At 45.5% G+C, this 60948-nt stretch overlaps 2 protein-coding genes across 2 annotated transcripts; both read left to right on the top strand.

The window, feature by feature from the left end:
* The first annotated feature begins 1614 nt into the window (after positions 1–1614).
* On the top strand, positions 1615–26718 carry LOC145349675 (secreted phosphoprotein 24-like). The gene is made up of 9 exons (XM_080198202.1): positions 1615–1763; positions 1915–2018; positions 2206–2334; positions 4318–4449; positions 4564–4608; positions 4723–4767; positions 5614–5658; positions 26454–26522; positions 26646–26718. Exons 1-9 carry the CDS (start codon positions 1712–1714, stop codon positions 26676–26678), a joined length of 654 nt encoding a protein of 217 aa, XP_080054328.1. The 5' UTR covers positions 1615–1711; the 3' UTR covers positions 26679–26718.
* On the top strand, positions 22396–25306 carry LOC145349738 (secreted phosphoprotein 24-like). The gene is made up of 7 exons (XM_080198272.1): positions 22396–22479; positions 22633–22736; positions 22924–23052; positions 23916–24047; positions 24162–24206; positions 24321–24365; positions 25178–25306. The coding sequence occupies exons 1-7, from the start codon at positions 22428–22430 to the stop codon at positions 25304–25306; spliced, it is 636 nt and encodes a 211-aa protein (XP_080054398.1). The 5' UTR covers positions 22396–22427.
* Positions 26719–60948: the final 34230 nt, after the last annotated feature.

The raw sequence follows: 60948 nt of genomic DNA, 5'->3' as shown, positions 1-60948 counted from the left end.
AATGCTTTTTAAAAAATAAAATTGTACCCACCTCTACTACCCCTGGCAGCTTGTTTCAGATGCTCGCCACCCTCTGTGTGAAAAAATTGCCCCTGTGGACCCTTTTGTATCTCTCCCCTCTCGTCTTAAATCTATGCCCTCTAGTTTTAGACTTCCTTACCTTTGGGAAAAGATATTGACTGTGTTGCTGATCTGTGCCCCTCATTTATTTATAGACCTCTATAAGATCATTCCTCAGCCTCCTACGCTCCAGAGAAAAAAGTCCCAGTCGATTCAGCCTCTCCTTATAACTCTATCCATCAAGTCCCGGTAGCATCCTAATAAATCTTTTCTGCACTCTTTCTAGTTTAATAATATCCTTTCTATAACAGGGTGACCAGAACTGTACACAGTATTCCAAGTGTGGCCTTACCAATGTCTTGTACAACTTCAACAAGGCATCCAAACTCCTGTATTCAATGTTCTGACCGATGAAACCAAGCATGCAGAAAGCCTTCTTTACCATTCTTTCCACCTGTGACTCCACTATTAGGGAGTAATGAACTTGTACCCCTAGATTTCTTTGCTCTATAACTCTCCTCAATGCCCTACCATTAACTGAGTAAGTCCTGCCCTGGTTCAATCTACCAAAATCCATAACCTCGCATTTACCTAAATTAAACTCCGTCTGCCATTTGTCAGCCCACTGTCGCAATTGATCAAGATTCCATTGCAGTTGGAGATAACTTTCTTCACTGTCCACTATGCCACCAATCTTGGTGTCATCTGCAAACTTACTAAACATGCCTCCTATATTCTCATCCAAATCATTGATACAAATGACAAATAACAGTGCACCCAGCACTGATCCCTGAGGCACACCAGTGGTCACAGGTCTCCAGTTTGAAAAACAACCTTCTACAACCACCCTCTGTCTTCTGTCATCAAGCCAATTTTGCATCCATTTAGCTCACCCTGGTTCCTGTGAGATTTAACCTTACGCAACAACCTACCATGTGGTACCTTGTCAACGGCCTTGCCAAAGTCCATGAAAATAACATCAACTGCACTGCCCCCATCCACCTTTCAGGATTCAGACTGACAGTGTCCATGCCGACATGGAGAGTGGACACTGTGGGATCACAAGTCAGTTAATGGTCATCTTGGAACCAGATCCCCAACAGGGAATGAGTGAGGGAGTGGGATGGGAAGGAAGCAGTGGGAAAACGGATCTGAAAATGACAGAGGAAGATTGATATTCCAAAAATCAAACGCTGTTTTACATTAAACTCATCGTCACAGAAACACCTCAGCGCTTCCAGCAAAGTTTCTGCAGATAATGTTTGATGCAGGAAGTGAGACCAATAATGTCAACATCCCCAAAATGGAATCATTCTGGAATTATTCCCAATGGACTGAGAGAGACTTTGTACAAATCACAGATGGTCATTTCCTCTCCTCTCTCAGTTATTTCATATTCTGAGGAAGAATCTCTGATCTCACCAAATCTAAACAGGGTGATGATTTTGGGAGGAAGTTGTGCCCATTTTGCAGCCACTTGGCAGCAGCTGCCCCTGCCCAGGATCAGCGCACTGAGTCAATAGGAGTCAGTGTTTGAATGTGGTGAAGGTGAGGATATAAAGACTGAACGCTGGAAGGAAAAGGCAGAACGAGAGAGAGAAGCAGCTCCTTTACTCTTCATAAGCAGCCAGCTGATCAGACAAGAGACAGAATGAAATCCTTACTCCTCACCATTGCCGCAGTGCAGATCCTCCAGTGCTCAGGTAGGTACTGGAGAGAGACAGAGAGAGACCTCATAAAGCAACACCTTCTTGTCAATGAGACTCACTGACTGAGATGTCACCACTGTGTTAGAAAGAATTGACTGGAGAATGTGGGAGTGTTTGGTACAACTTTCCTTTTCTGTCTCTACAGGAATCCCCAGCCCTAAGGATGCTCTGAGAGTGTCAGTTGGAAAGCTGAATGAAATCACCACCATCCCCAATCTGTGTGGGATAACGCGGAGAAGAGTGAAGGATGTAAGTGTGTCCAGCTCTCAGTGCGTTTCACTGTCTAAAGTCTACAAGAATATTGCAGGGTGCAGTTAGACACTGATTATTAAACAGGAGCAGAATATTCTATTGCTCTCACACTGATGGGTGAATCAGCCCAGGGTAAGAACACAAGATTCACTCAGACACTAATGATCTGTTTTCCTCTCATTAGATTAATCGCACAGGAAAATTGTCGTACAATGTGGATTTAACATTCTCTGTGAAAGAAACTGTCTGCTCCAAGAATTCCGGACTGGAATTTGATGATCCCAGCTGTCGATTCCGTTCCAAAAAGTCCGCAGTAAGTTCACAGTTAGATTGTCACATCGATTACCTCGTGTGTATGGAGTTATATCAGAGAAACTCAGTGCTGAGCTTGTAGTTATAAAGTTATGAAACAGGGATGATTGTGTAGGAGTGCAGAAGCTTAATACAACGATACAGAGCATTAGTGAAGCCACACCTCGAATACCGTGTGCAGTTTTGCTCACCATACCTAAGGAAGGATGTACTTTCCCTTTAGGATGTGGAATGTCGGATCACAAGACTGAAATGTGAGCAGAGATTGAGTAGATTCATAGAACATAGAACATAGAACACTACAATGCAGTACAGGCCCTTCGGCCCTCGATGTTGCGCCGACCAGTGGAACCAATCTAATGACCCTCTAACCTAAGCTATTCCAATGTTATCCATATGCCTATCCACTGACCATTTGAACGCCCTGAAAGTTGGCAAGTCCACAACTGCTGCAGGCAGGGCGTTCCACAACCTTACTGCCCTCTGAGTAAAGAACCTACCTCTGACATCCGTCCTATAATTACCACCCCTTAATTTAAAGCTATGTCCCCTTGTGTTAGCCATCACCATCCGAGGTAAAAGGCTTTCACTGTCTACCCTATCCAATCCTTTGATCATCTTGTATGCCTCAATCAGATCACCTCGTAACCTTCTTCTCTCCAATGAAAATAACCTCAAGTCCCTCAGCCTTTCCTCATAAGACCTTCCCACCATACCAGGCAACATCCTGGTAAACCTCCTCTGCACCCTTTCCAATGCCTCCACATCTTTCTTATAATGTGGTGACCAGAACTGTACGCAATACTCCAAGTGCGGCCGCACCAGAGTTTTGTACAGTTGTAACATGACCTCACGGCTCTGAAATTCAATTCCTCTACCAATAAAAACTAACACACCATACGCCTTCTTAACAACCTTATCAGCCTGGGTGCCAACTTTCAGGAAGCTATGCACATGTACCCCGAGATTTCTGCTCGTCAACACTACTAAGAGTCCTTCCATTAGCCCTATATTCTGTACTCCTGTTACTCTTTCCAAAGTGAATCACCTCTCACTTTTCTGTATTAAACTCCATTTGCCACCTCTCGGCCCAGCTCTGCAGCTTATCTATGGCCCTCTGCAAACTGTAACATCCATCCTCACTGTCTACAACTCCTCCAACTTTGGTGTCGTCAGCAAATTTACTAATCCATCCTTCTACACCCTCATCCAGGTCATTTATAAACATGACAAACAGCAGTGGCCCCAAAACAGATCCTTGAGGTACACCACTTGTAACTGCACTCCAGATTGAATATTTCCCATCAACCACCACCCTCTGTCTTCTATCAGCTAGCCAATTCCTGATCCAAACTGCTAAATCACCCTCAATCCCATGCATCTGCATTTTCTGCAATAGTCTATCATGGTTCGGTCAATATACCCAGAGAATGAGAGGTGATTGAATTGACACAGATAGAATTCTTAAAGGGGCTTGACAGGGAAATACTGAAAAATCTTTCCCCACTGATAGGATCTGGAACACAAGGTCACAGGGTGGGATTTTCCGGCTGCACTCACCCCAAGGTCGGAAATTCCCACCCCTGATCAACGTACCTTTGCATGGTCTGCCCCCACCCGCTCCGATTCCCGTACTGGGGAGGGACAGGACAATTCCACCCACAGAATAAAGAGTTTGCAGTTGTCCAGATTTGAAAAGAAACTTCTTCACTGAAAGTCTTGTGAATGTTTGGAATTCTTTCCCTCAGAGAGCAGTGGATGATTAGTCATTGAGTCTCTCCAAGACACAGATAGATTTTTGGACACTAAGGGAGTTTCGGGATATGGGATGGGGGGAGAAGGTGAGTTGAGGTTGAAGATCACTCCTGACTGGACTGAATGGTGGAGCAGGAACGAGCGATGGAGTGACCCACGCAGGATCCTGTTTCGCATCTTCCTCTGTAATCATTCAATAATGGAAGAGAATTGTGCTTTATTTTCACAGGAGAAAGGTTGGTGTAAAAGCCGTGTGAAATATTTTGCTGATGAGGTGCTGGATGTTGATGTGGGGTGCCGAGGTTTGGAGACAGTCGACAGCCACAGTGATTCATTCGAGTCGAGAGAAGACAGTATTGAGGTAATGTCACCATTCTACACATCAGGACAATGGCATTTCCAACATTGTGATTATTGAGAAGATTTCTCATTGGCTCAATGTGCTAAATATTGAAATATTAATATTTTAATACAGGTGGAAACCAAATCAAAGGAGACATGGATCGAGGAATCTCCCAATGTGAGTATAAATTGGGAAATCTGTCCGAGTATTTTCCTGTTGATCAGAATTGTTAACAGACACATTATCAACAAAAACCATTCTGACCATTGAAATGTGAATATTTTATTACAGGGAAGAAGCCAATCAGTAGAATCATCGCTGGAGGACTCTCCCAGTGTGAGTACAAATTGGAGTTTTGTGTCAGATGATGATCAAACAACAAGAACCTGTTGAAACTTTGATCTTGTTTCCTCTGACTAGAGTCGGGAATTTGTTGAATTAAATGTCCACCCAGAGACATTGGGAGCAGAGATTCTGATTCTCAGTTGCTGCTGGATTATTCAAGTATAGTTAGCGCATTGTTGGATTGAGGTCATGTGGATGGTTCTTGTTTCCTGAACTTTAGAATATTCTAGAGCCAGAGAGAACCCCCTCCCCTGACAACAAGCATGATAACAGGGGAGATATAAATGTGGACATCCTGAGGGCAACATCTTTCACACTCTCCTCAGTGAATAGATAATAATTTGGTCAGGTTGATTGGCTGTGCCATATTGCCCCTTAGTGTCACTGGATCAATAGTTTATATACATGGGGTTATGGGGATAGGGCCTGCGTGGGGTTGCTATCAGTGCAAGCTTGATGGGCAGAACGGTCTCCTTCTGTACTGTAGGGATTTGATGATGCTATGATTCTTATTGCTGGTTTCTGTAACAAAGTTAACTCAATAAATCCCAATTGAGGGAAAATCTCAGTCTCTGTGAGTTTATCCATCGAGCTCACAGCCCCACTGTCCCAGAGCTGGGTTGATTATAGCTGTGGTGGAGAACAGGAGGTGTTTGCTGAGGGATTCTCCAATCCATCACTCACTCACTCCATCCCAACTCCAAAATGTCCCAAATCAGTAATTCCTTATTTAACATTTAAATTTTTGATTTGGAAGTAGTTTTTTTTCCATATTATTTTCAAGATGTCTTTTTAATTCTCATTTCTGTCCCTATAAATGTGAATATTTTATTACAGGTAAGAAGCCAATCAGTAGAATCATCACTGGAGGACTCTCCCAGTGTGAGTATAATCTGGGATTTTGTGTCAGATGATGATCAAACAACAAGAATCTATTGAAATTTCTCTCCAGCTTCATTGAGTCGGATCCTGCTCGGAGTTTCGATTCAATTTGATGGATGTCTGGAGCCTAGAAATGAAAATAGTTTAAATTCCCTCATTGATGGTGTTTAATAAGCAGCGAAATCTTTGAGTTAAAGATCATTCTAATGCTCAATATTGGTTCTAAACAGATCAATGGAAATCTTTTCACACAGGTACGAAGCAAGTCAGCAGAAAGATGGCACGGTGTGTCTGTAGAGGTGAGTAGAAACGGGGACTTTGTGTGGGGGAATTGTCTCTGGATCAGCAACAATAAAACATTGAGTTCAGATTGAAGTCAGTCCATCTGAAAGTGACCATTCTGCTGATTGTGTTGATTGCAGGAACACAGTGATGATTCAAGCTTCTCACACTGACCCTGAATGAAACGTCTGAAAGAACCAACTTGGTGTCAACACAAGAAGACCTCATTCCCATTGAAGAAGATGTTCTCAATTGTCCTTTACTCGTTTATGTATAAAGGTGGGGGGAGGGTGGGGGTGGGGGTTCTTGACTGTACATTTTGCTGTAAATCTGTGATTCTATGGCTTGTAAATGTTCTGTCCTTTGGTGTGTGTTGTTGTTGTGTTCTGTGGATCATAATAAAAGTGTAAAGAGAATATTTCCTGATGTTTCTCCGGATGTTATTGCTGCTTTCACTGACTGGTTGGGAGTTCAGAACGCTGGGAGCAGCCTGTCACCCACGGGGACCACTTTCCCCAGTCTCCGGGGAGCTGCTCAGGGATTGGGGCTTCACGGCTGAAACTGGTCAAGGGAAGGCGTACGAGGGGGGTTGGAGGAAAACTCCTTTCTTATCTCCCAATCACTCAACTGTCTGCAACTAAAATCAGTGAAAATGAACGCTTGTTCCTCAGGGTGAAACTCGCAGTTTCTAGAATATTACTAGAATAAACTGGAACATTTTCTAGTTTAATTTTCTAGTTTCTAGAATAAACTAGAATATTACTGTAGCTTCTCTTGTGGGAATCATTAAAATCATTGAGTCATAGAGGTTTACAGCATGGAAACAGGCCCTTTGGCCCAACGTGTCCACGCCACCCCTTTTTTTAAACACTAAGTAAGTTCCAGTTGCCCATGTGTGGCCCATGTCCCTTTATACCCTCCTTACCCATGTAACTTTCTAAATGCTTTTTAAAAGACAATATTGTTCCCGCCTCTAGTACTACCTCTGGCAGCTTGTTCCAGACACTCACCACCCTCTGAGGGAAAAAATTGCCCCTCTGGACCCTTGTTTCAGTCTGTATCATTGATCCAGATGTTAAAAAGATTAAAGATTCACCACAAGTAGGCTTATATTTACACTGCAATGAAGTTACTGTAAAAGCCCCCTCGTTGCCACACTCTGGCGCCTGTTCGATTACGAGGAGAATTTAGCATGGTCAATACACCTAACCAGCACATCTTTTGGACTGTGGGAGGAAACTGGATCACCTGGAGGAAACCCACGTTGACATGTGCAGACTCCACACAGACAGTGACCCAAGCCGGGAATCAAACCCGGGTCCCTGGCACTGTGAGGCAGCAGTGCCAACACTGCCACTTGCTGCCCATGTCTTGATGAACTGGAGCTTCTAAAAGGGAAGGATCAAGGAAATAAATCAATTAAAAATGTCTGGAATTGCTTCTCTCCCCTGTGTCTGCTCTGAAACAGACTCCGGAACCTGACAGCAGAACAACGGCTGTTAAAACCCTGAATCTCGCTCCAGTAAAAATAGGCTCTGCATCGCTCCTGATCTAATAACCAGATCAGAGATGTGGCTACAGAGTGCAAAATGTTGGGAACAGAATATTCCAGAGCACTTGGAATTTATAAGACATGAAATTGGAAAAGAGCAGTAGCTTTGACAATAAAAGGTGACATAAAGATAGTAGTTCAGGAGGATCTCAGCTCAGAAGATGAGGAATTTGAATTCAGCGAGGTCAGGGTGTCCAGGGATAATGGGAATGTGACTGAATTAGTAATCCAGAGACTAATGCTTGGGGAATTCAATTAATAATTCTCAGGAGGGGAATTCTTAGGGGAGACAATGGCCCAGTGATGTTATTGCAAGACTATTAATCCAGAAACTCAGCTAATGTTCTGGGGACCTGGGTTCAAATCTCGCCACAGCAGATGTTGGAATTTGAATTCAATAAAAGATATCTGGAATTAAGAATCCACTGATGACTGGGAAACCATTGTCGATTGTCGGAAAAACCCATCTCAGAATTCAGGGAACTAGGCAGTAGATTAAAAAGCAGAATCTCCATGGTTGTAATCTCTGGATTACTCCTGGTGCATGATGACTTGAATAGCAAGTTAGGTGTAAAGATTCACATTCTAATCAGTAATCCGTAAACTGTCTGTGCTTTATATGCTTTGTCTGAGGCCAGAACTCTTCATTCACCTAGTGAAGAGGGAAACCTTGAAAGCTTGTGAGCTTACTATCAAATAAATCAGTTGGACTTAAACCTGGTGTTGTCAGACTTCTTACAGCGTTTACTCCTGGTGCCACATGCTAGCGAGTACAGAAACAGGACAGTAGGGCAGATGAATGCATGGATCATGGGTTGGTGCAGGGGGGAGAGTTTTAGATTCCCGTTCATAGGGACCATTTCTGGAGAAGGTGAGACATGTACAACTGGGGCGATCTGCACCTGAACCACACGGGGGCCAACATCCTGATGGATAGTTTTCCTGGTGCTATTGGGAGGAGTTTAAGCTTGCCTGGCAGGGGGAAAGCACACAGAATATTGGTGAAATAGAGACACATCATGCTACAGTAATGGAAGTAAGTCAGAGAGAGTTCAGCTCTGTTGTGTGACAAGAGAGTAAGACAGGGCTGGGTGGTCTCTATAGCTAGGAGTGTAAAAGGTGAGACTGATGAGTTAGGGTATGGATTGACACATAGAAGTGATTTATTGTTGTTATCATAGGGACATGGCTGAGGGAAGGGCAGGACTGGCAACTCAACATTTTGGGATATAGGATCTTTAGGTGAACAGAGGAGGGTGTAAAACAGGAGGTGATATAGCACCGTTAATTAAGGACTCAATTATTGTCATAAGGAGAGATTATTTTTTGGAAGGGTTTTTAAATGAGGCTTTTTGGGTAGAATTTAGGAATATAAAAGGGGCAACCACATTACTGGGAGTGCATTATAGCCCCCCAGAAAGTCAGCAGGAATAGACGCACAGATATGTAGACAATTCACTGAGGCATGTAAGAATAATAATTGGATAATTATCTAGGGGATTTCAACTTCCCCAGTATAGATTGGGATAATCACAGCGTTCAGAGTTTAGAGAGGGCATGTAATGTATTCAGTGAATATGTTTGTATCAATATGTAGAAAGCCCAACAAGGGATGGAGCAGTGCTGGATCTGGGTCGGGGGAACACAGCTGGACAAGTGTTCAATGTGGCAGTGGGGGAGCATTTTCGTGATAGCGATCACAACAAAGTAAATTTTAAGTTGTTATGGACAAGGATTTGGACTAGGGGAAGGTAAATTTATAAAAGAACATAGAACATAGAACATAGAACATAACAGCGCAGAACAGGCCCTTCGGCCCACGATGTTGCGCCGACCAGTTACAAAACAATGACCCACTAACCTAAACCAATCCCTTCTTGTCCATAAACCTATCCACGGATCTCTTAAACGCCCCCAAACTAGGCGCATTTACAACTGCAGTAGGCAGGGCATTCCAATCCCTCACCACCCTCTGGGTAAAGAACCTACCCCTGACATCTGTCCTATAACTACCACCCCTTAATTTAAAGCCATGCCCCCTCGTGCTAGATTTTTCCATCAGAGGAAAAAGGCTATTACTATCCACCCTATCTAAACCTCTAATCATCTTATATGTTTCAATAAGATCCCCTCTTAGCCGCCTTCTTTCCAGCAAAAACAACCCCAAATCCCTCAGCCTCTCCTCATAGGACCTCCCCTCCATACCAGGCAACATCCTGGTAAACCTCCTCTGCACCCTCTCCAAAGCCTCCACATCCTTCCTGTAATGTGGGGACCAGAACTGCACACAGTACTCCAAGTGCGGCCGCACCAGAGTTGTGTACAGTTGCAACATGACGCTGCGACTCCTAAATTCAATCCCCCTACCAATAAACGCCAAGACACCGTATGCCTTCTTAACAACCTTATCTACTTGACTCCCAACTTTCAGGGATCTACGTACACATACACCTAGATCCCTCTGCTCATCCACACTATTCAAAGTCCTCCCGTTAGCCCTATACTCGACACATCTGTTATTCCTACCAAAGTGAATTACCTCACACTTCTCCGCATTAAACTCCATCCGCCACCTCTCGGCCCAGCTCTGCAACCTGTCTAAGTCTTCCTGCAAACTATGACACCCTTCATCACTATCTACCACACCTCCGACTTTGGTGTCATCAGCAAACTTACTAATCCACCCAACTATACCCTCATCCAGATCATTAATAAAAATTACAAACAGCAGTGGCCCCAAAACAGATCCCTGAGGCACACCACTCGAAACCGAACTCCATGATGAATATTTACCATCAACCACCACCCTCTGTCTCCCATCCGCTAGCCAATTCCTGATCCAATTCCCTAGATCACCCCCAATCCCATACATCTGCATTTTCTGCAGAAGCCTACCATGGTGAACCTTATCAAACGCCTTACTAAAATCCATATATACCACGTCCACTGCCTTACCCCCATCCACCTCTTTGGTCACTTTCTCAAAAAACTCAATAAGGTTAGTAAGGCACGACCTACCCGCCACAAAACCATGCTGACTATCTCCAATCAATTCATTACTCTCCAAATAACTATAAATCCTATCCCGAATAATTTTTTCTAAAACCTTGCCCACAACAGAAGTGAGACTCACCGGTCTATAATTCCCGGGGAAGTCTCTGTTCCCCTTCTTAAACAATGGGACAACATTCGCTAACCTCCAATCTTCCGGTACTATACCAGAGGCCAACGACGACCTGAAGATCAGAGCCAGAGGCTCTGCAATCACTTCTCTTGCCTCCCAGAGAATCCTGGGGTAAATCCCATCCGGACCAGGGGACTTATCTATTTTCAGACCCTCCAGAATATCTAGCAGAAGAAAGAAGGTAGGATCTGTCCAAAGCTGGCTGGGAACAGCCCCTTTTGGAAATGTCTACAGCAGAGCACTGAAGGGCATTTAAAAAGCAGCTGGAGAGAGTACAGGTTCAACATGTTCCCTATGGGGTGAAATGTAGGAGCAATAAGTTCAGGGAACTGTGGGTCTGGGACAATTCAGGACAAGATGTGGAAGAAGAGAAAGGCTTTTAGCAAGTCCAAAGGGAACAATTCAGCTGCAGCCCGAGAGGAATATAGGAGTGCAAGAGGGAACTTAAGAAAGAAATAAGGGCAAAGAGGGAGCTTGGAAAGTACTTGTGAACAAGATTAAGGTGAATCCGTAGATATTCTATCAATACATTAAAGGAAAGAGATTAATCAGGGAAAGAATATTAGAGACGAAGGGGGTAATCTGTGTGCAGGACATTGGAAGGGTGATAAATAGATACTTCTCATTGGTCTTCACTCAGGAAAAGGAGAATGTAGGTACAGAATTCAGGAAAAAGGACTGTGTGGAACTTGAACAATTTGACACAGGAAATGGGGTGGTTTTGGAAGCTTTAACGGGATTGAAGATGGACAAATCCCCAGGTCTGGATGAATTGCATCCCAGGCTGCTGTTGGAGACGGAGCAGGAAATTACGGGGGCTCTGACACATTTCTATTTCCTCACTGGCCATGGGGGACGTGCCAGAGAATTGGAGGATGGCTAATGTGGTTCCACTTTTCAAGGAGGGTGGTAGAAATGAACCAGGGAATTTCAAACAGGCGAGTTTCATGTCAGTGGTTGGGAGACTATTGGAGAAATTTCTGAAGAAGGGAATGAATATCCATTGGAAAGGCATGGGTAAATTAGGAATATTCAGCATGGCTTTGTCAGACGGAGGTCATGCCCAACAAATTGGATCGAATTTTTGAAAATGTGATCAGGTTTGTGGATGAGCGAAGTTGATGTAGTTTATATGGATTCTAGCAAAGCTTTTGACAAGGTCCCACATGGGAGATTGATTCAGGAAGTTAAACCACATGGAATTCAGGGAAACATGGTGAGATGGACCCAAAACTAGCTTAGTAATAGGACACAAAGTGTGGTGGTAGAAGGCTGTTTGAGTGACTGGAGGCCGGTGTCCGGTGGCATATCACAAGATTCCATTCTGAATCCCTTATTGTTTGTTTTACACACAAATACCATCGCTGATAAAGTGGGGGAATGAGAAGCAAGTTTGCAGACGACACCAAAATAGGTAGGGTGGTCAATAGTGAAGAAGGTCATAGGTTACAGGAAGATATAGATGGGTTGGTCAGATGGGCACAGCAGTGGCAGATGGTACTTAACCCAGGTAAGTGTGAAGTGATGCACTTTGGAAGAAGAAGCAAGACGAGGGAGTATTTAATGAATAACAGGGCCCCTGGGAAGCTCAGAGGAACAGAGGAATCCTGGGGTCATTACTCACAGATCCCTGAATTCAGCAGGGTAGGTGAACAGAATAGTCAAGAAGGCATATCCGACACTTGCTTTTATCAGTATAAGAGCAAGGAGGCAATGTTGGAGTTAGACAAAACGTTGGCGAGGCCACAGCTGGAGTAATGCGTGCAGTTCTGGTCACCTCACTATAGGAAGGATGCAATAGCACTAGAGGGAGCAGAGAGGAGATTCACCAGAATGTTCTCTGGGATGGAGTGTTTGAGCTTTAAGGAGAGACTGGATAGGCTTGGATTGTTTTCCCCAGAGCAGAGAAGGCTGAGGGGGACATGATTGAGGTGTATAAGATTATGAGGGATACGGACAGGGTGAGTAGGGGGCAGCTGTTCCCTTTGGTTGAGGGGTCAGTCACAATGGGGCATCAATTTAGGGTGAGGGGCAGGAGATTCCAAGGCTCCAGAGGAATAAGCTGCAGAGATGGAGGCAATTCCTTAGATACTGGAATATTCCCAGCGGATTGTTTGATCACAGATCTCACACTCTCCTCCAATAAGAGAGTGGGAGAGAGGGAACAGTAAGCTTCACTCCATTCTTCAGGAGAATGCTGGAATCCATTATTAAGGGAGTTATAATCAGATACTTAGAAATCATTTTATGATTAGGTAGGGTCAACATTTTTTTTAAAAAAGAAAAGGCGGCATGGACAAGTTGGGCCAAAGGGCCTGATTCCATGCTGTAAACCTCTATGACTCTATGACATGGTTTTAGAAACATAGAAACATAGAAAAACTACAGCATAAACAAGGCCTTCAGCCCACAAGTTGTGCCAAACATGTCCCTACCTACCAGGCTCACCTATAACCCTCCATCTTACTAAGTCCCATGTACTTATCCGAAAGTCTCTTAAAAGACCCTATCGAATCCGCCTCCACCACCACCGCCGGCAGCCGATTCCACACACCCACCACCCTCTGAGTGAAAAACTTACCCCTGACATCTCCTCTGTACCTACTCCCCAGCACCCTAAGCCTGTGTCCTCTTATGGCAGCTATTTCAGCCCTGGGAAAAAGCCTCTGAGAATCCACTCGATCAATACCTGTCATCATCTTACACACCTCTTATCAGGTCACCCCTCATCCTTCATCTCTCCAAGGAGAAAAGACCAAGCTCTCTCAACCTAACCTCATAAGGCATGCTCCCCAATCCAGGCAACATCCTTGTAAATCTTCTCTGCTCCCTCTCTATGGTTTCCACATCCTTTCTGTAATGAGGCGACCAGAACTGAGCACAGTACTCCAAGTGGGGTCTGACCAGGGTCTTATACAGCTGCAGCATTATCTCCCCACTCCTAAACTCAATTCCTCGATTGATGAAGGCCAGTACACCATACACCTTCTTAACCACAGCCTCTACTTCTATGTTCTATGTTCTACTTGCGAAGCTGCTTTGAGCGTCCTATGAACCTGGACCCCTAGATCCTTCTGATCTTCCACACTGCCAAGAGCCTTACCCTTAATATTATAATCTGTCATCCTATTTGAATTGCCAAAATGAATCACCACACACTTATCTGGGTTGAACTCCATCTGCCACTTCTCCACCCAGTCTTGCATCCTATCAATGTTGCAACTTCCGACATACCTCCACACTATCCAGAACACCTCCAACCTTTGTGTCATCAGCAAACTTACCAATCCATCCCTCCACTTCCTCATCCAGGTCATTTATAAAAATCACAAAGAGTAAGGGTCCAGAACAGATCCCTGGGGCACTCCACTGGTGACCGACCTCCATGCAGAAAAAGACCCATCTACAGCCTTCTGTGGGGAAGCCAGTTCTGGATCTACAAGGCAGTGTCCCCGTGGATCTCATGCCCCTGCACTTTCTTAAGAAAGGGAAATCTTGTTTGGCAAATCTATTTGAGTTTTCTGAAGATATAAATTGCAGGGAAGATAAAGGGGAAGCTGTAGATGTAGGGGATTTGAATTTTGAATAGGTATTGATAAGGTTGAAGGTTACTACACAAGATTTGGTTGGGATTTTCAATTTGCAAATTGGGGTTCCTGCCATTCCACTCCTGTATAACATCCAGAGTGAGGGCAAAGATCAAAAGCAAAGAACAGCACTGCACAGGAACAGGCCCTTTGGCCCTCCAAGCCTGTGCCTTCCTAAACTTACAAACTCCACACTCTTCCATTCCCATCCTATTCATGTACTCATCTAGTTGCCCCTTAAATGCCACTATCGTACCTGCTCCTGTCACCTCCCCGTGCAACGCGTTCCAGACATTCACCACCCTCTGTGTAAAAATCCCAAAGCCAGCACATTATTTTCCCACAATGCATTTGGATAGGTACTGAAATCGGCAGCCTGGTGGCCATTTTGGACAATTGACCCAAATTTTACACTGCCCACTATAGGGACAGGCTCTCTGTTGGGACATAGCTTTAAATTAAGGGGTGGTAATTATAGGACGGATGTCAGAGGTAGGTTCTTTACTCAGAGGGTAGTAAGAGCGTGGAATGCCCTGCCTGCAGCAGTTGTGGACTCGCCAACTTTAAGGGTGTTCAAATGGCCAGTGGATAGGCATATGGATAACACTGGAATAGTTTAGGTTAGAGGGTTGTTAGATTGGTTCCAATGGTCGGCACAACATTGAGGGCCGAAGGGCCTGTACTGCGCTGTTCAGGCACAAAGAGTTGGGTTGTAGATGAATGGATATCTTGACTGCACTTCATTTTTCAGAGGGGAGATTGTTACAGGATCATTACACCGTGATCCATCCACCACCCGGCTCACAAGTTTTAAAGTTCATTTATTATTGCACATTAACACTGCAATGAAGTTACTGTGAAAATCCCCGAGTTGCCACACTCCGGCACTGAGGGAAAATTTAGCATGGCCAATGCACCTAACCAGCACATCTTTCAGACAATGGGAGGGAACTGGAGCACCCGGAGGAAACCCACACAGGCATGGGGAGAGGTGCAGACTCCGTAAGGGCTGTGACCCAAGCTGGGAATTGAACCCGGGTCCCTGGTGTTGTGAGGCAGCTGTGTTAACCACTGTGCCACTGTGTAGTTTGAAGGAACTACCAGAATCAGTCTGGAGTCTCTCTGGATGAGACACACGGCACTGCCTGTGTGTGAAACAATCACTTTGTTCAAAATTACTGGATCTTGACTGGACCCAGCACCTCTCCAGTTCTGATCAATGGACAAACACAGTGACCCTCTGACCACCAGCTTAGAATGGCCTTTATTGGCTGCTACATTCACATAACTCAATGATCTTCACTCTGAAGAAGCAGGACAGGCAACAGCCAACGTGGAGAAGACTACTTCCCCTCTTCATCTGTAATAGGCCGTAATCATAGAATCCAGACAGTGCAGAAAAAGGCCATTCAGCCCATCGAGTCTGTATCATCCACAATCCCTCACAGGCCTTGTTCCCATAATCCTCATTTAACCTAGCTAGTCCCCCTAACATTGGGGTCAATTTATTATTGCCAATCAACCTAAACTGCACATCTTTGGACTGTGGGAGGAAACCAGGGTGCCCGGAGGAAACCTACGCAGACACGAGGAGAACATGCAGATTTCGCACAGATGGTGACCAGAGGCTGAAATCGAACCTGGTTCCTGGTACTGTGCTAACCACTGAGCCACCGTGCCACCCTCAAGGCTGCTTTGAGTTGGGGACAGCTTCCTCTATCTTTAGCCACATTCTGTCCGTCTCCCCATGGGAATCCCATCTCTCCCGCATGGCCATCTCTGTTCTGAGCCAGGTTATCTGTGGCCTGCCTGACGATCGCCACACGAGAGGAGCTGGGGTGTAAAGTTTTACAGCAAGATAAATAAACAGCAGGAGTTTGCAGACCAGCTGCCTCCAGAGGTCAGAATGGTTTCAATATCCTAAGGGAGAGAGAGGTTCAATCTCAGAATTGCTGCAACATGATTCATTTCACTGGCTGCTGACACTCACATGACATTCTGCTTTGAACATTGCAAGCTGTAAGCTGAAATATAGTTCCTGTTTTTTGCTGAATTGAAAAGCTGGACCTTTGAAACTCCCACCTCTGGTTGATTTGTTGAATACTGAACTTCTCCCGGTTTTACACCGCCCCCTCTTCCCCTCCCACACCAATCCTCAGGGCTCCTCACGGTCGAGTGAACTGGGAAGGCAGGAAAGTCCAACCATTGACTCAATCGCAACTGTCAATAATCCCCCATTCCAAAATAAACCCTGGGATGGAGCGCCTACACACGTGAGGTTAAACGGCCTCTGTTGCCAGGATGACGTTACAGAGAATCTCAGTGAGTTGCTGTGATTTCTCTCAATGGATTCCATTCAGAAACTGTTTCAGGATCAGGAAGTGTTTAATCTGAGCCAGAGGGCAGCTCATAATGTAACAACAACACAAACTAATGGACAAACATTACTGGAATAGCGATGTCCAAATCAGCTGGGATTTACTAACCATTGACACTGGGATATTATTAATCATTAATCCATGTATAATGGGGCTTTTAATATTCATCCATGGGATGTGGGTATCACTGGCTGGGCCAGGAATTATTACCCAGCCCTGAGGGCACATAGGCCGGACTGTGTAAGGACAGCAGATTTTCTTCCTTAAAGGACATTCGTGAACCAGATGGGTTTATAACAATTGACAATGGTTTGATGGCCATCGAATTATTATCACAGTCACACAGTGCAGAACGGGCCCTTTGAGTCTGCATCGAAAATAACCACTACTAAGAGACTACAGGGACTGGGAACGTCCGAAATATGGAGTTTTTTCAAGGAGCAGCTACTGCGAGTCTGTGATAGGTATGTCCCTGTCAGGCATGGAGGAAATGGTAGAGCTAGGGAACCGTGGTGCACTAAAAAAGTTGATTCGTTGGTTAAAAAGAAAAAGGAGGCTTATGTTCGGATGAGACTTGAGGGCTCAGGTAGTGCACTAGAAAACTTTAGATTGACTAGGAGGGAGTTGAAGAGTGAATTAAGAAGGGCTAAAAGAGGACATGAGAAGACTTTGGCTGATAGGATTAAGGAGAATCCTAAGGCGTTCTATAGGTATGTTAAGAACAGAAGGTTGGTTAGGGCAAGATTAGGGCCAGTTACAGACAGCAGAGGGAAGTTGTGTGTGGAACCAGAAGAAATTGGAGAGGCATTGAACCAATATTTCTCTTCGGTGTTCACGCAGGGGGACATGAATGTAGCTGAGGAGAACACTGGGTTGCAGTGGTGTAAACTAGACAGTATTGCAGTTGATAAGGGGATGTGCTGGATATTCTTGAGGGTTTGAAAATAGATAAGTCCCCTGGTCCGGACGGGATTTACCCTAGGATTCTCTGGGAGGCAAGAGAGGTGATTGCAGAGCCTCTGGCTCTGATCTTCAGGTCGTCGTTGGTCTCAGGTATAGTACCAGAAGATTGGAGGATAGCGAATGTTGTCCCATTGTTTAAGAAGGGGAACAGAGACTTCCCCGGGAATTATAGACCGGTGAGTCTTACTTCTGTTGTGGGCAAGGTTTTAGAAAAAATTATTAGGGATAGGATTTATAGTTATTTGGAGAGTAATGAATTGATTGGAGATAGTCAGCATGGTTTTGTAGCGGGTAGGTCGTGCCTTACTAACCTTATTGAGTTTTTTGAGAAAGTGACCAAAGAGGTGGATGGGGGAAAGGCAGTTGACGTGGTATATATAGATTTTAGTAAGGCGTTTGATAAGGTTCTCCATGGTAGGCTTCTGCAGAAAATGCAGATGTATGGGATTGAGGGTAATCTAGGAAATTGGATCAGGAATTGGCTAGCAGATAGGAGACAGAGGGTGGTGGTTGATGGTAAATATTCGTCATGGAGTTCAGTTACGAGTGGTGTGCCTCAGGGATCTGTTTTGGGGCCACTGCTGTTTGTAATTTTTATTAATGATCTGGATGAGGGTATAGTTGGGTGGATTAGTAAATTTGCTGATGACACCAAAGTCGGAGGTGTGGTAGATTGTGAGGAAGGGTGTCGTAGTTTGCAGGGTGACTTAGACAGGTTGCAGAGCTGGGCCGAGAGGTGGCGGATGGAGTTTAATGCGGAGAAGTGTGAGGTAATTCACTTTGGTAGGAATAACAGATGTGTCGAGTATAGGGCTAACGGGAGGACTCTGAATAGTGTGGATGAACAGAGGGATCTAGGTGTATGTGTACATAGATCCCTGAAAGTAGGGAATCAAGTAGATAAGGTTGTTAAGAAGGCATACGGTGTCTTGGCATTTATTGGTAGGGGGATTGAATTTAGGAGTCGCAGCGTCATGTTGCAACTGTACACAACTCTGGTGCAGCCGCACTTGGAGTATTGTGTGCAGTTCTGGTCCCCACATTATAGGAAGGATGTGGAGGCTTTGGAGAGGGTGCAGAGGAGGTTTACCAGGATGTTGCCTGGTATGGAGGGGAGGTCCTATGAGGGGAGACTGAGGGATTTGGGGTTGCTTTCGCTAGAAAGAAGGCGGCTAAGAGGGGATCTTATTGAAACATATAAGATGATTAGAGGTTTAGATAGGGTGGACAGTGATAGCCTTTTTCCTCGGATGGAGAAAGCTAGCACGAGGGGGCATGGCTTTAAATTAAGGGGGGGTAGTTATAGGACAGATGTCAGGGGTAGGTTCTTTACCCAGAGGGTGGTGAGGGATTGGAATGCCCTGCCTGCTGCAGTTGTAAATGCGCCTAGTTTGGGGGCGTTTAAGAGATCTGTGGATAGGTTTATGGATGAAAAGGGATTGGTTTAGGTTAGAGAGTCATTGTTTTTTAACTGGTCGGCGCAACATCGTGGGCCGAAGGGCCTGTTCTGCGCTGTAATGTTCTATGTTCTATGTTCTAAAGTCGCACCAATCCTGAATCATCATTAGACACTTAATTGTGGATTTTTTATTGAATTTAAGTTCACCATCTGCCATGGTGGGATTTGAACCCGGATCCCCAGAGCATTACTCTAATTTTACCATGGAAACTTGGTAAATCTGGCGTGAGGTAAGCAGCCTCCGTGCCATTTCCTCCTTTACCAAGGGCTGAAAATGGCCGCAATCGGAACAGAAGTTGCTGACGAGGGGAAAATGTTCAGCATCATTCGCAGCTCCTCAGACACTGAAGCAGCTGATACCAAAACACTGCAGGAAGTGGACAACATTCAGGTTTGGGCATTTGTGCCACAAGGGAGCCAGGCAAAGCCCCCAACACAAGGGAATCCAACCATCTCCCCTTGGCATTCAATGGCATCACCAGCACTTGATCCACCATTTAAACTATCCAGGCAGGTCCAATTGGCCAGAAACTAAACACAACAGAATTAATAATGTGTCTCCAAGAGCAGGTCAGAGCCCAGGAATCCTGCACTGAGTAACTCACTTCCTGACTCCGCAAAGCCTGTCCACCATCTACAAGGCACAAGTCAGGAGTGTGCGGGATTGATTAGGATCTCTGCATTGAATCCAGAGAGGTTTGTCTGTCACAGCGAGATTCAGCAGTTTGGGCAAACTCATGTATTGGAGGAGATTGAATTGAAGTGTACAAGAAAAAGATACAAAAGTCTGAGGTCACGTACCAACCGACTCAAGAACAGCTTCTTCCCTGCTGCTGTCAGACTTTTGAATGGACCTACCTCGCATTAAACTGATCTTTCTCTGCACCCGAGCTATGACTGTAACATTACATTCCGCATTCTCTCATTTCCTTCTCTATAAATGGTATGCTTTGTCTGTGTACTGTGCAAGAAACAATACTTTTCATAGTTTTAGGGTAATGGATAACAGATTTAACAGAGAGATGAGGAGAAATTTCTTCACTCAAAGGGTGAATCTGTGGAATTCACAACGCCGCAGTGCAGTGGATGCCGGGTCATTGAGTAAATTTAAGGAGGGGATAGACAGATTTTTAACAAGTAATGGGCTGAAGGGTTATGGAGAACGGGAAGGAAAGTGGAATTGAGGTTAGGATGAGATCAGCCATGATCACATTAAATGGCGGAGCAGGCTCGAGGGGCTCCTAGTTCTTATATTAATATGGTAGAATATATCCCCTAGCCTGGATGAGTGTCGCTCCAACAACGGTACGGTAGCACAGTGGTTAGCACTGCTGCTTCACAGCTCCAGGGGCCTGGGTTCAATTCCCGGCTTGGGTCACTGTCTGTGTGGAGCTTGCACATTCTCCTTGTGTCTGTGTGAGTTTCCTCCGGGTGCTCCGGTTTCCTCACAAACTCCAAAGATATGCTGGTTAGGTTGATTGGCCAAGGTTAAATTGCCCCTTTGTATCCTGAGATGTGTAGGTTAGAGGGATTAGTGGGTAAAATTTGGAGGGTATGGGGGTAGGGCCTATGTGGGATTGTGGTCAGTGAAGACTCGATGGGCCGAATGGCCTCTTTCTGTACTGTAGGGTTTCTATGATTCTATGAACACTCAAGAAGATCAACACCACACAGAACAATTAAGAAATCCCACTGAATTATCACTCTGTGTACCACGTTAAACACTCACTCCCTCCACCCCAATGCACAGTAGCAGAAATACATACCATCTACAAGGTGAACAGCAAGAACTAATGAACATTCCTTCAACAGCATCTTCCAAACCCACACCTCCAGCATCTAGAAGGACAGGGGCAGCAGACACATGGAAACACACCACATGGAAGTTCCTCTCCAAGTTACTTATCAGCCTGACTTCAAAATATATCACTGCTCCCTCAGTGTCGCTGGGTCAAAATCCTGGAAGCCCCTTCCTAACAGCACTGAGGGTGTACCTACACCTCATGGACTGCTGCAGTTCAAGGATGCAGATCACCACCACCTTCTCAAGGGCAATTAGGGATGGGTAATGAATGCTGGTCTAGCAACACCAATAACCCAGGAGAGAATAAACAAAAGACCAAGTTATAACAAGTAAGGGGTGACTGACGCTGGGAGTGTGGAGTCAGGAAAGGTGATGGCCTAGTGTCTCTTGTCTGATCAGCTGGCTGCTTACGAAGAGTAAGGAGCTGCTTCTCTCTCTCGCTCTGCCTTTTCCTTACTGGCCAAGCCAAGCGTGGCCAATCAACCTAACCAGCATATCTCTGGAGTTTGTGAGGAAACCGGAGCACCCGGAGGAAACTCACACAGACACAAGGAGAATGTGCAAGCTCTACACAAGCAGTGACCCAAGCCGAGAATTGAACCCAGGTCCCTGGAGCTGTGAAGCAGCGGTGCTAACCACTGTGCTACCGTGCCGTGTTGTTGGAGTGACACTCATCCAGACTAGTGGATATATTCCATATTATCAATCCAGAAATTCTGGGGACATCAAATCCTGCCACGGCAGGTAGTGGAATGTGATATCATTAAAAAGTATCTGTAATCAAGATTCTATTGCCAATTGTTGGAAAAACCCATCTGATTCACTCATGTCCTTTAGGGAAGGAAATCTGCCTTCCTTACCCGATCTGGCCTACATGTGACTCCAGAGCCACAGCAATGTGGTTGACTCTCCCTCTGAAATAGCTGAGGGAGGCACTCAGTTGTATCAGCATTTCAAGAAGGCAGCTCACCACCATCTTCTCAAGGGGCAACTAGGAATGGGCAGTAAGGGCTAGCCGAGCCAACAATGCCCATGTCCCACTAATGAATAAAAAACAAAGTGACCAGCAGGTTCTAGAGATTGGTAAGGTACGATATACTACCGCTGCCCCTAAACTTACAGGCACTTCATGCATTGCTAACACTGCACATCGTCAGCTATAGGTTATTTTACAGAAAGTTCAAAGCAAGAATGTAAAAAGCAACATTTACTCAGAATATCCAGCTTTGCAAATACCAATGGACTGAAAGAGTCTTTGTACAAATCACAGATGGTCATTTCCTCTCCTCTCTCAGTTATTTCATATTCTGAGGAAGAATCTCTGATCTCACCAAATCTAAACAGGGTGATGATATTGGGAGGAAGTTGTGCCCAGTTTGCAGCCATTTGGCAGCAGCTGCCCCTGCCCAGGATCAGCGCACTGAGTCAATATGAGTCAGTGTTTGAATGTGGTGAAGGTGAGGATATAAAGACTGAACGCTGGAAGGAAAAGGTAGAGCGAGAGAGAGAAGCAGCTCCTTTACTCTTCGTAAGCAGCCAGCTGATCAGACAAGAGACAGAATGAAATCCTTACTCCTCACCATTGCCGCAGTGCAGATCCTCCAGTGCTCAGGTAGGTACTGGAGAGAGAGAGAGGGAGAGACCTCATAAAGCAACACCTTCTTGTCAATGAGACTCACTGACTGAGATGTCACCAATGTGTTTGAAAGAATTGACTGGAGAATGCTGGAGTGTTTGGTACAACTTTCCTTTTCTCTCTCTACAGGAATCCCCAGCCCTAAGGATGCTCTGAGAGTGTCAGTTGGAAAGCTGAATGAAATCACCACCATCCCCAATCTGTGTGGGATAACCCGGAGAAGAGTGAAGGATGTAAGTGTGTCCAGCTCTCAGTGCGTTTCACTGTCTAAAGTCTACAAGAATATTGCAGGGTGCAGTTAGACACTGATTATTAAACAGGAGCAGAATATTCTATTGCTCTCACACTGATGGGTGAATCAGCCCAGGGTAAGAACACAAGATACACTCAGACACTAATGACCTGTTTTCCTCTCATTAGATTAATCGCACAGGAAAATTGTCGTACAATGTGGATTTAACATTCTCTGTGAAAGAAACTGTCTGCTCCAAGAATTCCGGACTGGAATTTGATGATCCCAGCTGCCGATTCCGTTCCAAAAAGTCCGCAGTAAGTTCACAGTTAGATTGTCACATCGATTACCTTGTGTGTGTATGGAGATATATCAGAGAAACTCAGTGCTGACTTTGTAGTTATAAAGTTATTAGAAAGGGATTGTAGTGTAGGGATGCAGAAGCTTAATACAATGATGCAGAGCATTGGTGAAGCCACACCTGGAATACCACATGCAGTTTTGGTCACTTTACCTAAGGAAGGATTTACTCTCCCGACAGGACCTGGAATGTAGGATCACAAGACTGGAATGTACAGGATGTCCTGTGAGGAGAGATTGAGTAGATTCGGTCAATATTCCCAGAGAACGAGAGGTGATTGAATTGACACAGATAGAATTCTTAAAGGGGCTTGACAGGGAAATACTGAAAAATCTTTCCCCACTGATAGTATCTGGAACACAAGGTCACAGGGTGCAATTTTCCGGCTGCACTCACCCCAAGGTCGGAAATTCCCACCCCTGATCAACGTACCTTTGCATGGTCTGCCCCCACCCGCTCCGATTCCCGTACTGGGGGGGACAGGACAATTCCACCCACAGAATAAAGAGTTTGCTGTTGTCCAGATTTGAAAAGAAACTTCTTCACTGAAAGTCTTGTGAATGTTTGGAATTCTTTCCCTCAGAGAGCAGTGGATGATTAGTCATTGAGTATCTCCAAGACACAGATAGATTTTTGGACACTGAGGGAGTTTCGGGATATGGGATGGGGGGAGAAGGTGAGTTGAGGTTGAAGATCACTCCTGACTGGACTGAATGATGGAGCAGGGATGAGCGAATGAGTGACCCACGCAGGATCCTGTTTCGCATCTTCCTCTGTAATCATTCAATAATGGAAGAGAATTGTGCTTTATTTTCACAGGAGAAAGGTTGGTGTAAAAGCCGTGTGAAATATTTTGCTGATGAGGTGCTGGATGTTGATGTGGAGTGCCGAGGTTTGGAGACAGTCGACAGCCACAGTGATTCATTCGAGTCGAGAGAAGACAGTATTGAGGTAATGTCACCATTCTACACATCAGGACAATGGCATTTCCAACATTGCGATTATTGAGAAGATTTCTCATTGGCTCACTATGCTAAATATTGAAATATTAATATTTTAATACAGGTGGAAACCAAATCAAAGGAGACATGGATCGAGGAATCTCCCAATGTGAGTATAAATTGGGAAATCTGTCCGAGTATTTTCCTGTTGATCAGAATTGTTAACAGACACATTATCAACAAAAACCATTCTGACCATTGAAATGTGAATATTTTATTGCAGGTAATAAGCCAATCAGTGGAAACATCGCTGGAGGACTCTCCCAGTGTGAGTATAAATTGGAGTTTTGTGTCAGATGATGATCAAACAACAAGAACCTGTTGAAACTTTGATCTGGATTCCTCTGACTAGAGTCAGGAATTTATTGAATTAAATGTCCACCCAGAGACTTGGGGAGCGGAGATTCTGATTCTCAATTGCTGCTGGATTCTTCAAGTATCGTTAGCGGATTCTTGGATTGAGGTCATGTGGATGGTTCTTGTTTCCTGAATTTTAGAATATTCTGGAATCAGAGAGAACCCTATCCCCTGACAAAAGCATGATAACAGGGGGGATATAACTGCAGACATCCTGAGGGCAACATCTTTCACGTTACCCTCAGTGAATGGATAATAATTTGGTTAGGATGTTTGGCCCTTCATATTGCCCCTTAGTGTCACTGGATTAATAGGTTATATACGTGGGGTTATGGGGATAGGGCCTGGGTGGGATTGCTGTCAGTGCAAGCTCGATGGGCAGAACGGTCACCTTCTGCACTGGAGGGATTCTATGATTCTTTTGCTGGTTTCTGTAACAAAGTTAATTCAATAAATCCCAATCGAGGGAGAATCTCAGTCTCTGTGAGTTTATCCATCGAGCCCACAGCCCCACTGTCCCAGAGCTGGATTGATTATAGCTGTGGTGGAGAACAGGAGGTGTTTGCTGAGGAAGTCTCCACTCCATCACTCACTCACTCCATCCCAACTCCAACACTGAAAGTGTTCCCACTTCCTCATTTAAAACATTTGTCTGGAAATGATTCAAAAAATCAAAATTATTGACAAAATATAAAACACTGAAATGTGAATATTTTATTACAGGTAAGAAGACAATCAGTAGAATCATCGCTGGAGGACTCTCCCAGTGTGAGTATAATCTGGGATTTTGTATCCGAGTATTTTCCTGTTAATCAGAATCATCAACAGAAACATTTGAAATCTGGGATGTAAGGGTGTGGGAATGGAGTGTGAGATAATCTTTTATTTCAATCTGAGATCCTGGGGGAGGGGAGTCTGAGACTCGGACACAAATCCAGAGAATGAAACTGTCCTTCCTGACTATAAAGGCAGCTGATTCTTCCGAGGAATGGACAGGTACAAACAGTAACATTGAGAGAACAATGTCTCTGACACTCTCACCAATTATAGACAGTAATGCTGCTCCCTCCTGGAGGGGAACTGCAGACTCAGCTCAATAAATCCCAATCGAGGGAGAATCTCAGTCTCTGTGAGTTTATCCATCGAGCTCACAGCCCCACTGTCCCAGAGCTGGATTGATTATAGCTGTGGTGGAGAACAGGAGGTGTTTGCTGAGGAATTCTCCACTCCATCACTCACTCACTCCATCCCAACTCCAAAATGTCCCAAATTAATAATTCTAATAATTCCTTATTTAACTTCCAAATCTTTGATTTGGAAGTAGTTTTTTTCTATATTGTTGAGAAGATGCCTCATTAATTCCCATTTCTGTCCCTATAAATGTGAATATTTTATTACAGGTAAGAAGACAATCAGTAGAATCATCGCTGGAGGACTCTCCCAGTGTGAGTATAATCTGGGATTTTGTGTCAGATGATGATCAAACGACAAGAATCTGTTGAAATTTCTCTCCAGCTTCATTGAGTCGGATCCCACTCGGAGTTCTGATTTAGTTAAATGTATTTTGAGAGCAATGGTTCTGTGGGAAGCGTCGCTACCTGTGGGTTCGAGGCTCTGGGTTTCAGTCCCATCCTGGGAATTGTTGGTGACAGAAGGTGTGTTTATAATGCGGCCAAACTGGTCGCTCCCACCCTTTAAATCCTCCCAATAACCCCCCACCCTCTCCCGATGGCAGGGTGGTGTGAGAGTGGGAGCATTCCCTGGACAGTCACACTGCAGAATACAATGGTAAACCACTACAGTGACTGGTCCAGTAGAATGAAGGAGCAATCCAATAGGAATCCATGGTCACCAACGTCCTGTTGGGGCCAGATACCTGGAGGAGGATGTTAGAGTCTCGGAATTGATGGAATTCAAATTCCCTCATTGATGTTGTTTAATAAGCAGTGAAATCTTTGAGTGAAAGATCATTCTAATGCTCAATATTGGTTCTAAACAGATCAATGGGAATCTTTTCACACAGGTGAGAAGCAAGTCAGCAGAAAGATGGCACGGTGTGTCTGTAGAGGTGAGTAGAAACGGGGACTTTGTGTGGGGGAATTGTCTCTGGATCAGCAACAATAAAACATTGAGTTCAGATTGAAGTCAGTCCATCTGAAAGTGACCATTCTGCTGATTGTGTTGATTGCAGGAACACAGTGATGATTCAAGCTTCTCACACTGACCCTGAATGAAACATCTGAAAGAACCAACTTGGTGCCAACACAAGAAGACCTCATTCCCATTGAAGAAGATGTTCTCAATTGTCCTTTATTCCTTCATGTATAAGGGCAGCGGGGCAGGGGAGGGCAGGTGGGATGTTCCTGACTGTACATTTCAATGTAACTAGAAGATTCTATGGTTTGTAAATGTTCTGTCCTTTGGTGTGTTGTCGTTGTTGTATTCTGTGGATCATAATAAAAGTGTAAAGAGAATATTTCCTGATGTTTCTCCGGATGTTATTGCTGCTTTCACTGACTGGTTGGAGCTGCTCAGGGATTGGGGCTTCACAGTTTTTAGCCAAATGTTGGGAGGGGGATAATTCGCAATGTTTCAACAATTCAGATTGTACAAGGAGCTGCTGTTACCCAAAACCAAATCAATAATTGTCTGTTTGAAGCTAGTTCTTGGATGGTTTTCAATGTGAGGTCATGCACTTCAGCATAAATTTGAAGTGTATCCTTGTGGAATTCTGCAACAATTTTCTATCTGGGCTTGAAGTGGAATCTCTTCCCACTAAATGTTGAAATCCAGTTAATTCTGCCCTAATTGTACATCTATTCCACTTTCTAAATGTGCGTGTTGGCTCAGTCCTATTCTATTGGCCACAGGACTCTTAAATCGGCCTTGCGGGTGGAAGATGTACTCAAGAGGGCATATGGTGTACTAGCCTTCATTAATCGAGGGATTGAGTTTAGGAGTCGGGAGGTAATGCTGCAACTTTATAAGACCCTTGTCAGACCCCTCTTGGAGTACTGTGCACAGTTCTGGTCGCCTCACTACAGGAAGGATGTGGAAGCGCATTGAAAGGGTACAGAGGAGATTTACAAGGATGTTGCCTGGATTGGGAGGCATGCCTTATGAGGATAAGTTGAGGGAGCTCGGTCTTTTCTCCCTGGAGAGACAAAGGATGAGAGGCAACCTGATAGAGGTTTATAAGATGTTGGGAGGTATAGATAGGATGGATTCTCGGAGGCTATTTCCCAGGGCTGAAATGGTCGCTACGAGAGGACACTGGTTTAAGGTGCTGGGGAGCAGGTACAGAGGAGTTGTCAGGGGTCAGTTTTTCACTCAGAGGGTGGTGAGTGAGTGGAATTGGCTGCTGTCGGTGGTGGTGGAGGCAAACTCGTTGGGGTCTTTTAAGAGACTTCTGGATGAGTACATGGGATTTAATGGGATTGAGGGTTATAGATAGGCCTGGTAGGTATGGATATGATCGGCACAACTTGTGGGCCGAAGGGCCTGTTTGTGCTGTAGTGTTCTATGTTCTTTTAGATTTGATTTATTCATGTCACATGTATTGACATACAGTGAAAAGTATTGTTTCTTCCACGCTACACAGACAGACCATACCATTCATAGAGAAGGAAAGGAGAGGGTGCAGAATGTAGTGTTATAGTCATAGCTAGGGTGTAGAGAAAGATCAAATTAATGCGAGGTAGGTCCATTCAAAATCTGACAGCAATGGGGAAGAAGCTGTTCTTGAGTCGGAGTGACCTCAGACTTTTGTATCTTTTTTCCAACTGAAGAAAGTGGAAAAGAGAATGTCTGGGGAATGTGGGGTCCTTAATTATTCTGGTTGCTTTTCCAAGGCAGCAGGAAGCGTAGACAGAGTCAACGGATTGGGCTATGTTCACAACCCTTTGTATTTTCTTTTGGTCTTGAGCAGAGCAGGAGCCATACCAAGCTGTGATACAACCAGAAAGAATCCTTTCTATGAGCTTTGTCAAAAACCCAATTCAGTTCAAAATAGATTGAAGTGAAACATATAAACGTGTGTCCTGGTGGTACGTGGAAATGTCTTTCAGCAATTTATAGTCTGCACCCATCAACTTAATCTGTATTGGGACTAGGTTTGAAAGTGAATAAACCAACATGGTTTATTTATTAGAATCATAGAATCGCTGAAGTGCAGAAGGAGGCCATTGGGCCCATTTACTGACAATAATCCCGCCAGGCCCTATCCCTGTATCCTTACATATTTACCTGTTAACCCCCTGTCACTCAGGGACAATTTACTATGGCCAATCCACCTAACCCACCCATTAGTTGTGGTGTGAATTTGGTGGGTTTAAATGGGCATTCATTGAAGACAATGAGGTGTGATATTGTGATCAAATCTTCACCTCCGGCAGGTGGTTATAGGTGAAGTGTCCTGTTCTCAACTTGTCATTGAGATTTCCACTTCTCTATAAATGCGCCACATTTCCTTCCAGCACAGAGTCTCCCCAGTGCTGATCGTATGGTGACCTCCTGATTTTGTCATTTGGAGTATTAGAACATAGAACATAGAACATAGAACATTACAGCGCGGAACAGGCCCTTCGGCCCACAATGTTGCGCCAACCAGTCTTATTTTTAAAAAAAAACATTGACCCACTAATCTAAACCACTCCTTTTTCGTCCATAAACCTATCCATCAATCTCTTAAACGCCCCCAAACTAGGCGCATTTACAACTGCAGCAGGCAGGGCATTCCAGTCCCTCACCACCCTCTGGGTAAAGAACCTGCCCCTGACATCCGTCCTATAACTACCCCCCCTTAATTTAAAGCCATGCCCCCTCGTGCTAGATTTCTCCATCCGAGGAAACAGGCTATCACCATCCACCCTATCTAAACCTCTAATCATCTTATATGTTTCTATAAGATCCCCTCTTAGCCGCCTTCTTTCCAGTGAAAACAACCCCAAATCCCTCAGTCTCTCCTTATAGGACCTCCCCTGCATACCAGGCAACATCCTAGTAAACCTCCTCTGCACCCTCTCCAAAGCCTCCACATCCTTCCTGTAATGTGGGGACCAGAACTGCACACAGTACTCCAAGTGCGGCCGCACCAGAGTTGTGTACAGTTGCAACATGACGCTGCGACTCCTAAATTCAATCCCCCTACCAATAAATGCCAAGACACCGTATGCCTTCTTAACAACCTTATCTACTTGATTCCCAACTTTCAGGGATCTATGTACACATACACCTAGATCCCTCTGCTCCTCCACTCTATTCAAAGTCCTCCCGTTAGCCCTATACTCAACACATCTGTTATTCCTACCGAAATGGATTACCTCACACTTCTCCGCATTAAACTCCATCCGCCACCTCGCGGCCCAGCTCTGCAACCTGTCCAAGTCACCCTGCAAACTTCGACACCCTTCCTCACAATCTACCACACCTCCGACTTTGGTGTCATCAGCAAACTTACTAATCCACCCAACTATACCCTCATCCAGATCATTAATAAAGATTACGAACAGCAGTGGCCCCAAAACAGATCCCTGAGGCACACCACTCGTAACCGAACTCCATGATGAATAATTACCATCAACCACCACCCTCTGTCTCCTATCTGCTAACCAATTCCTGATCCAAGTACCTAAATTACCACCAATCCCATACATCTGCATTTTCTGCAGAAGCATACCATGGTGAACCTTATCAAACGCCTTACTAAAATCCATATATACCACATCTACTGCCTTACCCCTATCCACCTCTTTGGTCACCTTCTCAAAGAACTCAATAAGGTTAGTAAGGCACGACCTTCCCGCTACAAAACCATGCTGACTATCTCTAATCAATTCATTACTCTCCAAATAACTATAAATCCTATCCCTAATAATTCTTTCTAAAACCTTGCCCACTACAGAAGTAAGACTCACTGGTCTATAATTCCCAGGGAAGTCTCTGCTCCCCTTCTTAAACAATGGGACAACATTCGCTGTCCTCCAGTTGTGGGCCCTGTATCTAAGGAAGGATGTGCGGCCTTGGAAAGGTCCAGAGGAGGTTCCCTGGAATGAAGAGCTTTTCGTATGAAGAACAGTTGAGGACTCTGAGTCTGTACTCATTGGAGTTTAGAAGGATGAAGGGGGATCTTACTGAAATTTATAGGATACTGCGAGGCCTGGATAGAATGGACGTGGAGACGATGTTTCAACTTGTAGGAAAAACTCAAACCAGAGGGCACAACCTCAGGCTAAAGGGACAATCCTTTAAAACAGAAATGAGGAGGGATTTCTTCAGCTGGAAGAAACAGACAAACAGAAGGATTTGGGTGTGCAAGTCCACAGATCCTTAAAGGAGGCAGCCGATAAGGGGTGGGGAAGCCTGAAATTGTGCACTCACCAACGAACACTGGGACTTCCAGATCTTGAGTCCGTCAGAATTTGCACAGATGGAAGTGGTAAGGTCACCCAAGATTGTAGGTCTCTCCAAGACCCTGCACAGCTCCAGTAAAACATCACTACTTTTATATTCCATTTGTTATACAGCTTTAATTTAAACGTCTTCCAGGCATTCCAGTTTAACGTAATAAACAAGGACAGAAATTCAATTATTTCTTTATTTAACACTTTTAGTCCCAACCCAAACATAAATAGTTGCAACTTTTAACTCTGAAATGATCTTCAACTCTAACTGAATATCAACTCTCAACTGAACTTTAACTCTTAAACTGCACTTTAAAACTAACTACACTTTAACTTTAACTATTTAGTTGAAAATAGATACTACCAAGTTTAGGAAAACCTTTGCCAAGAAATTACCTCGATGTAGAATCTATCTTCTTCTTCTCTGAAGCATCCTTCAGGGTACAGGTCTTCTTACGATGGTTGGTCTCTTCAAATTATCACTGCTGAACAAAGAACTCACGTCTTTTTATCCACAATTCTCCACTCACTTCCAGGGGATTCTCTTTCATCCTGCCAATGAATTGAGCAGAAACTGATCACATGACTCAAACATCCAGTGAAATTACTTTTGAATGATGCCATGATGCTTCGTTCATTTGGCATGTACCATACGTAGCAATCATAAAAATCAGAGACGCGATGGGCCCGAGTTTACCATTTCCATTCTAAGTGCCGATTCTGGGCGTAGTACAGATCTGACTTAGAAATCCGCTTTCAGGCGCCCCCATACACTCTCAGCCATCTCCAGTTTGATACGCGCTGTGGGCGGGGCTTATTGCTGCCAGAACGATCGGAGCTCTGAACCGCGCATGCGCAGTTAGAAAAAAATTGGAAAAAGCGTGCCCCTATCAGATCGCCCCGAGCCACAGAAAGTGGCCTGGGAAGCGACAAACAGGAGCGAGGGTGGATCGGCGGGTGGCGGGGGTGGGGGGGAGGGTGTCGGAGGGGGGGGGATGTAGAGGAGGGAGGCGGGAAAGATGTGTGTGGGTAGTGGGTGGGGTGGATGAGGGACACACGCAACTGCCCGCCTTATCCAATCACCACTACCCAGACCGATTGCCACCCCTGCCTCCCATCCCCCCACCGATTGCCCGCATAGTGACAGCTGACCCCCCTGCTCCCCCACCAGGGATCCATCTGCACCCCACCCCCCCGCACCAGAGATCCATCTGACCCACCTCCCTTCCCCCCCCCCCCCAAGACAATGATCTGGCCTCATTTCTCCCCTCCCGCCCCCCCCCCCCACAATGAACTTGTCTCATTTATGCCCCCCCCCCCCAGAGAATGGTTTGGCCTCACTCCCCCTCTCCTCCAGGAGAACATCTGACCCGCCTCCTCCCTCCCACCAGCAGACAATGATCAGCCCCCCCCGACCCTGCCTCCTTCTCCTCCCCCCACTCCCTGCAACCAGACAACAATCTGACCTCACTCTCCTCTTCCCCCCACCAACGAGAGAATGATCTGACCTGCTCCCATTCCCGCCCCCACCACTGATCAGAGAGCCTACGGAAGCACCGAACACTCTCTTCAGAGGCTGGAGCACCCGACTCAGACTTATACTCAGCAGGTCCCTAAAAGCACGGTTCCGGATTGGTAAACGTGGTGGTAAAGGGGGAAATGCTGATAGAAGTAGGCGGGCTGTTCGTTAATTCAATTCAAATGCTTGCAAATGCATTTAAATTGTCATTACACCCGATTTGGGCATGGAATGGATCCCCATCATTCGTAGGTCTTGGTAAAGTGACAATCTGCGCTGACTTGGGTGTAGATTGCGATAAAAGTCTCACACCCGCCTTTACCACGATTTCACACCCAAAAACAGGCACAAATTATTGGTAAAATCAGGCCCGATGTCTCAGTTAATGTAAACAACTTCCCTGATCTGACCAATACAGATCCCAGACCAGAGCCTATTTATGACCTGCACCTGGTTTTAATCTAAAAATTGACCAAAAATCCCAGCATGCTTCATTCTAAGTCAGAAAAGACATTTTAAAGCCACTGTTGCCATTATTGGTGTTAATTTATTGTTGTAGCCACTCTTTCTCCATTCATACATTCCCCTTGTGATCAACACCACATAGCTTAGCACTGCTGCCTCACAGCGCCAGGGACTGGGTTCAATTCCAGCTTGGGTCACTGACTGTGTGGAGTCTACACATCCTCCCTGTGTTTGCATAAGTTTCCACCAGGTGCTCTAGTTTCTTTCCACAGTCCAAATATGCACTGGTTAGGTGCATTGGCCATCCTAAATTCTCCTTCAGTGTACCCGAACAAGCGCTGGAGTGTGGCGACTGGGGGATTTTCACAGTAACTTCATTGCAGTGTTAATGTAAGCCTGCTTGTAACACTAATTAAAAAACATTCCATTGGCCTTCCTAATCATTTGCTGTATCGCCAAATTCACCTTTCCTGATCCATGTGCCAAGGCACCCAGATCCCTCTGCACCTCAGAGCTCAATTCATTTTCCTTCTTCATCCTTCCTGCCAAAGTGAACAAGTTAAGATTTACTCATATTACACTCTATTTGCCAGATTTTTGCCTAGTCACTTAATTTATTTATATTCCTTTGTAGACTCTTTACTCCTCTTGATAACTTGCCTTCTCACCTATCTTGGTGTCATTGGCAAATTTAGCCACTTACACATTTAGTCCCTTCATCCAAACCATTGATGAAGATTGGAAATAATTGTGGACCCAGTTCTTTGGCAGCAATAATAGAAAGACAAATTATTACTTCATTCGGTGTAGATTGAGAGAGGTGGATACTCAATGAGATCTTGGAGACCTTGTGCATCAGTCGCTGAAAGTAAGTGGATAGGTACAGCAGGCAGTAAAGAAGGCAAATGATATGTTGGCCTTCATAGCGAGAGGGTTTGAGTATAGGGATAGGGATGTTTTGAGGGCATTGGTGAGGCCACACCTGGAGTATTGTGTGGAGTTTTGGTCTCCTTATCTTGCTGTAGAGTGAAGGTTTACCAGATTGATTCCTGGGATGGCAGGTCTGTCATATGAGGAGGACTAAGTCGGTTAGGATTATATTCACTGGAGTTTAGAAGAGTGAGAGGGGATCTCACAGAAACTTATCAAATTCTAACAGGGTTAGACAGGGTAGGTTCAGAAAGAATGTTCCTGATGGTGGGGGAGTCTAGAACGAGGGGTCGTGGTCTGAGGATAAAGGATAAACCTTTTAGAACTGAGGTGAGGAGAAATTTCTTCACCCAGAGAATGTGTGGAATTCACTACCGCATAAAGTAGTTGAGGCCGAAACGTTGTGTGATTTCCACAAAGAAATTAGATATAGTTCTGGGGGCTGAAGGGATCAAGGGATATGGGATGGAAGTGGGGGGGAGTCAGGATATTGAATTCGATGAACAGCTATGATCAAAATGAATGACGGAGCAGGCTCAAAGGGCCTCCTCCTGCTTCTAGTTTCTATGTTTCTATGTCGATGGAGATGTAGTTATTTATTCCGAGTGTCCTTATCGCGTCCCAGTGATCGCTTGCCATTGCGGAGCTCAGGGTAGAGCACTAGTTCTGTGAACCTTGTCTCGGGCATGTGGACAATGTCACCCGGCCCTCGCAGCTGGCCTGGGGTGACCAGTGCCTCGATAAAGAGGTGGATGGGGGCAAGGCAGTTGACGTGGTATATATGGATTTTAGTAAGGCGTTCGATAAGGTTCACCATGGTAGGCTTCTGCAGAAAATGCAGATGTATGGGATTGTGGGTAATCTAGGAAGTTGGATCAGGAATTGGCTATCAGATAGGAGACAGAGGGTGGTGGTTGATGGTAAATATTCATCATGGAGTTCGGTTACGAGTGGTGTGCCTCAGGGATCTGTTTTGGGGCCACTGTTGTTTGTAATCTTTGTTAATGATCTGGATGAGGGTATAGTTGGGTGGATTAGTAAATTTGCTGATGACACCAAAGTCGGAGGTGTGGTAGATTGTGAGGAAGGGTGTCGTAGTCTGCAGGGAGACTTAGATAGGTTGCAGAGCTGGGCCGAGAGGTGGCAGATGGAATTTAATGCGGAGAAGTGTGAGGTAATTCACTTTGGTAGGAGCAACAGATGTGTCGAGTATAGGGCTAACGGGAGGACTTTGAATAGTGTGGATGAACAGAGGGATCTAGGTGTATGTGTACATAGATCCCTGAAAGTTGGGAATCAAGTAGATAAGGTTGTTAAGAAGGCGTACGGTGTCTTGGCGTTTATTGGTAGGGGGATTGAATTTAGGAGTCGCAGCGTAATGTTGCAACTGTACACTACTCTGGTGCGGCCGCACTTGGAGTACTGTGTGCAGTTCTGGTCCCCACATTACAAGAAGGATGTGGAGGCTTTGGAGAGGGTGCAGAGGAGGTTTACCAGGATGTTGCCTGGTATGGTGGGGAGGTCCTATGAGGAGAGACTGAGGGATTTAGGGTTGTTTTCGTTGGAAAGAAGGCGGCTAAGAGGGGATCTTATTGAAACATATAAGATGATTAGAGGTTTAGATAGGGTGGATAGTGATAGCCTTTTTCCTCGGATGGAGAAAGCTAGCACGAGGGGGTATGGTCGCGCAACATCGTGGGCCGAAGGGCCTGTTCTGCGCTGTAATGTTCTATGTTCTATGTTCTATATTTTGGTATCGGTCTTGGAGAGGATGCTCACGTGGGTAGGCCTATCCAGCCAGTGGATTTTGCGGAGGCAACTTTGGCGATAACTTTCCAGGGATTTGAGTGTCTGTGAAACACTGTCGGTGTTTCAGATGCATACAGGAAGCTGGGGACCATGGCTGCTCAGTAGACCATGAGCTTGGTGCAGTTACTCTGCCTGAACACTGGGTGGAGATATTGCCATTCAAATCATTTTAGCATTCACTCTTCCAATCTGGATTAATTGAAAATATTGGTTTGTGTTCCGTCTTTAACTATCTGATACTTGCATAGATCTTGAGTTCCATCCATATTCAATCTTCCTTGGTTGTATTTAACCTTATTACTGTCAATTGCACTGCAGAAACACAGATTAAGAGGTCCCTGCAGGAGTTCATTCAGGTGACCTTTTCAAAGCAACCAGATTTCCAGAACAAAAGTCTGGGAAAAGAAATGACTTTCCACTGCATTTAAACAGTTTAAATGTCTATTTTTAAATCCAGTCAGAAGCTATATATTCACCATCAGGGCAAGTTGGAGTTGCAAACTCACAGTCGCTCCTGTTTGGAAAGGTGAGGGATCTGAATAGCTGGATTGTCAGCCGAGTCTGACATTGGATCTGAGACAGGTTACAACAGGGAGAACCCAGAGAGAGGCTGATGGTTCCTGGGTGTTAGGTGTACTTGTAGAAGCAGGAGATACTTTGCAACAAGTCATCTCGGAACAGCCATAGTCTTATTAGGTGGCAGAATGGGCCTACGTTCTTCTCTCCACCTCACCAAGATTCCTTAGGCAGCACCTTCCAAATACATGGCCACTCCCAACTAGAAGGACAAGGGCAGACACATGGGAACACCATCCCCTGGAGGTTCGCTTCCAAGCCACTCCCCATTCTGACTTGGAAATATATCAGCCGTTCCTTTGCCGTCACTGGGTCAAAATCACAGAATCCTTTAACGCAGAAGAGGCCCTTCGGCCCATCGAGTCTGCACCGATGCATGAAAGGCCCTGACAAAGAAAGAACAAAGAACAACACAGCACGGGAAACAGGCCCTTCGTCCCAACGAGCCCGCGCCGCCATCTTATAGCATTTTTCCTACACCTCCCTTAACCTGTGTCTATGGTTATGGTACCCCCATTGGAAAACAATGGACCTGTCCACCTAATCCTACTTGCCAGCACTTGGTCCATGGCCCTGAATGTTATGGGTGCCAAGTGCTCATCTAGGTACTTTTTAAAGAATGTGAGGTATCCCGCCTCCACCACCCTCCCAGGCAGCGCATTCCAGACCCTCACCACCCTCTGGGTAAAAAAAGTTTCCCCTCAAATTCCTCAAAATCTTGGAACTCCCTCCCTAATAGCACTGAGGGTGTACCTACACTTCAGGGACTGCAGTAAGTTCAAGAAGGCAGCTCACCCAGTACCTTCTCAAGGATGATTAGGAATGGACAGCAAACGCTGACCTAGCTAGCGACACCTACAACCCCCACTAAATGAATAAAGAAAGATGAGGATTAGGTCACTATTACATAACCCACCCAATGTTTCAGCAAACTCTGTAAATCCATCAGAGAACTAGCCTACTTGACAAAGAAATAGGATTGAGAATCAATGAAAATTGATGGATAACCATCAGTAAAATATTGATCTAAAATAGACAAATTATACGGGGCTGATAGTAAATACCAACAAAACATTCCAAGGAACATCAATCACAAATTTGCAATATATTGATCAGAAATAAATTCTAAAAAAGACAGAATCAGTTAGAATCACAAAGAAAAAACTCCTCAAGCTTGGCTGGGGGCGAGTGCTCAGACAATGGGTCAGGTCCTGCAATGATTCTGTTGGTGAACTGTTCAGTATTAAACGGACAAATCGCCAATGACTCCATGGGAAATCTGGACCTGAAGCATTGGCATGTGAAAACAAGGTTTGGGATTGGAGTTTTCCTGCTGGAATTTAGCAGGAGGGGCAAAGGGTGAGCAGCGAGAGTGTCCATCCTCAGCGAAGGGAGCGTGCAGGCTGTTCTGAGAATATTATGGGATGTACGTGTTCATCCAGGGCAGTGCAGGCGATTAGACGTGTTGCCATGTGAAGAAAAGGATGAATACAGGTCTGGGATGGAATGTAGGAATGGATAGCAGGTGTAATCTACAACCCATCAAACACCAACTTAGCCTCCTGATTGATGTATACACGCGACTTAACACATTCCCATAGTGGAAAGATTGAGATGAAGAAATTCTTTACTCCAGCAAATCACTTTGCTTCATCTAACTGCTGCGTTACTCCAAATTCCTGTTCCTCACACTCCTTTACCCGACTGTTACAGGCAGACGTTTCACGTGCCTTGGCCACTAATATTGGAGCTGCCTCTTCTCTCAAACATCTCCCTCATCTCCAAAGAATTCAAAAACCTCCTCAAGATCCATTTGCTTGGTTGAATTTCCAATCACCCTCCCAATCTCTCCCGATACTGTTTGTAATTTTTATTAATGATCTGGATGAGGGTATAGTTGGGTGGATTAGTAAATTTGCTGATGACACCAAAGTCGGAGGTGTGGTAGATAGTGAGGAAGGGTGTCATAGTTTGCAGGAAGACTTAGACAGGTTGCAGAGCTGGGCCGAGAGGTGGCGGATGGAGTTTAATGCGGAGAAGTGTGAGGTAATTCACTTTGGTAGGAATAACAGATGTGTCGAGTATAGGGCTAACGGGAGGACTTTGAATAGTGTGGATGAGCAGAGGGATCTAGGTGTATGTGTACATAGATCCCTGAAAGTTGGGAATCAAGTAGATAAGGCTGTTAAGAAGGCATACGGTGTCTTGGCGTTTATTGGTAGGGGGATTGAATTTAGGAGTCGCAGCGTCATGTTGCAACTGTACACAACTCTGGTGCGGCCGCACTTGGAGTACTGTGTGCAGTTCTGGTCCCCACATTACAGGAAGGATGTGGAGGCTTTGGAGAGGGTGCAGAGGAGGTTTACCAGGATGTTGCCTGGTATGGAGGGGAGGTCCTATGAGGAGAGGCTGAGGGATTTGGGGTTGTTTTCGCTGGAAAGAAGACGGCTAAGAGGGGATCTTATTGAAACATATAAGATGATTAGAGGTTTAGATAGGGTGGATAGTGATAGCCTTTTTCCTCTGATGGAGAAATCTAGCACGAGGGGGCATGGCTTTAAATTAAGGGGGGGTAGTTATAGGACGGATGTCAGGGGTAGGTTCTTTACCCAGAGGGTGGTGAGGGATTGGAATGCCCTGCCTGCTGCAGTTGTAAATGAGCCTAGTTTGGGGGCGTTTAAGAGATTGGTGGATAGGTTTATGGACAAAAAGAGATTGGTTTAGGTTAGAGGGTCATTGTTTTATAACTGGTCGGCGCAACATCGTGGGCCGAAGGGCCTGTTCTGCACTGTAATGTTCTATGTTCTATGATACTGCCCTTTCCCAAAATTCCTTGGAATGATTCTTATGTTGAAAATTTTCTGTAAATGTAACTGGTTAATGTGAGAGCAGTAAAAATGTGATTGTCAAACTAACATTTCATTGTCCAATGAAATGCTTTCCTGCACCTATTCAATGAAAATCTCAAGAGCAACTTATTAACACGGACATCCCAATTTGGCACTGCACTGGACAGTGCCGCACTCCCTCAGTACCGCACTGTAGTGTCAGCTCTGACTATAGTGCTGTACTCCCTCAGTATCGCACTGAGTGTCAGCGCCTACAACAGTGCCGCACTCCCGTCTCAGCTCCTTCAACAGTGCCGCACTCCCTCAGTGCTGCACTGTAGTGTCAGCTCCGACCGGAGTGCTGTACTCCCTCAGTATCGCACTGAGTATCAGCGCCTACAACAGTGCCGCACTCCTGTTTCAGCTCCTTCAACAGTGCCGCACTCTCTCAGTACCGCACTGGAGTATCTGTACCTCCAACAGTGCCGTACACCATCATATCAGTCTAGATTGTCCTGTTGAACGAGTGGGACTTCAAGCCTCTTACTCTGAGGTAAGTGAGCGACACGCTGAAAAATTGGCCCAAAGTGCTTCACTTTTCCCTTTTCAAATTTTTCTCCTCAATTCTCTTCACCAGCTGCTTATACATAGGCCATTCAGCTCTTTGAGTTTGTTCTGCCGTTCTGCTGAATGATGACTGATTTGTACCCCAGTTCCATTTGCCCATCTTTGCTTCACACTTTTATCTATGGTGTTGGCAAAAATATCTCAACCTTGTCTTAAAAATTTATCTAACACAGGGAGACAGATTCCAAATTCCTGACCTCCTGTGTGTGTCATAACTGCTTACTCGCTTCACTTCCAAATGGCTAATTTGTGAAATGCACACATTCTGGCTGGGTATATTTAGATCGTGTTAAATACAGACGGCTGTGATTGATTTTCCTATGCAGGATGCAGCTTATTCATCAGAAACTGTTCCACAGCAATGATTAATGCCATGATCAAAATCATTATCATCTTCTTCCCACTGATTACCGAGAGATATTTCCAATTCAAAATGCTTGTTTTGCAGAATGTGAAGCCAGAAACTTTACCAAATGACATGTTGGAGTTGTGTAGAACTTGTATGGGTGGCATGGTGACATGATGGTTAGCACTGCTGCCACACAGTGCCAGGGACCCGGGTTCAAGCCTCGGGTAAGTGTTGGTATGACGCTGACATGTTCTCCCTGTATCTGGATGGGTTTCTTCTCAAAGTCCAAAGATGTGCAGGTTAGGTTGATTGGTCATGCTAAATTACCCCTTAATGTAAGGGTAAATGCATGGGGTTATGGGGATCACAACTGTGGGGGATTGTGCAGACTGGATGGGCCAAATTGCCTCCTTCTGCACTGTAATATTCTATGAACTTTGGTGAGGCCACAGTTGGAGTACTGTGCGCTGTTCTGGTCACCACGTTATCGGAAAAGATGTGATTGCACTGGAGGGAGTGCAGATTCACCAGAACGCTGTCTGGGATGGAACATTTAAGTTATGAAGAGAGGTTGGATAGGTTTGGGTTGATTTCTCTGGAACAGAGAAGACTGAGGAGGTGGCCTGATTGAGATGTTCAAGGCTATGAGGGGCATGAGCAGGATGGATAGAGCACAACTGTTTCTTTTAGTGGAAGGATCAGTCACAAGGGAACATAGGTTCAAGATGAGGCTTTAGGGGGACAAACTATTTTACCCAGAAGGTGTGATTGTCTGGAATGCGCTGCTTGGGAGAGTAGTGGAGGCGGGATGCCTCAAATCCTTCAAACAGTACCTGAATGAACACTTGGCACATCATAACGCTCAGGGCTTTGGGCCAAGTGCTGGCAAAAACAATATCTGGGATTAAGAATCTACTGATGACCATGAAACCATTGTCAATTGTTGGAACAACCCATCTGGTTCACTAATGTCCTTTAGGGAAGGAAATCTGCCATCCTTACCCAGTCTGGCTTACAAGTGACTCCAGAGCCACAGCAATGTGGCTGACTCTCAACTGCAACTCGGGCAACCAGGGATGGGCAATAAATGCTGGCCAACCAGAGACGCCCATGTTTTTTTAAGAAGTGAATGAATATCCTGGGTTGATTGGCTTGGTCAGTGAGCTGATAACACACAACGGAAAATACAGGGGGCGATTCTGCAAAAAAAAAAATCCCAAGTATGAATGTTCTGATTATACCATCAGCAAGGTACACTGCGACATATCCGCTCTCACACAGGCCGTAACAGCCCCGTTGGTGTAACTTTCCATAGTTCATTATCAACTAACCCGGAGCACCCCAATCTCCAAACTCCGTGGTCTGGGCCTCAGCATCTCCCTCTGTGACTGGATCCTGAACTTCCCAAGTCACAGACCACAATCAGGAAGGATAGGCAACAACACCTCCTCCACCTCACTGATGCCCCACAGGGCTGTGTTCTCAGCCCCCTACTATATACATATGACTGGCCAAATTCCCCTCCAATTCGATTTTCAAGTTTGCTGACAACACCATCGTAGTGGGTCGGATCTCAAACAATGACGAGACAGAGTACAGGAATGAGATAGAGAATCTGGTGAACTGGTGCAGCAACAATAATCTCTCCCTCAATGTCAACAAAATAAAGGAGATTGTCATCAATTTCAGGAAGCGTAGAGGAGAACATGTCCCTGTCTACAACAATGGGAGTCACAGTAAGAAGTCTCACAACACCAGGTTAAAGTCCAACAGGTCTATTTGATAGAAAAAGCCATGAGTTTTTGGGCCTCTGCCCAAGACCACAAGAAACTACAAAGGGTTGTGAATGTAGCCCAATCCATCATGCAAACCAGCCTCCCATCCATTGACTCTGTCTACACTCCCCACTGCCTTGGCAAAGCAGCCAGTACAATTAAGTTCGCCACGCACCCCAGACATTCTCTCTTCCACCTCCCTCTGTTCGCGCAAAAGATACAGAAGTCTGAGGTCATGCACCAACTGACTCAAGAACAGCTTCTTCCCTGCTGCTTTTGAATGGACCTATCTTGCATTAAGTTGATCTTTCTCTATACCCTAGCTATGACTGTAATACTACACTCTACACTCTCTCCTTTCCTTCTCTATGAATGGTATGCTTTGTCTGTATGGTACACAAGAAACAATACTTTTCACTGTATATCAATACATGTGACAATAATAAATCAAATCAAATTCACAGACTGGCTACTCCTGGTAAAACACCCAAAGCTCTTGTACAACTCCAGACTGTTCACAAAGCTTTCTGGGTCTTAGACCATTATAACTAACTTGCATAATACTTTATGTACTACCAAACAGAACAGCTATCTTCCTGAGAGTGATTCGCTTCTTCTCCTCACGTGAATTCTCTGCATTCCTCTTTCTTTCTCTGTTTGCTTTCTCTTTGTCTCTGTTCTGTGTGCTGATCACCTCCACCCTCCGGCTCCCTGACTTGTAGCTCTCCTTTGTGTCTGCCAGCCTCATGGCCTTAACCTCCTTCCTGTCGGTACTGCTTCCAGGTCAAATGTCATTACCAAGTACAAATCTATCTGAAAGGTGTTGGCCCTCAGTGCTGTCCTAAGGTCCCACTTTGATATCTAAGGTTCACCTGGAAGCTGAACCTTGAATCATTTTGTTCATATGTACTATTCAAGAAAGTATTTAAATCCTGAGTCTGGAAGAACTGGTAAAACAAAAAAACTAACCTAAAGTTTCCATTTTCTGTCAAGTTTGTGAATGTAGTTTGGAGAACGTGAAAGCGGAGAATTGATATGATGCGTTAGCAACACCATGGCTTATCACTGTCTGTAAAACACTTTGGGATGTCCAGGTGCTATCTCAATGCAAATCTTCCTTTCCCTGTCCGTTGAAATTCTTCAACCTGATTGGCTGCTTAGTCTATTTGCTGACATCACTTGCCAATGATATTAATATCTGGCAATGTGGAATTCTCACCCTGGGATCGCTCAGTCAGTGCAGGTTGCGTCTTTGGAGGTTAAGTGTGAGAGTTGTCACCTCTCTAAGAAACACAGGCCAATATATTTCTGACCTAAACCTGGCTTCAAGACTGTCAGGGTGAATTCACAAAGATCCAATTTGCTTCCTGTTAACTTGATAAACACTGACACCACCTAACAAAGAGATGATTGGTTTGCTAATTGACTCTCCAAAGAGTTGTCCATTCAATCACTGAACCTATTAACTTAGATAGAATGAGACTAATGTTAGAGGTACTGTGAATCGTTTCAAACCCTTTCAGTAAGCATTTGCATATTAAAGACCGGAATTACTTATTGCGTACCTTCCAGAAGCCTATATCTGGGCCTGTGCAGTGTTCAAAGAACAAAGAACAGTACAGCATAGGAACAGGCCCTTCGGCCCTCCAAGCCTGCACTGAACATGTTGTCCTGTCTAGACCAACCGCCTGTATCCCTCTATTTCCCCGTCTGTTCCTTTGTCTATCCAGACAAGTCTTCAATGTGGCTAACGTAACTGCCTCAAACATCTCACTTGGCAGTGCATTCCAGACCCCACCAACATCCCTGTAAAAAACTTCCCCCAAACACCTCCACTGAATCTTTCCCCCTTATCTTGAACTTGTGCCCCTTGTAATTGCCATTTCTTAGAAGAATCATAGTGCAGTGCAGAAGGAGGCCATTCAGCCCATTGGGTCTGCACCAACCACAATCCCACCCAGGCCCTATCCCCATAACCCCATGCATTTACCTGAGCTAGTCCCCTTAACACTAAGAGGCAATTTTGCATGGCCAATCCACCTAACCCGAACATCTTTGGACTGTGGGAAAAAACCGGAGCACCCGGAGGAAACCTATACAGACACGGAGAGAATGTGCAGACTCCACACAGACTGTCACCCAAGCCGGGGATTGAACCCGGGTCCCTGGCGCTGTGAGGTTACAGTGCTAACCACTGTGCAGCCCTGGGAAAAAGCTTTGGTTCAGTTTTGTTAGTAACTACTAGTGAACACAGGCAGATGTGAGTTAAACATCTTGAACAAAGGCTCTGTGGATGAACCAGACCGCTGTGTTTGAGGTACTGCAGAGAGGAATGGTTAACCCTGCAAGCTGGTCCACACTAAGGTGTGAGTGAGGTGGTCATGGCCACAGTGCAGGTACGCTCAGTTCAATGACAGGGCCCCGATCAGAGGCAGATATTAATTCAGGCACATGCAACATTGCAGGGACACTGTGTACCCAGGCCGGAGCTCACCGTAACATGGGCTCCGGCATTTTTGAACACCTTGGTTTCGCTGCCTGTGAAGGTATAAGACTTTGGTTAGGCCGCATTTGGAATATTGTGTACAATTCTGGTCGCCACTCTACCGGAAGGATATTGATGCATTGGAAAGGGTGCAGAAGAGATTTACCAGGATGTTGCCTGGTTTGGAGGATACGGACTATGTAGAAAGAACATAGAACATAGAACATAGAACACTACAGCACAAACAGGCCCTTCGGCCCACGAGTTGTGCCGATCACATCAACACCTACCAACCTACAGACCTATCTATAACCCTCAATCTCATTAAACCCCATATACTCATCCAGAAGTCTTTTAAAAGACCCCAGCGAGTTCGCCTCCACCACCACTGACGGCAGCCGATTCCATTCACTCACCACCCTCTGAGTGAAAAACTTACCCCTAACATCACTTCTGAACCTCCCTCCCCGCACCTTAAATCTGTGTCCTCTCGTAGCAACCATTTCAACCTGGGGAAATAGCCTCTGAGAGTCCACCCTATCTATTCCTCTCAACATTTTGTAAACTTCTATCAGGTCGCCTCTCAACCTTCGTCTCTCCAGAGAAAAGAGTCCCAGCTCCCTCAACCTAACTTCATAAGGCATGCCTCCCAGTCCAGGCAACATCCTTGTAAATCTCCTCTGTACCCTCTCAATAGCTTCTACATCTTTCCTATAGTGAGGCGACCAGAACTGCGCACAGTACTCCAAATGAGGCCTGACAAGGGTCTTATAAAGTTGCAGCATTACCTCCCGACTCCTAAACTCAATCCCTCGATTAATGAAGGCCAGTACACCATACGCCTTCTTGACCACCTCCTCCACCTGCGAGGCCGATTTAAGAGTCCTGTGGACCCGGACCCCAAGATCCTTCTGCTCTTCAACACTACTAAGACTCTTGCCCTTGATAGTGTACTCGTTCATCCCGTTGGTTCTGCCAAAATGGACGGCTACACATTTATCTGCGTTGAAGTCCATCTGCCACTTCTCCGCCCAGTCCTGCATCCTATCTATGCCCTGCTGCAACTTTTGCCATCCTTCCAGACCATCCACAACACGACCAACCTTCGTGTCATCAGCGAACTTACTTACCCATCCCTCCAAAGGTTGAACAAACTTGGATTGCTTTCACTGGAGTGTTGGAGGATGAGGGGGAACCTAATAAACGTTTATAAGGTTATGACAGGCTGAGATAGAGTGGAAAGTCTTTTTCCCAGGGTCGAAGGGTCAATTACTGGGGGGCAGAGGTTGAGAATGAGAGGGGAAAAAGTTTAAAAGAGATTTAAGAGGAAACTTTTTCACACAGAGGATGGCACTGTGGCTTTGGGTGACTGTCTTTTTGGTCTGCATGTTCTCCTCATGTTTTGGTTTCCTCCCACAGTCCCAAGAAGTGTAGGCTCGTTGGATTGGCCACACTAACTTTCTGTTAGTGTCGGGGGTTTCAGCAGGATAAATATGTGGGGTTACGGGGATAAGGCCTAGGAGGTCAATGCTGGTTCGATGGGCCAAATGGCTTCCTTCTGCACTGTAGGGATTCTATGATCTATGATTCAGTGAAGAAGGTAGGACAGGAGGGGGATAATCACATCATAGAGAGTTTTGTGATAGGAGAATGAGGGGCGATCTTATAAAAACATATAAGATTATGAAGGGAACAGGTAAGATAGAAGCAGGGAGGTTGTTTCCATTGGTGGGTGAAACTAGAACTAGGGGCATAGCCTCAAAATAAGGGGGAGCAGATTTAGGACTGAGTTGAGGAGGAACTTATTCACCCAAAGGGTGGTGAATCTGTGGAATTCCCTGCCCAGTGAAGCAGTTGAGGCTACCTCACTGAATGTTTTTAAGGCAAGGATAGATAAATTTTTGAACATAAAGAAATTAAGTTGAGCGAGCGGGTAATGAGGCTGAGTCCACTAGAAGATCAGCCATGATCTTATTGAATGGTGAAGCAGGCTCAAAGGGCCAGAAAGCCTCCTCCTGCTCCTATTCTTATGTTTTTATGTTTGATGACCTGCTTGTATCTCGGCTTGGTATGGCTCTTCCATCTTCTCCAATTGGAAAGAAGATACAAAAGTCTGAAATCACATACCAACCGGCTCAAGAACAGCTTCTTCTCTGCTGCCGTCAGACTTTTGAATGGACTTACCTTGCATTAAGTTGATCTTTCATTACACGCTAGCTATGACTGTAGCACTACATTCTGTACTCTCTTTCCTTCTCTATGAGCAGTATGCTTTGTCTGTATAGTGTGAAAGAAACAATACTTTTCACTGTCTGATACATGTGACAATAATAAATCAAACCAAATCAAATCAAATCAAATCAGGCATCTATAAGAGGCCAGTATTAAAGGAGTGAAATATCTCGGAGGATAGTGGGGCTGCAGGATATGACCAAGATAGTGAATGTGATAATAACCTGTTTTTCTGATGTTGGTTGATGGATAATTATTCGCCAGGACACTGGGATTAATTCCCTGATGGTGATTCTGTGCCTTTAAAAAATGTATTCACAACATGTTTCTTCTGAGGGGTATGTTTAAAATTCAGCTCTGTTTTACATGGTGCCAATTTGTCTGGACCAGACAGCTTGTATGCTGAGAATGCAGGTTAATGATTGATTTTATCTAGGGGCATGTTTGTTTTAATCTGAGTTAATGCATTTTTGTTCGTTTTGTTTTTTACCCTGGGGTTTCAGAATGGGGTTTTGATTGGGTTGATTGAGAGAGTCATGTGATTAAGGGAAGGAACTAAACTTACAGGGAAAAGCAAACAGTTACTGCTGGATTCAGAAAGAAGCAACAGGCCTCTCTCTCTCTTTCTCTGTCAGGAGGCTGTTGTTTGGAACTGTCTAAGAGAAATAGGTCTCTCTCTCTCTGTCTCTCTCTCTCTCCAGAGTTGTTCTGGCAGCTTGAGGACAGGCAGCTCAAGTACAAACATGTGTGTTGCTAACTCATTTTGAAGAGGCGTTTAAGTCTATAAGAGGAATGTTGCTCTAATTGGAACTAATAGGGATAGGTTAGCAGTTAAGAATTGCAGCTTGTCATGTTTAATATTTCAATTGGTAAAAGTTAAGCTAATTTATTTGTTATTGTAAAACTGTATTTTTAAAATAAAGTTTGTTTTGATCAATGTTTCCGAGTATGCCAATAGGATCATACCTGGAGTGAAACACCTTATGTTCACGCTAATGCCAATGTTGGGGATTCGTTGGGCTCCATGATACTTTGGGGTTTTTGATCTGTACCTTGCCATCCTGTTCTTATCAAAATTGTTGTGGAAACTGGGAGACAAAGAGAAAAATAGAGTTGAGACAACAACTGGAAAATCCATGATTTTTTTCAAATGACAAAGGGCTGATTGGCCTAACCCTGCTGCTAAATATTACAGTATTATGTTTTACCTGAGAGGGCTGTTAGGATCTCAGTTCACATCTTGTCCAAAAGACATGCAGCTTTCCCTCAGTATTGACCCTCTGAGACTGCAGAACTCCCTTAGCACTGACCTTCTGACAATGTGGCACTCCCTCAGTACTGACCCTCTGACAATGTGGCACTCCCTCAGTACTGACCCTCTGACAGTGTGGCACTCCCTCAGTACTGACCCTCTGACAATGTGGCACTCCCTCAGTACTGACCCTCTGACAGTGTGGCACTCCCTCAGTACTGACCCTCTGACAGTGTGGCACTCCCTCAGTACTGACCCTCTGACAGTGCGGCACTCCCTCAGTACTGACCCTCTGACAGTGCAGCACTCCCTCAGTACTGACCCTCTGACAGTGCAGCACTCTCTCAGTACTGACCCTCTGACAGTGCGGCACTCCCTCAGTACTGACCCTCTGACAGTGCAGCACTTCCACAGCACTGACCCTCTGACAGTGTGGCACTCCCTCAGTACTGACCCTCTGACAGTGTGGCACCCCCTCAGTACTGACCCTCTGACAGTGTGGCACCCCCTCAGTACTGACCCTCTGACAGTGTGGCACCCCCTCAGTACTGAGCCTCTGACAGTGTGGCACCCCCTCAGTACTGACCCTCTGACAGTGCAGCACTCCTATTGTACTGCATTGGAGCCCCAGTTTAGAAATTTGTGGTCAATTCCTGGGATGAGACTTGAACCTATAAGCCTGCTGACTGTGACATGAGAGGGTTTTACCCGTGGGGGAGCAGCGGGCGCTCTGCACTTCATCCTTCATTTCTTGAACCATTTTACAGAGAGTGGGCACTCACCCAGGTTGACTGTTGGGCGTGAAACCAAACAAAAGATTGGCAGTGCAGACTTGCTGTTAATTTCGGTAGGGGTGGGTGGACAGTGTGGGGGGTTGGATTGTTGCAGGGATAGATCAATGGGGGAGGACCTTGTCTTGTTGGGCCTTCAGCCATCCCCAGCCTCAGTGTACTGCCTCCTCCCCCTCTCTGCCTCGCCATCATTATCAGCACCCACGTCTCTGGGCAAGACCAAGCAGAGTATACGGTGGCTGGTATATGAGGCGACACAATGGCACTGTAGCTTGCGCTGCTGCCTCACAGCTCCAGGGACCTGGGTTCGATTCCTGGCTTGGGTCACTGTCTGTGCAGAGTCTGCACGTTCTCCCCGTGTCTGCGTGGGTTTCCTCACACTGTCTGAAAGACGTGCTGGTTAGGGCGCATTGACCATGCTAAATTCTCCCTCAGTGTATCCGAACAGGTGCCAGAGTGTGGCAACTAGGGTATTTTCACAGTAACTTCATTGTAATGTTAATATCAGCCTACTTGTGACACTAATAAATAAACTTCAAAAAATCTTTACTTTAAAAAATAGTTTGTCTTCATGTGACACCGTGATTGTTAACGATACATTAATAAGGATGATCATATTGTGAAAAGCACCAACTTCACTCTGTATAAAATATGCCTTGTGGATTTAATTGGAATAATTTTTACAGTCACTGAGAGTGGTTTAGTTTGAAACCAGTATCAGGCATTTTGGAATGAGTAAAACTGCAGTACAACAGCGCTCTCTACTGGTCAGGTAAAAGAAAGCTGAGGAAAATCCCAGGGCCGAGAAAGGAATAAATTCTCCGGAAAATTCCACCGGCTCAGCTGATGGAATCACTGTGGGAGGTCACATGGACCAAGTGTTATCTCCAAAGACTCTGACCTTCCCCACAATGCAGCCTCTGTCTCAGACAGGGGATGTGCAGGAAAGCCGGTTAAGACCGCAGTGATTTCATTGTGACCTTACTGAGGTGGACAGAACAGACCTGAAGGGCTGAATGGCCTGCTGATGCTTCTCTAGCTTATTATTCATTCACACAGACCAGATTATTAACATGCATCCATCACACTCAGATCTCTGAAGACGGAAAGGCAGGTTGATAGGGTGGTGAAAAAGGCATATGGTAGTACTTTATCAATTGGGGTATAGATTACAGAAGCAGAGAGGTCATGATGCAGTTGTATAGAACTCTGGTGAGACCATAGCTGGAGTACTGTGTGCAGTTCTGATCACCACATTATAGGAAGGATGTGATTGCACTGGAGGGGTTGCGGAGGAGATTCACCAGGATGCTGCCTGAGATGGAGCATTTAAGTTATAAAGAGCGTTTGAATAGGTGTGATGACTTCAGTCAGGCTAATGGGGCTGGCTTGCTGGAGTATGAACGATCTGATGAAATAATGGCACCTCCCTATTTAAAGCAGGTATGTCAGACTCCCAGCCTGCGTCCAGCAATGGCTGCTTGTGTGTGTGTGTGTGTGTGTGTGTGTGTGTGTGTGTGTGTGTGTGTGTGTTAGTGCCCAGTCCCCCATCCTCCCTCCTGCTCCTCCATTCCCCTCTCTCTGACACAGGGGAGAGAGCACCTGGACCCCCATCTACCCCACCTCCCCTCGTTCCCTCTCTGCCCCCCATTAGCTAGGGCAGAGACACCATCCCCTCCCACCTACCATACCCACGTCCCCTCCCCTCTCTACCTCCCTCTCTGCGCCTGACCATTAAAGGGCAGAAAAGCCCCTCAGACAACCCTCCCTACACCACCTCCCCATGGAGAACAAAACAACCGATACCCCCTTGCCGTACATCTGAGCAATCTCGGGGTGGGTGTAGCACCTATTGTTAAAGACCTTGGTGCCAGCGACTCTGTCACCGGTGGCAGGGCCCTCTAGGCCCGCTTACGCAGGTGTGGCAGCGGCCAAGGCCCCTGCTGCTCCCAAGGCCCTGTCACCTTTTACATCGATAACGAAACAACTCAGGGTGAAATGTGACACCCACCCTGACATGACCATCGAGGCGTGCGTTTGCGTAATGGCTGGGGTTGTCGGCCCCTCAGCCATTGTAGCGACCTCGAAGATGTACACCCGGGCCATATTCTTTTTGAAGGCCGAGCGGGCAGTCCACCTCACCCTGGAAAAGAGGCTCAAGGTGGGCCGGACATTCGTGGCGCTGGATCCCCTTGAAGCCACCGCCCATAGATTAGTAATTTCAAACGTCCCGCCCTTCATCCTCACAGAGCTCCTCCTCCCCCATCTCCACCTCCTGGGGGAGGTCAGGTCCGAGGTGGTGCTGATCCTGCTCGGCCTGCGCACGTGTACTCCTTCCGGCACCAGGTGTGTGTCCGCCTGGCCTGGGAGGAGTGCCTGGAAGGAGGCTTTAACATCCCTTTCGAGGGAACTATCTACCGGGCCTAGATCAGGGGCAGGCTTTCGACAGGGTAGAGCACGAGTATTTACTCGGGACTCTGCGGGCATTTGGGTTCGGGATGCATTTTGTCGCCCAGATCCGATTACTGTACTCTGCCGCAGAGTGTCTGATAAAGGTTAATGGGTCGCTGACGGCACCCCTTCACTTTGGTAGAGGAGTACGGCGGGCCTGCCCCTTGTCTGGCTAACTCTATTCTATATGCGTGGAGCACTTCCTGCGTCCCTTGCGGAGGAGGTTGCCGGGTTTGACTCTACGCGGCCCAGATGTAGGGAGTGGTCCTGTCGGCTTACGCCGATGACGTGCTCCTCATGTTCACGGACCCGACTGACCTGCTGAGGAAGCGAGAATGCCAGGCGATGCACTCCGCCGCATCCTCCTCCAGGATCAACTGAGCCAAGTGCTCTGGATTCCTGGTCGGTCCGTGGGAGATGGACCCCCTTCCGGAGGAGCTCAGGCCTTTCACCTGGAGCAGGGCTGACCTCCTCTACCTGGAGGTCCATCTCTGCCCAGTCGAGGAAGCCTGGCCAGAGAACTGGAGGGAGCTGGAGGGCAAAGTCACCACCCGCCAGAGTCAATGGACAGGATTGCTCCGAGTGCTTTCCTACAGGGCAAGAGTTCTCGTCGTAAACCAGCTGGTCGCCTCCATGTTGTGGTACCGGATGGTCACTTTGACCCCTCCCCCTGGCTTTGTCACTCATATTCAGGAAAACCCCATGCAGTTTTCCTCTGGGACAATCAACTGCACTGAGTCTCTGCCGAGGTTCTGCATCTCCCGCTTGAGGAGGGCGGCCAAGGTCTGGTGTTCCTTCGCAATCAGATAGCGACCTTCCGCCTCCAGACCCTGCAGAGATACCTTTATGTCAAGCCTTCTCCACGATGGTGTGCCCTGGTGATGTATTTCTTCCACCAGTTGCATGGCCTTCTTCTCTCCAAGGAGAGCACCTCAGCTGAAGTGAAGAATACTCACTTTTCAATGCGGCAATCACTGCAAGTTGCTATCCATCTTAACATAAGAACATAAGAACATAAGAAATAGGAGCAGGAGTAGGCCATCTAGCCCTGCGAGCCTGCCCCGCCATTCAACAAGATCATGGCTGATCTGTTGTGGCTCAGTTCCACTTTCCCGCCCTCTCCCCATAACCCTTAATCCCCTCTCTTATCAAGAACCCATCAACCAGCTTCTTAAAAATATTTAGCGAGGCAGCCTCCACCACTTCAACGGGCAGAGAATTCCAGAGATTCACCACCCTTTGAGTGAAGAAGTTCCTCCTCAACTCCGTTCTAAACCGCCTCCCCTTTATCTTGAGGCTGTGCCCCCTAGTCCTACTGTCTTTTTTGAGCGGGAAGAGTCTCTCCACCTCTATCCTATCCATCCCATTCATCATCTTATACGTCTCAATGAGATCTCCCCTCATTCTTCTAAACTCTAACGAGTACAAGCCTAGTTTATTCAGCCTCTCCTCATAGCTCAATCCCCTCAACTCCGGTATCAGCCTAGTAAACCTCCTCTGCACTCCCTCCAGGGCCAAAATATCCTTGCGCAGGTGCGGCGCCCAAAACTGCACACAGTACTCCAAGTTAGACTCGCCTTTTCCGCCTTCTTTTTCATCACTTTTTGGAGAGAGAGGATTGTCCAAAATAGCACCAAACATGGAAAACCCAACTGTTACACAGGTGACTTTTCCCTCTGCTGGATTTTGGAACCACCCAAAGATATGTGCCTAATCTCATAATTATGTACGAATGTGTGTCAGGAAATTACTGGTTTGGGTAACTTAAAGCCGGATCTGACACTTTCTATCATGAACAAATTAACAGATCTTTATTTTAAACTGGTGACAACCTTATTAAAATAATTAATAATCTGAATAAAATCCCAATAGAATGCTGTTCAAATATTACAAGACTCCTACATGAATAATGAAATAAGTCATTGCAGAATTCAGTCACTCTCATCTAATATGCAAACAAGCGTCTTTTGGAAGCATGAACACATGAACTTTCTCCGGTGATGCTCTCATCTGGAACACATTCTGAGTTGCTATCTACTGGAAATACAAAAGGTCGTGAATGTAGCCCAATATCACACAAACCGACATCCCATCCATTGACTCTGTCTATACTTTCCGCTGCCTCGGCAAAGCAGCCAGCATAATTAAGGACCCCACACACCCTGGACGTTCTCTCTTCCACCATCTTCAGGCCTGAAAAAGATACAAAAGTCTCAGGTCATGTGCCAACCGACTCAAGAACAGCTTCTTCCCTGCTACCATCAGACTTTTGAATGGACTGACCTTGCATTAAGTTGAGCTTTCTCTGTACCCTAGCTGTGACTGTAACACTACATTCTGCACGCTCTCCTTTCCTTCTCTATGAACATTTTGTCAGTATAATGCGCAAGAAACAATACTTTTCACTGTATGTTAATACATGTAACATAATAAATCAAATCAAATATCTCTCTTCATTTAGATGGTGATTTTATGAAGACATATGAAACTGCAGGATTTACATGAGAGCCTCGTCTTCCCTCCTTCCGATTCAAGAGGTGCAAGCATACTCTAGCTGTTATCTCCCCCTTGTCTATGTTTATATACCTGGAATTACCTCACGGTATTCCTGCTATCTGAGTGGCTCGAGGTTTTCAACAACTCTCACATTTGAATCCTATTCGTTCCATATCTCTGTGTGCTTGCTTTAAACTTATTGGTCCAATTCAAAAGCCTGTTTTGTTATTTTGGAACACTGGCCTCTCTGCAATTTAAAATCCATGCATAAAGACACCTGTTTTTGACAGGGACAATGTTATGTGATTTCTTCTTTTTCCTTAGCATTCCTTTTCACCCTTTACATTTGTCAAACACCACATTTTTAACCTTAGGTGTGCAACTTCACAATCCAACAATGACTTTCTAATGCTGACATGTTTTCCTTCTTCCTTAACTGTGGTTTTCCATCCACTCTGGTTGATAGGGCTTTACACCACGTCCGACCCATCTCCTACACCACTGCTCTCATCCTCTCCTCTCCCTCCCAAAACCAGGATAAGGTCCACTTTGTCTGCTCTGCATTCAAAAGATCATCCTCCACAAAAATCAGCCCTGCCAAAGAGTCTTCCAGTCTTGAAAGGTTGGATCTATTCTCTCTCCACAGATGCTGACAGACCTGCTGAGATTTTCCAGCATTTTCTGTTTTTGTGTCAACAACAGAAATTGATTTGATTTGATTTATTATTGTCACATGTATTAGTACACAGCAAGAAGTATTGTTTCTTGCTTGTTGCGCAGACAAAACATGTCATTCATAGAGAAAGAAAGGAGAGAGAGCAGAATGTAGTGTTACAGTCATAAGGCATAAAACTTAAGAAATAGGAGCAGAATTAGGCCATTCGGCCCATTGAGTCTGCTCCACCATTCGATCATGACTGATATTTTTCTCATCTCCATTCTCCTGCCTTTTCCCCTTAACCCCTGATCCTCCTATTAATGAAGAACCTATCTATTTCTGTCTTAAAGACACTAAATGACCTGGCCTCCACAGCCTTCTGCGGCAAAGGGTTCTACTGATCCACCACGCTCTGGCTGAAGAGATTCTTCCTCATCTCTGTTTTAAAGGATCATCCCTTTAGCCTGAGGTTGTGCCCTCTGGTTCTAGTTTTTCCTACTAGTTGAAACACCTTCTCCACATCCACTCTATCCAGGCCTCGTAGTATCCTATAAGTTTCAATGAGATCGCCCCTCACCCTTCTAAACTCCCATGAGTATAGACCCAGAGTCATTAACCGTTCCTCATACGACAAGCTCTTCATTCCAGGGATCATTCTTGTGAACCCCCTCTGGACCCTTTCCGAGGCCAGCACATCCTTCCTTAGAAATGGGGCCCAATACTCCAAAAGGCGTCTGACCAGAGCCTTATATAGCCTCAGAAGTACATCCCTCCTCTTGTATTCCAACCCTCTCGATATGAATGCTAACATTGTATTTGCTATAGCTAGGTGTAGAGAAAAATCAACTTAATGCAAGATAAGTCCATTCAAAAGTCTGACAGCAGCAGGGAAGAAGCTGTTCTTGAGATGGTTGGTATGTGACCTCAAAGTTTTGTATCTTTTTCCCGACAGAAGAAGGTGAAAGAGAGCTGCCTAGGTTATCGTGACAGAAAAAAGGGTGTGACTTAAAGGGCGGCACGGTAGCACAGTGGTTAGCACTGCTGCTTCACAGCTCCAGGGACCTGGTTTCGATTCCTGGCTCGGGTCACTGTCTGCGTGGAGTTTGCACATTCTCCTCGTGTCTGCGTGGGTTTCCTCCGGGTGCTCCGGTTTCCTCCCACAGTCCAAAGATATGCGGGTTAGGTTGATTGGCCGTGCTAAAATTGCCCCTTAGTGTACTAGGATGCTTAGGTTAGAGGGATTAGTGGGGAAAATATGTAGGGATATGGGGGTAGGGTCTGGGTGGGGTTGTGGTCGGTGCAGACTCGATGGGCCAAAGGGCCTCTTTCCACACTATAGGGTTCTATGATTCAACCAGATGTTTCACAGGGTTGTCTCTAATGTAGATACAAAATACTGCGGATGCTGGAACCCGACGAAGGATCATCCTGACTTGAAACATTGGCTCTATTCTCCCTCCGCCGTAGCTGTCAGACCCGCTGAGATTTTCCAGCAATCTTCTGCTTTTGTCTTCCAAAGTGAAGCTTAAGAAGCTGAAATTTACTGCCTGCGAGTTTTGCTATTGTGCGATATTAAACATTTGCCTTTTTTTTATTGAACTGATCCAACTGAAATGAGGATGTTTGGCTCTTAGAGAAAGAAAAATAAGGAGGGTCACTTTAATCAGCATTTTGGAATTGTGACAAAGGGGATGGGGAAACAGAGAGCATGCTTCCATCCCCATTCTACATCTGTGTTGAATCTTTCGATTGATTGTTTTGTGCGTAAGTGGAACAAAGTGATTTGTTAGGTTGCTGAGCTTTGACTCCATGCTGTAACACTCACCCTGACCTGCAACACATCTTCCCCAGTCACAACGCAGCTCATATGAAAATCGTGCACAAAGTAATCCGATTACATGCAAACTTACCGAGATTGACAGATCCAAACCATCCCAACTCCTCAGGAATACGCCACACTGAAGAACGCATGCGAAACCCAAAGAAAAAGCCCATCTCCATATCATCCCAAACTCATGCTGCTACTTGACAACACCACATTAAATATTATACAGATAAATTGAATTGTGATGAATTCTTTTATAGAGACATAGGAGGAGGAGGAGACCATTCAGCCCCACAAGCTTGCTCCACCATTCAATAAGATCATGGCTGATCTTTTGAGCTTAGGTTTAGGTTTATTTATTACTGTCACAAGTAAGGCTTACTGCAATGAAGTTACTGTGAAAATCCTTGTTGGGTCCATTTGTTCCTCAGAATAGACAGAGACAGCACTGATAGGTTGAATTTATTCTATTGAGCAGAATTTAAAATTAACACATTACAGAGAGTGAAAAAGCTGGGGTAGAGAGAGAGAGAGATAATGGTAAAAATCAGTATCGAAACAGACTTGACCCAAACCTAACTGATCATATAGGACTAAAACCTAAAAGATATATGATTCAGTATCTGCAATATGGAATTGTTTGGTACGCCCTGTCTCTAGCTTTCAGAACAATTTGCAGCTGTGGTGATACAAAGTTTTGTTTTGGCTTATGAGAAAATCATTGCTTGCGTTGTATTCTCAAAGAATGCAGTCAATTTCTCAAGCTAATCCTACTATGCCTGCTGAGTTTTAAAATGCGGACAAGTTAACTTTAAAAGTTTAGCATTTAAATGTAATTGCATTGGTAGAAATATCTTAGAAGTGTTTGAGTAAGTGAATCAAGCCATACACAGGATCCACAACTATCCCCTCGTCGTCACACTCCAGTGCCCTGTTCAGGTACACTGAGGGAGAATTTAGCACAGCCAATGCACCTAACCAGCATGTCTTTCGGACTGTGGGAGGGAACTAGAGCACCCGGAGGAAATCCACGTAGTCATGGAGAGAATATGCAAACTCCATACACCTGGCACTGTGAGGCAGCAGTTCTAACTATTGTGCCACTGCGCTGCCAAAACAGGGAGAATGTGTAGACCCAGTACAGAAAAGGACAAAAGCCAGGAATCAAACCCAAGTCCCTGGTGCTATGAAGCAGCAATGGCTAGCACTGCTGCTTCACAGCTCCAGGGACCTGGTTTTGATTCCCAGCTCGGGTCACTGTCTGTCACTGTGCATATTGGCACTAATTGAAAATCCAAGGCATGGAAGGTTAGAATTCCAAGACCTATCCAATGGGAGAAGGAACGGCAGGTGGAACTTTCACACCACAGCAATAATAATGGGGGCTCTTTCACTCGGTACAAGTGTGTGGGTTTGAAATAGGCTTTTTAGGCCTCATAATCTTTCTTGTTCTAATAATTGTAAATCACTTTGGACAAAGAAACTCCCAGTTTTAGTTTATGCAGCATCAGAAAATGGGAGGAGAGATTGCGTGCTGCTCACACAATTCCAAACGCGAGTTCACTAGAGAAAAAAGATCGGAACCTGCCTTCACCAGCTGTCTCTTTATCACTTGATAAAAGACAATCTGTTTATTGCCTTCTGTTGCACATTGTTAATGAAGATTTTTCAAGAACAACCTACAATCGCAGCAAAATATTACTTTATTTTGCATTTACAATGGCCATTGGGAGTGGTCAGAAGGATCTGCTCCCAGTTATCCTGTTTCAGCTATCTTTTATACAGATCTTATGAGCATATTCAATCTTGTGTAGATCTAATGATATCAGCCATTTTTTATACTGATCTAATCAGATGAGCATATTTAATTCTGTACAGATCTAATCACATTCCTCAATACAATGGATTTCCTACCTTGTTTACACAATAGGTCTTTACCAGAATACAATTACACCCATACATAAATTACTTATGTTGTTGCAGCTTTATCTTCCAGAGCATTCCATTCTTTGTATACCTCAATTTTATTCAAGTCATGCTATACTCTCCAACCCCTGTCAAGCCATGCTAACCCATATTTTCTGAGTTAGCCTTTTATTTATATTCAACTTTCTCAACTTCCTTAACTTGAACTGGCTACCCTCAAAATTTTACACCCAGCTTTAGTCTAACTTGCTTTTTGATCTCTAATGGAGATGTTGGTAAGACAACAAAGGAAGCTCCTGATTATAATTGTGGCTAATTTCAGCTCAGTTTTTCCACTTTCATAATAGCTGCAGTCATTCCCAGCCTCTGTGTATGGCACAGTGGCACAATGGTTAGCATTGCAGCCTCACAGAGCCAGGAACCCGGGTTCAATTCCAGGCTTGGGTGACTGTGTGGAGTTTGTACATTCTCCCTGTGTCTGCGTGGGTTTCCTCCACGTGCTCCGGTTTCCTCCTACACTCCAAGGATGTGTAGGTTAGGTGAATTGACCATGCTAAATTGTCTCTTAGTGTCCCAAGATGTGTAGGTTAGAGGAATATGTGGGGTAAATATGTGGAGTTACGAGCCTGGGTAAGATGCTCTGTCAGAGAGTTGGTGCAGACACGATGGATTGCAATGGTTTCCTTCTGCAATCCAGATAGACACAATGTCCAGCTCCCTACAGCTTGCCACATTTTGCAATCAGAGAGATGAGAGGAGCATCTGCCTCAGTGCGGTCTCCATGATCTGAAATGATTGGATCCCTGCCTGTGTAATCAAGCATCTTGTGTCTGGGCCGTCTCGAAGTGGGAGCACACAGTGATCAATGACACGTCTCCATGCCCCATGGTCACCAGTGGGGATGGGGTGCATGTTCACTCCTGGAAATTAGCTTTTGATTTAATCAGTGATGTATCCTTTGATGTTTTGTTTTAGTTACAGGATCCAGCCAGGGCCTGTCACCCCTTCCTGTTCCTGTTTAATTAATGATCTTTTTGGTTTATGAAAAGGCTACTGAGCACAATATCAGGTACTAAACATCTTCTGCCTACAAATAACGAATGTTCAAAGCCCATTTGCGAATACCACTTAGATTACTCCTTTGGTGTCTAGTCTGATGTAACTATAACAATTCAAACACTTAATTCCAAATATTCACCCTGAGGAAATTAATTTATTTTTCATTTTGGTTTATGCGCTTGCTAAACTGCAGATTAAGGGGAGTAAATGCTGTGGTTTATTATTAAAACATTCTGGGGTGGGTGGGGGGAGGGGGAGGGCGGGGGGGGTAGGGGAAACGGGGTGCAGATTCGCACCAAGACTTATTCCACAGACTTTTCACAATGGAGGACTGGTTCAAACGTAAAAGCCCCCACCCCCACTTCCCACAGATCCCGGTTGGGGAAAGGATGGGGACTCTCTCCTTGAGCGAAAGAGGAATCAGCAGCCCTAAAAAGCCCATTGGCTTGGTGAAGTTTTCAATGTGACTCCCATCTAGTTGCTCGAATGTAACCGGTGAAAGCGTTGGATCTGTTGTAGACTGACCAATGGTGACAAACTATAAAGGTCAGCTGACCCAGCAAACCATGTAACCAATGACAGAATGCTATGATGATCAGCTGACTCAGTTGGGAAGCTGTTGGGAATTGTTGGGGATTTTGGAAAGGTCCAGGATGAGGCCCCAAGTTTGGAGTAATTAATTTCTTTATTAAACCCTTTCTTTGATTCATAAATTGGAATATTGTCCCTTCACCCATTGGGACAACATCTTGGGATTCTAGTCTTCCATCCCTTGGATTTTGAGTAAGTTCCGAGCCGTCATGTGGATCAGTATTTTTAGAGTATTTTATCATCTTCAAATCTTCGCAACTGTACTGACTCGGGGGTGCTCAATCCTCTGAACCCCCCCCCATTCCACCCCCATCCCCCCAACCAAAATGTTAGTCGCCATTCCCCCCTCCTCCAGCCCCATTTGTGACCTGGCCATCCCACAGCCATTTGACATTGGGGCCAGCCTCCATCGAGCAGGACCCCTGCCCTGATTCGAAGGGAAGACCCACCGCAGGGACCTGTTGGCCAATCAGAGGATCCCCATCTCTGTCGCCAAAGCAGCGCCACCATTGAGTGGTGGCCACCCCTGTGACTGCAGGCAATTCCTGAGGAAGAGGGTTGGTTGAGCCAGAGTTCAGCGTAAATCTGGGAATCTCGCCGGGCCTGGATGGCAGGCAGTAGCAAGGGGTTGAAGGAGGTGGAGACGCTCGATTTGAGAGGCCAGTAAGGAAGGTATGATTTCGGGATGATGCCTCAGTCAGTGAAGGCTGCTGGGCTACCATGCCTTGCCTGTACCATGGTGACAGGGGCAGAGTGAGGTCAATATGTCACCATGAATTAGCCCCAGAACCGGCAGGCTGTTTGATACCTTCCCTGTTCACCATAATATGAGAAACCGGTTGTGAGTTGGTGGGAAGGCCACCTGATTTATTTTAGGAGCCTGCCCACCTCCACCTTGCCAGTGGGAAATGGGGTGACAACATGAAATCCAGCTCCACGTCTCCAGATCATTGGTCAAGGCCTCTGGATTAATGGGCCTAGCAAGATAGCCACAATGCTGCCATTCCCATCCTTTCCTATAATGCCCCTGAGTACTTGACAGTGGACAAACGCTCACAGCCACAGCCATTATTATCAAGTACGGTCGCTGCTCTAGTAAAGCATGTCAGCCTAGTGTGCTCAGCAAGATCCCAAAAACAGTCATGGGCCGCTAACCAAGACAACCTGCTTTCATGTTGCTGACAAAAGGACAAATTCTGCCAGAACTCCGGGAGAATCACTCTGTTCTTCTTTAAGATACAGCCACAGGATCCGTCAAGTCCACCCAAGGGGCAAACGGGGCCTAGTGTAAGGTCTTGTTTAAAAGCCTACACATCTGACAGTGCAGCATTCCCTCACTAGTGCACTGGGCATTGTCAGCCTGGATTGTGGGGCTGAAGTACCTGAAGTGGGATTTGAACTCACTGCTGTAATGATTTTAATCAGGCAATTGAGGCTGGCCTGCTTGAA

The sequence above is a fragment of the Carcharhinus amblyrhynchos genome, chromosome 11 (genome assembly GCF_965287045.1).
Source record: "Carcharhinus amblyrhynchos chromosome 11, sCarAmb.v2.hapA, whole genome shotgun sequence".
NCBI lineage: Eukaryota > Metazoa > Chordata > Chondrichthyes > Carcharhiniformes > Carcharhinidae > Carcharhinus > Carcharhinus amblyrhynchos.
This window is presented reverse-complemented; position numbering and strand designations above follow the sequence as displayed.

What these genes read in the sequence shown, in the direction of transcription:
- LOC145349675 (XM_080198202.1), top strand. Translation starts at nt 1,712, where the DNA reads ATGAAATCCTTACTCCTCACCATTGCCGCAGTGCAGATCCTCCAGTGC. An exon ending in CGAGAGAAGACAGTATTGAG is followed by an intron (nt 4,450 to 4,563) that starts GTAATGTCACCA and finishes ATTTTAATACAG; the next exon opens with GTGGAAACCAAATCAAAGGA. An exon ending in CACTGGAGGACTCTCCCAGT is followed by an intron (nt 5,659 to 26,453) that starts GTGAGTATAATC and finishes GGTTCTAAACAG; the next exon opens with ATCAATGGGAATCTTTTCAC.
- LOC145349738 (XM_080198272.1), top strand. Translation starts at nt 22,428, where the DNA reads ATGAAATCCTTACTCCTCACCATTGCCGCAGTGCAGATCCTCCAGTGC. An exon ending in TCCGTTCCAAAAAGTCCGCA is followed by an intron (nt 23,053 to 23,915) that starts GTAAGTTCACAG and finishes TTATTTTCACAG; the next exon opens with GAGAAAGGTTGGTGTAAAAG. An exon ending in GGATCGAGGAATCTCCCAAT is followed by an intron (nt 24,207 to 24,320) that starts GTGAGTATAAAT and finishes ATTTTATTGCAG; the next exon opens with GTAATAAGCCAATCAGTGGA.